Genomic DNA, 72089 nt, shown 5'->3' with positions numbered 1-72089 from the left:
ATTGTGGATGAGATGCCTCCTATCGGTGCCAATCCATAGAGATCGTTGAGTGTCTCTTAGCATGGTCCCTTCACCTGACACCAATTTGCCTTGAGAGACCCAACCATGAGCTATTACCTTCAGCATCACAGCCTTCAGGGTAACAAAGACCCCAGAAAACCCCTAGCACCATGATAAGGGAAGAGAGTCTCCCATTATATTTCGCTCATGTAAGGTATACCTTAAAGTGATTCTGCTAAGGTAATATTTATCTTTTGAGTATTACTCACACTGTGTAGGCTTCAAAAGGTTGATGTAAAAGCTTTGTGGTTTTCTTCTCCACAAAAGAACAGCAGCTGTGGTCTTGAATTTATATCAGCTATGTTGGATTCCAATAATGACAAGATTTCATTTTTTCCCTCAGTGAAACATGACACCATTGGAATCCGTCGTATCGGACTATTTAAACCCAACACAGTCGCTTTCTCACTGAAGAATGAAACCTACAGATGTCTGGATACCATTCAAACCTACAGAAGGAGAAAGAGGGTTTTTTTTTTTTTTTTATACTCAATAGATTTTGGGTGGAGTATCACTTTAACGTGCTGATAGAGATGAAAAGATGAAGAAGTATTGGCATTGGAGCAGAGCAAGGAGAGAGGAAGACTGAGTGAGAGAGGCAGTTTTGTCAGATGTTTACTACAACTCAAAATCTGTCAATAAAAATATTTCATTCTCAAAAAAAAAAAAAAAAAAAAAAAATCTGACTGATGGAGATGACACCACAACATGACACAAATATACCCAATGGCACACTAGGAGAGGAGTGGAAACAGGAGGGCCGGAGAATCAGAGAAAGGAACGTGAATGTAGGGCTGCTGTTGGGTTTGGCGTGTGTGTGTGTGTGTATGTGTATTATGGGGTTGCGGTGGTGGGGTTGATCTGGGGCCAATCAATAGCAGCAGGCTCTCTTACGACCCCTGAGTTCCTCCTGGCTTGGCTGGCAGGCTGAAAATCAATGGGCCGGGCCAATAACTCAGGATGGTGTGTGGATTAGTGAACTGTCAACTAATCAGGGAGTTACTGAATCTGACACCACAGCTATTAACCTATCGATATGAACTTGGCACTGACACACACTCACACCCATGGATATATATATATATATATTTATTGATGAACACACACAGAGAATGGCATGCGGATGCCTGAAGATGGCATATACAGGATTGCATACCTGCACACACGTAGACTGACGCAGGTAATAGTTATTGTTGTTACACACACACACATACATATACACACTTTCTGGACATACAGTAGATACAGTACACTCTTTGATAGTACTGTGACTAGGCATGGGTCGGTATGAGATTCTGGTGGTATGATAACCATAAGAAAAAATATCACAGTTTCACGGTATGGTGGTATTGTGATTACAGCTCTAAAATGTTCCTAAAAGGAAGAAAAATAAAGACAGACATGTTAATTTAACCTGAATCTGTAATGACAGTGTGAGGGGTCGTGATACTCTACGCTGCAGCTGCACCACCTGAGGGATTTCTGACCAGCACTTCCTGTCTTTGACCAGACAAATAACAGCTCATACCTCAGGAACGGTATGACAGAAAATTTGGCGGTTTCGGTTATCGTGACTTTTTCAAAATCGCTGTATACCTTGAACACGGTTATCATCCCATGCCTAAATGTGACCAATAGAAAACTGATAAAACAGACTTACATTGCTTCATTGTAAGCTGCAAATAATGATTGTTTTCATTAATAATCTATTAATGATGTTCTTGATTAGTCTATCAAATGTTTTTAAATATTATGAAATGTCCATCCCAAGTTCATGCAGCCCAGTGTTACTCTTCAAAGTGTCTTATTTTCTCCCACCAACAGTCCAACCACCAAGTAATTAATTGTCAAAGTTATTGTCAAAGAAGAAACCAGAAAACATTCTCATTTGGGAAGCTGGAAAAAAGTTTTGCTCAAAAAGTATTCTCATCTTTTATCCATCAACTACTTGATTAATCATTACAGCTTTACTATGATGTATATATACAGACACACACTAGTAGGGTGTAGTAAAAAGGTTAGGGGTGAAAACTAGGGCAAAATACATCAGTAACTATTAAAAGAAACTATAACTGAAAACAAGCACTGCATGTTACTTGTAATGCATTAATTATTGATTTGTACTGTACACAAAAGTACACATGGATATAATCTAATATCAAGAAATATTTGGATTATTGTACCCTCAATACATACATATTACATTTAAGCATTTTGTCTTGGTGGAAAAGTCTCTACTGAAAATCAAAAAGTTTTCAGATCTCAGTACTCGAATGAAAAATCACAAAAAACACCTTTTGAGATACAACAGCATGAAGAATACAGTATGTTAACACCTGGGGGGGAAAAGCTTAAAACTACCAGCTAAGGTAACACAAGTGTTGATGTTGAGAAGAGCTCATACATACTAAATACATCATTAATACTAATATAAGTCTAGTTATGCTTTAAAGTGAACAACCACTATGAACTCAAATCAATTACAATTTAAACACTACCATCAATTTATGTCACTTTAAAAAAAAAAGGTGAGTGATCTCTCTTTATTCTCCACATAAAAAGCAACTGAGTGATGCTGCTGGTTTTTAAGGGTGATGCTTTTACCCACAATTCATATCCAGATTCCTCGGTGCTTCTTCAATATGTAGACTCTTTGATCTTTGGATAATTTCATGTTCTTCTAGTGTGGAACTACAGGCTTATTCGGTATCAAGGGTGCTGGTTCGTTTTATATTATTCTCTTCTATCCTTTTGTCCTTTTTCTACTTTTTTTTCTCTCTACCCCCCTTCTTTTTTTTTTTTTTTTTTTTGGAGCAAAGGGAGATTATTTTGGGGGGTAATTCCATTGAAACCGCTCTGAAATAACTTGACTTGGCATGTGCCTATACAGGGCTCCACAAAAGGCTCCAGGAATACTATTCAGTAATGGGGTAAAGCAAAGGAAGAAGCAGGACAAAAAGCCTGAGCGTGTGTGTGTGTCTGAGTGTGTATGTGTGTGTGTGTGTGTGTGTGTCTGAGTGTGTGTGTGTGTGTGTGTGTGTGTGTTACAAGAGCAGCTGAAATGAGGGAGAAGAGAGAAGGAACGAAATCACCTGAGAGAAAATAAGACAGCTAGCGGGAAGGAAAAAAAAGGATGAATGAGCAGCAGAGAAACTAGTGGAAAATAATCAAGAAGAGAAAAAGCACCAGTGTTCTCGATATCCAACAAAATGAACACTTTGATTATTTCATAAAGCCCAACGTAAACATTCATTCTATAAATTTGAGTATTCATATTTTAGCCACAATTAAGTTTTAGGTCTGTTTTGTAGATTAAGATGAGGGTAAATTAGAAGATATATATATATATATGAGGATTCTACTCATGAGTTTTTTATTAGTACAGTGTAAAAAAAATTGTATTCATCAATAAATTAGGCAAGAAGAAAAGAAAAGGAGTGAAGGTAAGAGAGTCCACATAACCAGAAAGAAAATTCAAGAAGTAGAGAGGAAAAAAAAGAAAAAAAATTGTCCAAAAATTGAGTGAGAAAAGCTGCAGAAATCAGCTGGGTGCTCGTCCAGCCTCCACTGAGACTGCTGTGTAACGATAAGAGCTGGAGGAAGAAAGACAAAGTGAAAGAGCAGGGCTAAAAAGAAAGAGGAATGGAGGCAGGTTACAGCATTACAGCCACCGAGAGAAAGGCGAGAGGGTGGAGGTGGGTGAAGGTGGTGGAAGTAGGGGAGGGAGGGGAGGGAGAGGGGGCTCATGGGCCTCCCACACACTCCGGATTAGGAAACATATGCAGTGGAGTAGTGAGGGATTAGGGGGTGAACGAGAGCTGGAAGAAGGAAAAGAATGTTTTTTGGGGAGGAGAGGAAGGGGATGAAGGGGAGGGGTTGGAAACACAAGTGCTCGGCCAGGCGTATTTCCACCCCGCTTTCATCCTCCATCCCCTTCTCTACCTTCCTCCTCCTCCTCCTCCTCCTCCTCCTCCCTCCCTTCCTTCCCTCCCTCTCACCTTCATCTTTGAACCTCCAGGATGACGAGATTGGTGTGCAAGGACTCCGAGACAAGGGAGGAGGCCATTTGCTGATGCCATCCTTTGATTGTGGTTATTTGCTGCAATCACATGAAGCATTTTGGAGAAAATTGTTAGAATGAGTGGAAACCTTGAACTTAATTCATTTTATTTGAGAATGTAATTTGAAGATAGACCTGTTGAGATGCTCTCATTTTTGAGGGTCCTCAGACACAAAATCATAAAACACGAGTACTAATAATGATAATAAAATGAAACAAAGATGATTAATTCAATAAATGAACAGATCCAATAACGTCAAAGTGTCAAAGTAAAGTCTACTTATAAACTAACATGAGGGTAAATGACTTGAGTTAAACAAGCAAAGAAGTTTTTAAGACATGGAAAGAAGTAATCAATCGATGGTGCTTCTCCCAATTTTTTATAGATTTTAAGCATATTAAAATAAGTTGTTGAATGTAATGGGAAACTAGAGAGTAAAACTATGAATCAACCAGCATAGTATTCTGAGGCTATAGCATTTATTTTATTTCTAATAAAATCAGGCCTAAAAGAAAATTCAGAGTCAATATAAAAAGTCTCAAGTATGTAAACTCATCAATGTTAATAAGTGGAGACCCATCAGTAAAATGAATAGCTAAGTCAGCAGGTGAATGATTAAAACTTATTATAACTAATATCTAAACAATATGCTACGAGACTGCTTTGAGAGAGCTTTGAATCTTAGTTATATTAGAGTCAGATGTGTATATAACCGTGTCATCTGCGTATAACTGAACCCAACAATTAGAACTAATCATTAATAAAAACACAAAAATAAAAGTCCTAAAACAGACTCTTGTGGTACACCGTCTTAGATAGTTACACAATATGACTAATTGTTATGAAAAGTTATAGAGAGCCAAAATAATGCCTGTTGAGAAGCACCAACAGCATAAAGTGTACCATGAAGAGGGTAATGTTTAACTAAATCTGAAGCTTTAGTTAAATCAATTAAAAAAAAAATGCATCTGTAAATTGACAACATTTTATTTTCCATACAAGCTGGCTACTGATTCTAATTGATGTTAAACGTTATGTCAGTTTAACTCAAATAAGAGAACCAGATTACTCACCAGTCTTTCAAATTAGTTTTAAAACTTACTTAAATGACCTTAAACTCTATATAGTCTGTTTTTCTCTACATGTTTACACTCTTTACATGTGCCCAAATTTCAGTCACTGCAAAAACAATAAAGAATCTCTGAATTTTGTAGTTTCCAATATAAGCTCATATGACTTATACTTACAGCAAACATCAAGCAAACCATCAGGAAAGCTTGTAGGTTTTTTAAAAAATCACAATAACTGAGTTACAGCTTGAAAATTGAAACATATGAATGATTTTAAACCCTGTCTGTTTTTTTTTAACCAAGATTGTAATGGACATTTTGAACTTTAAGTGTGACAAATAATTTTGAGAATAGCTTCAGAGATTCATTGGAAAAAAAGGAGTTTGTGAGGTTTCTTTTTAAATATGTCCAATTATGTAAAAAAAAAAAAAAAGACATTTCTCCTTAGCAATCAAAAATATTTCTTCCATATCATGAAACCTGCTGCATCTGGCTACAATATGTGTGTGTTTAGATGTCCCCTCCAACGTAAGGCTGCAGTACACAGGAGAGTCTGCAAGCCTGTGTGTGTGTGTGTGTGTGTGTGTGTGTGTGTGTGTATGTGTGTGTGTGTGTGTGTGTGTGTGTGTGTTTATTAAGGGTGATACAGAGGGTCATGAGTCAAGGTCATGTGATAATTCGCCAGAAAGCCAGAGAGAGAGATGGAGGGAGATGAAGGGATGGAGGGACAGTGGAGCAGCAGCAAGAGGAGATAGAAGAAAAAGAAGTAAAAGAGGAGGATGAAATGATGTTAAAGTGATACCAAGAAGGGAGAAGAGGAGAGTCCAATCACAGAGGAGGATGAAAACCTGCAACTATCCCTCAATCTGCCACCCTTCTCTTTTTGGCCACTTTCCCTCACAGCTTGTCTGTTGTGTTTTGTCTCAATTTTTTTCTTCCATTTCTCATTTCATCCTCTTTTTTGTCTTTTTCACACCTCTCACATTAACAAGTAAATAAATGCACTTAACATTTAACAGTTCTCTGGCCTTCAAATATTTCCACTTGTCAATCGCTCCATCACACACACACCAAGTTTGCATATTGAAAAAACAATAAATTGACATATTCGACTTTGTGTTTCTTACACCCTAAACACCCTTCCTCTCTCTATCCTAACACTCAGACACGCTAACACACACACACACACACGCCCCTGGCCCAGAGAGGTCGACCTTTGGCAGATGAGGTCAGGCGTCTGGGATGAAATTGACCTTTGACCTGCAGGGTGCGATCGCCTGTGTGCATCCTAACCAGCTGGACAATGAGCCAGCCGTCCAACCTTCGCTGTTTCTGTTTATGGGTGTTTGCGAGTGGTGTGTGTGTTTGTGTGTGTGTGTGTGTGTGTATCAATATATCTGTGTGTGTGTGTTTTTAAATGTGTATGCTTTTATTTCTTGTGAATTCATGTTTCTGTGTGGTTGATCGTGTGTGTGTGTGTGTGTGTGTGTGTGTGTTTGTGTTCATACCGAGAAATTGGATTTATCTCCTCGGTTTCAGAGGGACGGGTCACGCTGCTTGTTACTGCCGCTGAATAACAGAACAATATTGATCAGGCCGAGGTCATTCATTGACCAATCCTGTCTTTAGTCTTTGCCACTAACACTCATCACTTCCTGTCTTCTTCCTTATTCGGGGTTAATATCTCATTAACTGCTATTATCGCCACCCTGGTCACCACGGCAACAGCTATCGGGACAAGAGTCTGACAATTCCCCGTAGCCTGCATCCCGCAGATCAGACAGGCAATGAACAGATTATTGGAAATCAATCCTGAGGAGTTACTGTTTCCCTGACCTCACAGCCTTCATTTCCACTATTTATTGAGAAACGCTGGTCAAACGTCGACTATTGTGAGGTTTACACAGATGTCAATACGTGCAATGATGAGCGTCGATATATGCAATGGTTATTATGATTGTGGTTAGAGTCATTTTGTGTTTCATAAATCAACTGTTAGCTGGAAGCCATTTGATGTCATAAAAAAGGAGTTAGTCACACGGATTGAAAAGATTTTAGATTTATTATTTATCTCTTGGGATTACTGTTTCTATTCTGCTTATTGCAACATTTTAAAAGCATTTTGGTATGAATTAAAAAATATATATATACCGGTCGCTATCAGTTAATTTGGAATCAATTCATTTGAGACGACTGAGTTTCACAGAGATGACAGTGAACCACAGGGGGTAAGAGTAGGTCTATATGTGAGAGGCTTTTCTTTCTTATCAGTCACTGGACAGTCCTGATCCTTATTTTCCACGGAGCAATGGAGGAAATATTATTTAACAGCCTTGCTACAGTTTGAGCTGAGCCACACAACTGACAACTTCACTGTCCCACTGGTTTAATCATTACACAATTATCTCATATTTATTGACAGGATCTGCTATTCTTGATTATTTAATGAAGATATTTTAAGGTGAGATATGTTAACTTTGAATGGCATGTAAGCTTCTCATAGAGCAATTAGTTCAGTGAGCTTTGCAGCATAAGTTAGATTTGAACTTTTATTCAAAATAGATAGATACTGATTGTTTTTCATCATTTTTTTCCTCAGTGTGTTATGTGTTGTAGGCTACATGCCTCCAGAACATAGATAGAAAGATACAAAAAAAAAAAGCACAATAAGAAAAATATACACAACGTGCATTACATACAGTACATGTAGACAAAAAATTATAATTGGGTTTAGTAGCTAATTGTTCTGCTCTAGTCTTTACATTCCTAGAGATCATTACTAATTACATGGCAAATGCAGAAAAGTAACAAGCTAACACTTTAAGTTAAGCTAGTTCAGAAACATTTGTAGTAGACCTAGCCTACAGCAAAAGGGCTTTACAGCTACAACTGTACAATTTATCTGTGACTTATAGACCTACAGCTTTAAATGGCCTGAAGAAGTTGGTGTAAGCCTACTAGATAAGGATTAAGATGACGAATTCTACTGACTAGTAGGCTCAGTCGGTTATTTAAAATGATAGGTGGCTTACTGACGCCTGCAACTAGCCTAGCATAGATAACTGAGTCAGCAATTGCTACGAATAAACCTAAACACTATGTTTACAGTATGTGCAGTTTACAGTATGTGTGTGTGTGTGTGTGAGTGAGTGAGTGTGTGTGTGTGTGTGTGTGTGTGTGCATGTGTGAGTGAGTGAGTGAGTGTGTGTGTGTTGTTTTGCGTGTTAATACTAGAGCACCTAAACGAACACATTTCTGCTGACGCTACTTTTCGAACGGGTGGTCGAATGTCTAACAGCTAATTTAAATATCAACATTCTGACCAACACTCCCTGCTCATTGGCTATATGAGTGTGTCGCTAAGCAACGACACGATTCTGGAACTATCCTGCTACAATGTCTCATTATGAGCTAAACACGTCGTTAACGTTCTCTCGGCTACAGTGTTTGTTGTGTTTTGTAGAAGAAAAAACGAGTTAATGTCAGGCCTACAGGCTACTCACCCGTAATTAAAAACGAGCCGGGTCCTCCTGGTGTTCGCCGGGGACTGATGAATTGCAGTAATGGCGGAGTGGCCAGCTGACCTTTGACCCAGGGGTCAGGGCGGCGGGGTCTGACTCGCGGGGCCGCCGTGACAGACGCTCCAGCAAATTGATGAAAAAGGTAATAGAGTCTATAATAAAACCAAGCAGCCGCCGTCACCAAATAATCACATAATGGCTTCAGTGACATTAATGATGTTTTGTTATACAGGTTTGTTGTAAGTAACAGTTTACAGGAGATTAGGCTACATATTTCAAATGATGCCTGCAGAAAAGGACATTTGTATTTATGAGTCGTGTAGTTTTTATAAAAGCTAATAAATATTTCACCTTTGCTGCATGCTCTTTTCTTTTTTGTGTGTGTACATTAGTCAATCTTTAGGCCTTAACTGTCTTACCAGAGATTTCCAATGAAAGGAATTGAGTTTAAAATTTCCTTTGATTATATCTCTATGTAACACAAAATGACAACACAACATTTATAATTTCGACTAGAAAGCTGTAAAAAAAAAACGGTTGGGGACATGAGATAAAACGTGGCCCTGCAGATATGAAATTGTGGTTATTATTCATCAATTCAAATGAAAGTCAACCCGTCGGGATTTGGACGGAAAATCGATCGATGACAAATGGACATTTGAAAGCCTTGGTGATTTTCAGCCACAATGAGGGAAATTTTCTTTTCCAGAGGTCAGATTCAAGTCTGTGACTTTATTTTCCAGATAACAGTAAAATCTACGCAGTGGGCTGAATGCCAATTATTGAAATGTATTTATATTTATGCAAACATTTGATAAAGTAAATATCATAAAATGCGAATGACATATCTTCTCTGAATTTGTTTCATACAGTCAGTTTTAAAAAATCATTTAGATAATTTATTCAAGAATATAATTTCGTTTTCTTTCATTTAAATGCTTCGATGAATTATTTTTTGCTATACTTTAAATATTTTCTAATAACCAAACTCTCCTTTTCCTTCTTCCAGTGAATCGGTCACAGGCCATTTACATTCGATGAATACATCAAAACTTCACTAAAATAAATGTAAATATGAGCAGAGTGGTTAAATAGTGTTTCTAGTATTGTTATTTAGTATTAATCGTTACAAATCAAAACAAAAATGACGCATTTTGACCAAACTGTGGCTTATTTGCATATAAGCAAAATATTTGAATTAACAGAATAAACAGGAAGCATCTTACAGTTTGTTTAAATTTGACAAAAACTGTCTAAATGTGTCAACCGGAAACGAAAATAATACTTAAATTAACATTTTAGCACATTATCATGAATTTGAAATAAGTATAAAACGCCTTTCTTTCGAGAAGAGAATACAGCTCATTCATTTAGTGATTCATGAACAGACACCATAGAGGAGATAAATGCGGATAAAACTGCATTAAATGTACAGTTACCGATTTCCATTCATTCATATTAGTTGTGAATGAAATTGTAAAGAAAACTTGCTTAATTGTTTCCATTGATCTGCTCAATCCACGTCGATCAGATTACATAAAAAAAACGTGACTATGTCCTGATATCACTGCTGGATGATAGTAGAATTAAAACATTTTATTATATTATTTATTATTTAAGTAATGTCATTTTTATTTTTATTTCCATTCATGAATAACTTCAGTGGGTAAAATAGCTTGTTGCAGCTGCAAGAACAGCAAAAAAAGATCTAATAAGAAGTTAATTCATGAACTAATTTGCAGATTATATTGAAAATAATCAAAGTATTCTCACATTTGAACAGATTTCAATTATATATTTAGGCTCAAGTTAAGAGAGTTTTGGAGCATGAAACAAACGTGTTGCCTATGTTCAGACGAACCGAAGTGAGTACAGCCTGTGCGATTTATTGATCGGGAATTATAGGTGTATTAGAGGGATCAATAATGACTCATATAACGAGCGTGTCTCCATGCAGGGTTCACATGAGGGAGCAGATTTTTTTTGGGCCGGGTGTGTTTACCCTACGACTCAAGATCAGGGTGAAAATCCCATTGACCTGTACTTGCGTGTGTGTGTGTGTGTGTGTGTGTGTTGATGCTGATGGTGGTGTGTGCACATCCCTGACCGATAGGATTTCCATTAATTTACCTGCAACCTCTGAGTTTTGGGAGGAAAAAGCAAACATATGTCACGGATGGATTTCTGTCTGCAGGATGAGACTCAGAAACCAGCAAAGAGAGAGAGATAATGCTTTTGTTTGATGTCAGTTGTTGTCACGTGCGTATATATAAAAGACAAATCAGCATCATTAAACAACATGATGATGATGATGATAGGAGTCACCTGTATATATAGAAAAGGAAATGAAGTATTTCAGTAAGCAGGAAGCAACAAGAAGACATCCCCAGCTCGTGTCTGTGTCCGGCAGGGTGTTTCTCTAAAAGCACCCCTTTCTCCTTCCGTTTAATTGATTTCTCATAATTAACTCAGTGTGTTCATCGATTTCTCTCCGACCGCCTAGAGATCGGCCACCTCATTATTTCCACGTTAACCCGAATAATCCCGAATAAATACTGTCCACATTCAATAACAATTAGGCTCAGGCAGCACTAAATAATCCCGTTTCCTTTAGGATGACCTGGTTTGGAGGGCAACGTGGGGCTAAAATAAGAAGAGGAAACTATTTATGCTGAGCCGGAAGTTGGTAAAAAAAAAAGATGAGAGGATTTTGCAGAGTAGTGAAATAATGCTCTCTGATAAATGCTTGTTTGATACATATTCAGATTAATACTGGACACATATTTAAGATTAAGGGAAAATAAATACTGTAACTGAAATGTATTGGAAAAGAAAAGAAAAAAACAACTCCAGGCCTGTTGCTCTATTTTTTCCTCCCACCATTTAACCAATTAACCTAATTAAACCCTAGTTACACAGCAGCTCAGCCAATTAAAAGGCTGTTTGTGCACATCAGTCCCTTTGACTCTGGGCAGTGTGTGAAAATCATCTCTGTGTCAGGTTCAGTGGCTTTGTAAGAGGGGAAGAGGAGGTCAAACAAGCCTGCAGGCAGCATTCAGCCTCCACCCTGCATCTTCACCTCCTGAAAAATACAAATGAAGATCTACTGTCATATTTGCTTTTTGGCTGGGAAGTGAACATGCTTGTGTTTGTTGCTTTGCCACACATGAAGTTTTTTTTTTTTTTTTTACATGCACCTGGTTTGAATTTGAAAGGAAAGTGAAGCTGAACATAAGCATTATTCAACTTTCTGTGCAGGTTTGAAGGTTTTTCTTAGTAAACAAGGGAAAGATAGTGATAATGAATTGAATATCTTGCATTTTACCACCAGAATAATCAGTTTATTAAGTGTAATGCAGCTTATATTTCAGCCTCAATATGCATGCATTTCAAAGGTTTTCTGGCATATTAAAAAATAAGAGTAAAAGTTCATTCTTGACCTTGTAAACAGTCGGCAAAACCCACAAGAACCATCAGTAGCTCCTCTGCTCTCCATCTATCTATCTATCATTACACATCTGGCCTAAATATATTGGCTAGTAGGGGACTACCAACTCATTTATTGAATACACATTCACAACAAAGGGGGGGGGGGGCAATTGTTGTAAAATGATGTGATATAAGTCCAGAATAGCTCCTGTCCTGCAATGCAATAAGAGTTTTATTTTAAGAAGTGCAAAGAGTAATGTAGAATTTAGCTGAGAAGAGCAGAAGAACATAAATACCACTGTACTAGAAAGAGCAGATTGGATATAACATTTTTTAAAAAAGAGAGAAAAAGATCAAGATAGGACAGAAAACTGCAACAACAAAAAAAAACCCCAAACAGATCAAAGCAGGGAAGAGCAGAATGAAACTGAAGAGGAGATAATGGAGTAGAATAGAGGAGGGAGGGGGGGCCAAAAGGAAGGACAGAAAACAGAAAGAAAGTGAGAGGAGGGAGGATGTGGGTGATGGTGTTGGTCACGGGGGGTTAAAAGAAGGAGGCGTCTATAAAGCTGGAGAATTAAACGTTGTGAGGCCCTGTGTCCTCGGCACGTGCACCGGGCCTCAAGAATAAAAGGAGCTCCGGCCCATCTGGCTTTTTTAGAGGAGAGAAGAAAAGGAGGGAGAAAGGCTGGGAGACATAGAGAGAAAGCAGGTGAGAGAGAGAGAGAGAGAGGGAGAAAGAGAGAGAGGAGTGTGTGGCGTTAACAGTCAGGCGTTTTTTTTTTTTTAAGGGTGTTTGATTCCCTCCGGGGGTCTCTGATGGTAAACAAATATAGGCTCTCATTGTAATGTAAGGTTCTTTTTGGAGTGTGCGCTTTACTTCTGAAAGGGTCGGGGTTAGTGTCAGAGAGGCAGAGAGGACACAAAGAAGAGAGGAAGAAGAAGGCGTCAAAACAGAGGTCAAAAAAGGTCCAGAAAAGAAAGGAAGAAGAGTCGGAGGAAGTGAACGCTTTCTGACTGGAGGAAAAGAAAAATGATGCGGAAATCAGTTTAATAACTAAACAGTGTCAAGTTTGTGTGTGTGTGTGTGTGTGTGTGTGTGTGTGTGTGTGGACAGGTAGCCTATTCAGAAACAGTGTCAATAAAACACACTCACCTTTAAGGTATATGCGTCCTTCAGATTTTTCTATACCTTCTCTTTCTCTCTTTCTCTCTCACACATGCACTCTCTATCACAAAACGCACACCCTTTACCTCTCCTGCACTCGGCATCTTAGCTGTTTCCATGGTGATGGAGTTGAGACTGCAACCAGAAAAAGAGGAGGGTGGGGGGGTGGGGAGGGGTGACATGTGTGTGTGTGTGTGTGTGTGTGCATGTGTGTGTGTAGCAGCAGCAGCAGCAGCAGCAGGTGATGAGGCTCAGCTCATGGCAGACAGCGCTTCAGCATCTGGGAAAGTGATTTCTCTCCCATCTAATAAAAGTTATATTAAGGTCACAAAAAAAAAACAGAATAAAAAATACAGGAGAGAGAGAGAGAGAGTGAGAGAGAGAAACAGACAATGTAATCATCGTTAAAGGAGACAACAGACCACAGCAGAAGGAAAAAAAAGACATAAGCTGGACAAGTATGAGGAAAAACCTCTGTATTCACACCTCTGTATGGAAGAATAAAGTCAGCCTTTACAGATTTGATTTGGTGGGTTGATTAAATGTATGGTATCGTCTACGCCACACAGATGCTATAAAACTAGTCAGACTATAACCTCTCTGCTCTGGTAACGCCACCGGGAATATTCGTGCATGTGTTTTAAAATGTGTTAAGTGTTAATCCCACTAAAGGCTGAGTTACTATGATTGTATTACATTATAGACCCAGCCCTGCAGGTTTAATAGGTAACAGTAATACTCTCACTTTTTCTGAGTTTACAGCCACACCAAAAAAAAAAAAAAAAAAAAAAAAATCTATTATATAGTTTAGGTTTTCTCCTGATTTAACAAAAAAAGAAGTAGTGGCTCATAAATCTCAGGAAAGTTGTGAACCTTTGAGTGTTGCACTGCAAGGTTAAACAAGGCTGAAATGTCTATACTGCCATTAAGGAACATTGTGTTTTGAGTTCATGTATGGTAATGAACGTCATAATGTCTAGGAGTGCTCCAATCCCCTTTTGTTTGTTTGTTTGTTGGTTTGTTTCTCTCTCTTTTACTTTTTCTCCCACCTTTATTATTTTCTTATATTGTCATCATTCTGCTTGCTGTGTTTGGTTGTTCTGTGAAACTCCTGATAAATAATTGATCACCAAAGAAAGCTGCCCTGGATCATAAAAACTAGAATGTTTTCCTCATTTTACTTCATTTACTGCACATTTATAGTTACATTTTTATCCAAATTTAGACGAATCATACATACATCCAATTAAATTAGGGAGTATTTTATATATAAACCACTCGCCTTGTCTGAAATGTGGAACAAATAAACTTGCCTTGCCTATACTATACTATAAGTCAGACACTATAGACTACAGATAGACAGTATAGATAATAACACACTATGATCAAGGTCCTGCATCACAGTTAGAAGTTCTTACTTGAGCTTCTTGTTAAAAAGAAAGTAAATGACAGCACACTATGCCCGTTATTTATGTGGAATTATAATGTGAATAATATGAATACTTGAAATATATAATACTGAAAACAGCCAGTAGCAGAGAGATGACAGGAAAGGACTGGGGAGCGAGATATAGGGAATGACAAGAAGGAAAAGTTCCCAGCTGGACTCGAACCTGAGATGATGACTCGTGTTTGCTGGTGTGTTTTTTTATGTATGTCTTAAAACAACAGTAAGGACCCAAATGAACACTGAAATGTTGTTTTCTCTTGCTGTAATAATTCCTCCTGTTCATAATGACCATTGCAATAATCTCTTCATAATGCATCTACATATCATCTTTCTGTGCAAAAATGTATTTCAAAGTTAATCTGAAGATAAAATGAAGCTTCATTCATCCAACTGAGTCAAATCAAGTGGATACATTTCTTTTTTTTTTAGAAACAATTCCCACTTTTGGTCCAACACTGTCCACAGAAACAGAAAAAGGGAATTTTACATGACTTAACCGAGGGTTTTGGTCCCCAACACAACAAAAGCACATTTATTCTTTTAAAAAGCCAGTATGAACAGGATGAATGATTACACAACCTTTTTTCAGTGTTCATATCAGCATTGGACTGTTTTAATACAGACTTGAAATATTGTCGACCTGATCCTTCAGCTCTTTTTTTCCACAGCAGACAGTGAGTCAGCATTTACAAAAGCAGGCCCTGAAACTGAAGCTGTTTTGAGTTTCTCAGTAATTGTATAAATACACCTGTTTTCCTACAGTTGTCATAGACTTTCTATCAATGTACTCAGCCTCCACGTGTCTGAGGTATAAAAGCAGCACAGTGTCAGTGTGGTCAAGTTCAATCAAGAGTGTCTGTGTGAATGAATGAGAGATTATTAATTAACTAGAAAACCTCAAACAAGATAAATAAACTATCCATTTAACCCAATTATTTTTATTAAGAAGCCAATGAGAGACATATCTTTGACACGAGGAGGCGCTATTGATGTTTTAGACCAGACACGAGTGATTAAAAGTGAATGTTTTGTATTGTTTTGTAAGTTTTGTAGGCTATTCAATAAACTCATGACTTCACTAAAATCCTGTCAGTGCTACAGCTTATTGCATCAGACACCGGTTTAATTATTATATATGTTAATAATATATAGGTTATAAACATTCCTATCAACGTTGTGTCTCGGCCTATCTGAAGAAAGCTGCCCATGAAATCAATTCAAAGTTTGCGTCTAAGAGTAGTGTCAAAGTGAGAAGTCATGAGGAGGTTGAGACGCTTACGTGAACTCATTTCTTTCTGTTGGGCATCAGACTATAACTTGCTCTGATTGTCGTATTTTCTCCTCCTACTGTACCAAGTGGGCGGACACTTCTCGTCAGACAGCAAACCGCAATAAGGAAATTATCTGGCGGAAAAGCACGTCTGCAGGAGGCATACAGAAGTTTCACCTGCAAAAAAGAAAGTATCTAAAGATTAAAAGATAATTAACGGGACGATCGTACGATGAGTGTGGAAATGACTTTAGATGAGACAGGAGATCTAGAAGTGGAGCAACATGATGACCAAAGGTACTGTACGTCGACTAAACACTTCTCTATTAAACAGCTACAACATTTATATGGTTGGCCTTGCAGCTATTTGGTAAACTTATACCTTCAGATACAGATGTGTTCATGAGCGCCTCTAAAATGTCGGTAATCATCTCAGTTGTCATGGTTAATTCACGGGAATGAAACTAAAACCAAAGTGTTTGAAACTACTTCATAAAGCTGTGATTTTTTTTCTTTCTTCTGACTTGTCTTTAACATAAGTGAAACCATCAGACGTGAAAACTTTGATTTGAACACAGCAGGCTGATCTCTACCTCTACGCAGGTCTCTGCCGCAGCCGGATGTCTTAGAGTACCACCGCGTGGCCAAAAGGCGGAACTGCAACTCTCCATCTACACAAAACCCGGACGCCAAATTCGTCCGCAGGCTGATGTTCTTCTTCTTCGCCATCGTCTTTTATGTTGCATTGAAGTAAAGTAACTGGATTATATTGATCACTTACATCACGAACAGTTATGCAGCTATAGGAATTAAAATATTAGAGGATGACGTCTAAACAAGAGGCAATCATTTTCATTTCAATCTTGATTGTAAGAGTCACACCCTCATGATATTGATATTACAGAGCAATGCTGCAAATATGAGTTAATGTTTGACAATTGATTTTTTTTTAGGTCATCCGTAGTCTGCAGTTACCCTGAATGAAAGTTAATATGATCAAATGGCTTATTTTGTCCAGAGAAAAACAAAGATGCTCAGTTTTACAATCACAGTGATCAAAGCATCAGCATGTGTATGATGTACATTTGAGAAAAAACCCAAACAAACAGACACAGTATATTTCTTGATTATCTAATGGTTGAAGATTCATTTTTATTCTACCTTACAGTGTATTTTATGATTTTACACACTCAATGCTGTCAGTCATATCCTATACAGCTGAGTTAAATGTACCTTATTTAAATTAATACATGTCTGTTTCTTTCTTCTCTCTTTCACAGTATACTCTGTTTTGGACCGTTTTTTACAGGTGGTGAGTATTTATCATGGGATGGTGATTTAAAATGAGTATTTACATGATGCTATTAGATTATTTAATTTTAAGGAACTATTACTAAAAAATGATTCACTTTTCTTCTTCTTCTTCTTCTTCTTCTTCTTCTCCTCCAGCATCAATTATTTCGAGTATTTTTAAGGATCAAACATGGCCGTTTGGGGAGAGGGCCACAATGGTACTAGCGATATTTGGTGAGGTCCTGTCTTATGCCGTTTAAACCTGGATTTGTATTTATTCCCTGCCACAAAGTTTTCTTAAACACACATCAGAGGAGATAGTAACAGTGGCACGGAAATGTGGCTGACATCAGTCACACAGACGTAGCCATCCAAGCTGCACAGGGAGTGTTTGATAACCCTGCAGTAGTAATGCAGGATATTGGAGGGGAAGGGGCTCGGGGTCTGTAGCGCTGAGAGATTGGCTTTGCACGGGCGCCTTGTGACTTTAAGATCCTATTTGGTCCACTGGCTTAAAATCTAAAAAATGGAAATCTTGGTACTAAGGTGCTTTTGACCAGATAAGTCAAGCAGGATGTGAATTTGTATTCTGAACCACAGGCTGGCAACATTTTTCACCCTTCCTAAACAGCGAAGCCTCCTCTGTTATACTAGACACAACAGAAAAGAAGTGGCGTACACACAGATATCATGAACACCTGTACAGTCTAATCCAGTCCAATACAACAGCACTGCCATGACCTTTATAACTTTATATATAAAAGCCCAACGAGGGACAAGAGTTGAACATTAACAGTAGCTATAAACTCTCTGAGCAGCACATCAGTTTCATGCTCTGCGTTGAAATTAGGACGAAGCAATTTGAACATAATCAAATAAATAGATGAAAATATTATTAAAACTGTGTCAAACTGATTTAGGCTTGAAAACATTTTTCAGAGGGATTGTTGAATTGGTTTCTATCATATGCTGACTCATAATTAGCCTTGATCCTAAATTTCTATTCTTCATTCGGAGAGCAGAGAGAGTGTATTTTTTAGGTTATACAATAATTTATCATTGAGGGAAAAACATTCACAATCACTCTATATGTGTTGCCTAAAACAGGAGAACATAACCATTATATTTGAAATGAATGTTACTGACTGAAGTATGGTGATTTGTTTTTCTTTCTGAATAAATACAGGGCAAATTAAACTCTGAATGCCATATACAGAAATGGGAATATTAACATTTTTGTATATTCTGGGTCACTTTAGGAAAAGTCATGAAATTCCTAGCTGGAAAAAAAAGAAGATATTTGTGTTTTTACTGCTCTCAAATCTGACCTGGACGATATATATAAGTGTCAAGTGTTACTGTTATTCTGTGCCACTCCTTGTATAAATATAGTGTGAGGCCACAAACGTTGCCGCACCTCTGTTACCTCAGCAAATATGAACATTATAGATAATCTTTTGATCACAAATAAGTTCAGAAGCTAGTGTTTGTATTGGATTACATGATTATTGAGGTGTTTCTATATTAATACGAGTAGTAACCCATCACACAGCTTTTGGTTTGGTGACACTGGGGCCAGAAAATCTTACCTGTCTTTTCCTTCTTTGTGTGTCCTGAAGTTGTTGCCGTTGTCATTGGAGTATTTGTGACGAAGACGCCGGTGGTGACGACGACGACGAACACCGATTCAGCACCGCAAAGGGGAGAGGAAGAGGAAACAACCTCAGCGCCCGTCGAACAGGTTCAATTAAACACTGCGTAGCTGTTTCTGCCATGACAACAGGGCTGGACTTTTGTGATTTGCAATTAAATGACACATAAGGGAGCTGGAGATGGATTGTAGCGCGGTCGAAAATGTGTTTAGATGTTGAATTTGCACTTGAATGTCACCTGCATGTGATGTTTGCACACATTTGATGTTAGTTTTATATTACACTTCCACTGCAATCTGATAAAATGTGTTTTTTATAGTGAAATATAATTAATTTGGGATTCTTAGGCCTTTTTTGTGGCTTTTCTAAATTAACAAAAGGGATGAAAGAATGTTAAATATTCTCCCTCTCTCCCTCCACTACATACCTTAAGCTTAAATCATGAAAACCTTTCATTTACAAAGAGCCTCCCCAAAACGTTTGCTTAATATCCAGAAGCAGTAACATACACAAGTCAAATCAGACTTTTTTGCATGATTCAAAGCTCAGAGTCACAACAGCCTCCAGATAAATGTAGTTAAATAATCCTTACATGGATGAATGTGTAAGATAAAAGAGTGAGAGGAAAAGAAAGGCTAAGTCTTGAGTATGTCTGCATTTCTTATTGATTTAAAGATATTGTTACTGTGTGTGGGGAATGTATCCAATGGACATATTAATATAAAATAATATCCATATAGGATCTTGTTGTACATTTAATTGCACTCAACATTTCAATTTTAAGTTTACACCTGCTTTTCACTTGTAAGATATATGTATATATGTGTGTGTGTTCTGTCTGAAACACAAATGTGATAAATGCAGTTTTTAATCAAAATGTATGCAACCGTCACAGCTTTGAAAGCACTTCACGATGTCATTAAAGTTTATTTTTTAAATAAATAAACTGGTCTCGTATCCAGTTGATGTTACACTGCTTCATATATTGTTGCCACATACACACACACACACACACACACACACACACACATACACACACACACACACACACATACATACACACACACACACACACACAGACACACAGAGAGAAGAAAGAGACAGAGATGGAGGGAGGGAGAGAGAGACAGCGACCACATACAACACCATTCATTATTAACACACCAATATAGCTGGACTGGACACTTCTCTCTCTCCTCCACCCGCCCGCCCCCTCCCTTCCTATTAACACACACACACACACACACACACACACACGAACAAGAGCCCACCAGGACCATCCCCATGACCCTGCGACCTAGGCGCCATGGCAACCCTCTGACCTATCCTGCTGTTGCTGTGGAAACAACCTTGGAGCATGTCTGACCACTGCCCCCCACTTCAACACACACACACACACACACACACACACACGCTCTCACTCACACACACACACACACACACTCCCTATAGCCCTACGCCCGCCCCCCTCCTCCTGCTCCACGCCAAGCCGAGGCAAACCGATCGATATTCTATCACACAGAACAGTGGAGCGAGGGAGAGGAGGCCACGGGCCAGCCAGATTACTGGGAGGAGGAGGAGGGAGGGGGGGGGGGGTAAAGGGGGGTTAGTGGTTGACAAAAAGAGAGTTGGTGTGTGCGTGTGTATGTGTGTGTCAGAGGAAACGAAAAAAGGTTTTAGGGAAGGTAGGAGATGGAGAGGAGGTGTGTGTGTGTGTGTGTGTGTGTGTGTGAGCGTGTGCGTGTGTGTGCGTGTTGGGGAGGAGGTGTGCAAAAAGGGGTTTTAGCGTGCGGGTGTAATCGGGTAGGAGATTGAGAGATGGTGTGTGGGTGTGTGTGTGCGATTTGGAAGAAAGAAGTAGTAGGTGGGTGCTGAGAGTGTAAGTGGGTAGAAGATTGAGAGAAGGTGTGTGTGTGTGTGTGTGTGTCGGAGGGAAGGTGTTTTAGTGTGGTTGTTATGGTAGATAAGAAAGGGAGGTGTGTGTTTGTGTGTGTGTGTGTGTGTGTGTGTGTGTGTGTGTACCATAATGAGTCGAGTGGAGCTGCAACACTATGAGGCATCATCTCTCTTTTTTTATCCTAATATATATGTTTGTTAGTAGATTCCTCTGTGTGTGTGTGTGTGTGTGTGTGTGTGTGTGTAGATGAATTTAATTGAATACTTTTATTTAAGTGTCAAACACCCGAGGATGCCCACGAGACGCTACCTATACAGTATTGCATATAGAGGCAAGAGCAAATAAAAAGGAAACAAACACAATGGAAGATAATGTGTCACAACCTTCAGATTTAAAATGAAACACTGAACGTAAGAACTAAAATACCTTCTATAGAAACACTGATTTATATTTATATGTCATAGATAGATGACAAGAAAAGCTCTTCAAGATTTTATATTAAAGTCTGATGGAAATGTCTATTTTTTTCTTTTCTGTTAACAAATCCCACAAAAAGAGCAAAACCATCAATAAACTAATGATCACTATTATTAACCAGTATTCCTTTATTACCAGAAACACACACATTGTATTATATTCTAACACTACATACACCATCCTGATGCAGCTAGTATTCATTTATAACTGAAAATAGTTCAAGTCAAATTTATTTAGACAGCACAATTCATACACAAGGAAATATTTAAAGTGCTTTATATAATACGACAGACTATAAGAAGAGGAAAAAGAATAAATAACAAGACTAAAAGAGGTCAGTATAAATGTATAGACCACTACATAATAGAGCACAAATGCAACATACTGTAAAAGATAAAAAATATGAAGTGTAGTAGTGTATTTTAGTATTTATAGTATTTATATCTTTAGTAGGATTGGGGACCAACATGCTGCTTTTGGTCTCTTCATAGAATCTAATGATAACTATTATTAACTAGTACTCCTTCATTAGCAGAAACACATATTCAGTCAAGTTTATTTAGACAGCAACAATTTAAAGTGCTCTATATAATATGAAAGACTATAAGAACAGGAAAAAGAATAAATAACCAGACTAAAAGAGGTTAGTATAAATGCACAAATGCAACATAACAGATCAAAAATATGAAGTGTAGCTTCTTAAATGTGCTCTTGCTTGAGTACTGCTTGTTAGTGTCCAGCTGTCTTTTTTATTTTAGTATTTATATCTTTAGTAGGATTGGGGACCATCATGCTGCTTTTCGTCTCTTTGAACGTTATCATCCTTATATTTTAACTCAGATATCAGGATATAATAGAGCCTTTAATATATAAATGCTTTTTTATTTCCAAGCTGATTTAAATGTTTTACACAATACTAAAATACTCTACTGTACATGTAAACTTTGAAATAATCTCTATCAGAGTTGAATAAAATATTAATTTAGTCAGTCATGATTCAATTAGGGGGGCATATTAATTAACTTATTAACCTATTAACAACCACATGCTGCAAGTTTCCTCATATAGATGCTTGGATATATTATATACACTGCTGGGAATGAGCTGAATTTTGTGTGTGTTGTACTATTTCATGGCAAATCTTCCAAGGGGATTATAAGATACATTTTTGTTCATGTTTATAACAATGCTTCATTCTTCAGAGGGTGTTTATGTTAATTGTTGTATTATATGCAGGGAAGAGCAGCTACTATCCAGAGATATCAGCCTACTGTATATAAACCATGTTGCAATATTAATGAGCTTGTGATGGTTAAATATAACTTATAATGTGTCTGTGTGTGTGTAGGAGGTAAGTAGTTAACTGCAGCAAACACACAACAGGAATAAATCATGGTGGGACATATTGAAACTCCAGAGAGAAAGAAACAAAACAGTTAACTCAAAAAAAAAAAAAAAAAAAAAAAAGAGGTGACCTATATCCCTGGGTTAGAGGAGTGTGTGTGTGTGTCAAGTGGGCAGGGGCACTCATTTGCTCTGTGAGCCTTGAAATAGTATTCATGAAACATGGACACCGTTGCACTCAGTCACTGTGTGTGTGCTCAGACAGACACACACACACACACACACACACACACACACACATATATATATAAAAAGACTCATCCGCTCACTAGTCACAACATAAAACTATCCAACCCTGCAGAGCCTGTGCTTTAAAAAAAAATAAAAAAAGATCATTACTGTAATTAATGTCCAAGCTGATTTCATTTTGAGCAGTATATTGTATATTGTATATTTTCCCACTGGGACTCTGAAGCCTGCAGGATACAAGTTTATTGTATTTCTAATAAAATAAACCATTAAGCTTTATTGTTCTACACTTTGTAACGTATGTAATGACAACCACAACATGTGTAGTCTAAATTAAGCAGGTTTATCATAAAGTAATTAACTGTACAGTGAAGTGTGAAAATATAAATATGATGTCATTATTTATTTAAACAATAATACTGGAAATAAACCCAGCATGCTTATTTTGGCTCTGCTATAGTATTAGGTTTTCTTTTCTGCTATTTAGAGACAACATATAGGTTAAGAGTAAAATTAAAAGGTGGTGGAAATGTGTTAAGAGCTTATTTTCTGGTATGAGTTGAGATGTGTAATTGCTTCCGGTGCAGCAGTGAATCTGACATTTTTTCTATCTGTTGGATTTTTGTGCTGTAAATGAGGAAAGGGTTCAGTTTGTGGTGCTGATTCACTTTATGTGAGTAGTTGGACTAATGCAGCATTTTCATTTGGTCTTTTTCTGCAGGTCACATGTAGTATAAGAAGCTACTGATCCTGCTGTATGAGACGCTTCCTTTTCCTTTTCTAGTAAAATAATATAAATTAACCTTCGTGTCATCCTCCCAGGTCAAATTGACCCCATCTTTTTTGATGGTTCCTTCTTTCCTCCCTTCCTTCCTCCCTCATTCTTTCCTTCCTCCACCCCCCTTTCTTCCTTCCCTCGTTCCTTCCTCCCTCAATCCCTTCTACTTTCCTTCCTTCCCTCCCTCCCTCTTTCCTTCCTTCCTCCCTCCTTCTTTCTTTCCTCCCCCCTACCTTCCTCCCTCCCTCCTTCTTTCCTTCCATCTTTCCTCCCTCCTACCTTCCTTCCCTCTTTCCTTCCTTCCATCCTTCTTCCTTCCTTGACTAGAGGACAACAGGAGGGGTAAGATATCAGTCGTTACAGGCTTGTAAAGACTTATTTGTGTGTTTTGAATGCATTACATTATATTTACAGTTTGTTGGATACAGGTTTAACTTGAATTGATTTAATATATGATAGTTTTATGTACAGTATTTATTTCAGGAACATAGTTAGATAAAAAGTTACCTTGTTGAGTAATTTATCAATCCAAGTGCGGATTCACTTCCTTTTCTTTTTATACTGTATTCAGTAGTTGTGTTATCATTTTCACTTGTATTCAAATCTCTGGAAACATTATTTATGTCGTCATGCTTTATGATGCTTACAGTCTGGTTTATATGGTTGGTTCCTCTCTGTGTCTTACCAGCGTTGAGGTCACCCAACCTCAGGATAAATGTTCTGGTTCTTCTGTTTGTTCACGTCAACACAAATCTTCTCTGAGAGGTTTGTGGGGTTTAGTTTCACTTCAGATGTCACACAAGCTTTGCCAGCAGATGACACAAGTGTGTGCCAGAGGAAGTGTTCCCTCGCCAAAAAATATAAAAAAGGAAGTATTTTCTGTTATAAAGAGGAAGAAAGCAAACACGTTTACCTCAATCTGCTGTTGATACTGTACACACTGTCGACAAAAGCACTCAATAGATCATCATTTAGTATTAACTTGGGCTAAATGTAAATCTTGGCCACCCTGGATAGCCAATAGTACTTCATCAAACTCATTATTGAGACTCAAAGTTCATTCTTGACTTTGAAAACACAATGTCCATTAAAACTGAAACGTTGGATTATATCTCATGTACTTCCTCAGTAGATGACGTGGGGTTTTTTTTTTGTGTGATTGTGGAATTTCCATTTTTTCGGAGGCGAAGTTGATGACGAACAGTGAAACCACCAGATCCATTTGATAGCTGTTGTGGAGATTTTGATTGTAATCACATGAAATTCATCAGCAGGCTTACAAGAAGTCAAGGTGATATTTTTGCGTGAGAAAATTGCTAACAGCTCAGAAACATGGAAATTTGAACTGCATGATAAAATCAAAAGGTCCACAACAACTACTAAACACACGGTTTTATCAATAATGCTAATGTTCCTGAAATTACTCATTTGATTACTCTGTTCAGTCCTCTCTTGAGCTGCTGGACTCTCTCTTAATGAAATGTATTAGCTTAATTTTTCATTATGAGTTGAAATTGTTCCTCCAGAAAGTTTCTTCAGTCCCGTTTCGTTTCCTTCCAACCTCCACACACAACATTCCTACTAAGTTATGAAGACTAAACAGCATATGTTACATTTGTGTGTGTAATGTGTCGACATTTCTTCTGCGACATTGATGTAAAAATAAACAGATGACTTGACACTACTGACATAAGTAAGAGTTGGCCACAGCATTTATTTCCATTTTCTGACAAAACTCCACACAAAAACAAACTCGAGACCAAGCTGAAAAAAGAGAGATCCTTCTATTTTATTTCATTTTCTTTTGTCTTTTTTTTTTGCTGCTGTTTCGCAAGTTAAGGTACAGTGCCTTATTCCATATTTCCACAGATTTAAGTAATGAAATTGGAGAGAAATCTCTTTTTCCGAGGACACAGAAAGATTGTATTATCTTTTTTCAACAGGGGTGAGGTTGGGTGGGTTGGGGGGAGGGGGGGTTAGGGGCGAGGTGAGGGCAGGAGAATAGAAGGGTAGTGAAAGTGGGTGTAAGTTTACAAGGACGGAAGGTTTGCACGGTGTTCACAAACAGACAAACAGGGACAGACGGACAGGCAGGGTGAGGAGGGGGCAGGCAGGCAGGGGAGGGGGGGGGTGAGAGATAAAGAGAGAGAGAAAGAGACAGAGAGAGACAGAGAGAGAGAGAGAGAGAGAGAGAGAGAGAGAGAGAGAGAGAGAGAGAGAGAGAGAGAGAGAGAGAGAGAGAGAGAGAGAGAGAGAGAGAGGGAGAGGGAGAGGAAGAGACGGTGTGCTTTGTCATGTCCGAATGAAAACAAGCAGCTCTCAGACCCACTCCAAACATAAAATAAAAAATAAAATGTAAAACTTTTACGAACAATTTTGTTTTTTAAAAAACACCCAGTCATCTATTAGAAAACAACAACAACACAAGCAGAAAAAAACACAGGGGAGGAGGAAGAGGAGGGAGGAAGAGGAGGAGGGAGGAAGGGAGGGAGGGAGGAAGTTACCTTTTCTTTTTCTTAAAACCCTATTGAGGGTGTGAGTAAGTGCTTCAGTTTTATGGTGGTACTGATTCTTTATTGATAGGGGAGGAAGAGGAGGAGGAAGTGGAGGACGGGGGGAAGGGGGGGACGGGAGAACAGCAGTAGAAGATTGGCAGTGAGTTAATAGAAAAGAGAGAGAGAGAGAGAGAGAAAGAGAGTAGTAGAAGGGAGAGGAAGTTGTAGAAGGCAAATGGCGAGAAATGGCAGTGATAAGGGAGCTGGAGCTGGAGCCTGCTGGCTTTTCTCTGGAAAAAATACAAAAACAAGACAAAACTCCCAAAAAAACAAATTGACGCCACCCACCCGCTCGAAATCGCCAGTTTTGGGGATCTAGACGGGAGCTGCCGTGTCGTTGTTCTGCTCGGCGAGAGCGATCGCAGTGGAACAGTCAGGTTTTTTTGTCTTTATTCTTATATTGTTTATTCGGTTCCACACAGCGGTGTAAGTTTGAGAGCACACATAAGAAGAGCGACTGCACCTAACAGTGTTAAATAAGCATCGGCACAACAGTGTTACTGGCAGATTAGTGCTGTAGAGACTTTGGATAGAAAAAAAAGGGGACAGAGGGATGGAGAGGACAGGGAAGATTGACAAACCCAATCCCCCCCCCCCTTCTCTCTTCCTCTGTCGTTGGTCCCCTCGTCGTCTTGGCGTTTGATTTTTTTTTTTTTTTTTTAGGAGATAAGGATGGGAGGATGGAAAGAAGGGAGAAAAGGGGAAGGGAGGGGGGTTAGAGGAGGAGTAAACAGTTTTCTTGTACAGTTTGAGTGTGTTAAAAAGGAGAGGAGGGATGGATGGACGGAGGGAGAGAAGGAGGAAAGAGACAGAGAGGGGAGATAGAGAAGAAGGGATGAGTTCAAGGGAGGGAAAGGCAGGATGAGAAGTAAATGATGCTTTGATAATTTTTTTAATAGTATGTCTCTTTTTCCACCCAGCCTGCAGAGATGAAGAGAGAAAAAGAAGGAAACAAGACAAAAAGAGAAAGAGAGAAGTGTTACCTATTACATCACTTCATTTACAGATTGACAGTAGTGCCAAATATTCTTGAAAATTATCACGTCTAGATAAAAGTCCCTAAAAAAAGTAACCTCAGTATGATTGCAATACATTCATGATTTCTTTTTCTTTTCTACCTTTAAATAATCATACTGTCATGTAATTAAAATCTGTGTGATATTATTACTCACAATAATAAAACACACATTTATATAAACATGAGTTTTACAGCAGCCTGATATTCTAATGAAGACTATTTTGTGAATACTTGAACTTCAACTTCGATTCACAGCTGAATTAGCAGAGGTATACTGTGTGTGTGTGTGTGTGTGTGTGTGTGTGTGTGTGTGTGTGTGTCTGAGCTCTTACCTCCGGGGTTTCGGCGAAGGATGAGTTTTCGGATCTCATCGTAAACAAAGATGAGGAAACTGTACGGGAACGCACAGAACCACCAACTGGGCCTGAAAGACAACGCAAGAGAAATGTAAGACAGAGTGAGAGCAGCACACAGTACTCACTTCCTTTCTTAAAATAAATCATCATTTTGTTAAATTACTGACTGAAGATTGTGATATTTGCTGCTGTGGGCCTTGTAAACCAACTCTGACATCACACATCTGACATGTGACACTGGGCTGCACAAATAAACTAAACGACTCCAAGCATAGATGGGAGGAGACGCTGCATTGTGATCTCAGAGCAAAGTGATTATTTTTTTAATGCATTACTCCAGAAATTAAACATGAAAGACTGAAAACCATGGCACCATGTGAAGATATTGATTTGCTCTTTACCGCTTCTTTTGATGAATGTGTGATGTTACTTACTTGAGTGGATACATCCGTAGTGCCACGTCCATACCAGGGCAGTAGGACAGTAAAGCAGCAAGAGCTGTTTCCTCAAACAGGCCAAAGATCAAAATCTTGTTCCTGAAAGAAAATGAAACACGAAGAGAGAGTAGTAAGGGAGATGCAGACGGAAATTCAAAGCTATGAAGATATTGAGGGAAGCAAGGACTGCACCAGCTACAATCTAGCGTCTACTTTTGGATCCTAAAATGGCTTTAAAGTTGAGTCGCAGCAGACTGGTCTGAGGACAGGAGTAGCAACACCAGTGTCTGTGTTTGTGTGCCTGTGCTATAAATACTGCCTGCAGAACAGAGCAGCAGAGTGAGGACAGCCTCGGAGAATAACCAGACGAGATGGAGGGATAAAATGGAGCAAACACACTGACGCCATAAACTAAGGGTGTTCCAGTAAACTATGGCTCTTGAGTGACATCTAGTGGCGGTTTTAGGAAACTACAACAACAAAAAATGAAAATAAATGCATGCTTTCCACACCACACTTTGCATTTCTAAAGCTTACACCTGTATCTGTGCTTACTGTACCATACTGATTATACAGTAAGCTAAAGCCAAAGTTAGCATGGATGACATCAGAAGTTTTTTTATGTTACTTTTGACCATTATTAGCTACATTAATTGTCTAACAAATGAAATGCAAACTCTGAATGAGCATTACAGTTTAACAGAGTCTGAATCTCCCTTCAGCCTTTAAATGTTGCTTGATTGTTAATTCGGTGCACCGTGTATTGATAAATTAATAAAGAAACTTCCACTTACTTCATGCCCTGCTGGAACACAGAGTTACGTCTGGTCTTACAGATGATGACGTCCGCCCACTGCACCACCACAATACTGACAAAGAAGGCTGTGTGGCAAGTGAACTCTACAATCTTGCGCTGCTCGTAGGTCTGAACAGAGAAAAAGGAGAGACGGGGAAACTCAACATGTGACCTTCAGACATTACTAAAAACAGGGGAACGATAATATATATTCTTCATCATTCGTACCCATTGCTGCCCGTAGCTGTCTTCCAGGTCGTTGTTGGAGCGATCGTCCCAGTTGAGCCGGATGCCGACGAGCACAGATGGATGAAAGCCGTTTTCAGCCATGATGACAAAATAGGCAAAGAACCCACCGAGAGCTTGGATCATACCTGCAGACACACAGAGGGAGAGTTTCATCATTCACTGATCAGGTTTTCTCTGATAAAATAAAATCCTATACACTTAAAAAAGAAACATAAATACTGTGATGATACACACAGTCACAGACAATATCCCAACCTTTTGGACTACCCTCTGTATAATCACTGTCTATAGAGTTTAACTAAATTGATTCTGTCTTTTTATATATTTTTGAAAAAGTTAACTTGCTTTTAATATTTAATTATATTTTATAGATTCTTTTAGGAATATATTATTTAACTGTTTTTACCTCTCAGCCAAAGTATTTCACACAAAACTGGAGTGACAGTAAACATCTAGAATCTTAAAACACTTGTAGGAAAACCATAAGACTTTGAGGAAAGAGAGAGAGGGGGGGGAGGGAGGAGAGAATAGAGACAAACAAATGTTTCTCAGTGTCTCTGTATATCTCTCCACACAGATCTCAGATGGTGCTGGTCGCTGGTATCAAGTTACAGGCAGTAATTTTAAACTGCACACTCGAGGCTCGAACTACGTGTAATTGACTTGGCTTTTAAATTATTACATTTTAATTGTATCAGAGTTTTGTATGACCGGTGCAAGCCAGAAACAAAACCCACAGTGTGAGTGGGACAGATTTGGAGCCGGTAGAGACACAGGGCCACATCTCTAGTCTTGCATGTTGGTAATAATTGCACCAGTATCTTAAGCAGTAATGAGCTACATTCTCTTTAATACTACTGTCTATATTATATATTGAATAACACAGACATAACACCTACCAATCTGTCCATAGGCGATACTGATAAGTCTCTCATTGACCAATTTGTCCCTCTGTGGGTTCCTGGGCTGGCGCTTCATAATGTCGCTCTCTGCTGCCTCATAGGCAAGAGAGATGGCTGGTACCTGACAGAGGAGAGAGCGAGATAGAGAGAGGGAAACACATTATTACTATGATGGAGATTTAATTTGTGATTTCGTGTTTATGTTCATGTCATGTATCAGCAGCTGGAATTGGATTGGAATTGGTCAGCATTCCTATAGAGGAGCTTTCAGGCAGTTTTGCCGTATTATTGAAGATCACCATTTCGCTTTCCTGAGGGAAGTACTAACAACCGTCTCAGACCAGGAGAACTTACAACGCTTTTATTTAACTTTGGAGAGTGAACAGACAAACATGACCTAAAAAGGAAAATTGCTCTTTGTCCACAACAAGGACTTTTCTAATTGATCCTTTTCTCTCAAGGCATGGAGTCCCTGTTTTCTTTAAAGCTGTTTGAAATGGTAATTTGTTGCTTTTAAATAACTCACAAACTTTATTCTTTGCACATTTGAATCCATTTATTGAATTCATTTACTCTGAAGAAGGGAGGATGACCGACTGCTTCCAATCAAACAATGTAAATGTTTGTATTATGTTATAAACAGAGTTAATGCTTTTATACAAGCTGCAGGGGACAGTCTGTTAGGTTTCTTGGTTATGTGGGGCGAGAGTGATCGAGTATTTGTTTAATACACATGGTTTACAGCTACAGGAAAAGATATTCAGTAGTAAAAAGGAACCACGTCTAAACCCTGCTACTCATCCTGATGCATCAATAAACCAACAAAGTCCCTGATGATAATGACTTACCATTACTGTGTATATTTTTCCACCTGGGTACCAGTCTGACATGGATGTACACAGTTCATATGTTTGTGTACAGCTGATGTTTAATGTGCATGTACAAGTGTTTTGATGCAAGCATTTCAACAGGCTGTGTTTGTGCGGGCAACAGGACATTGATAAGCCTGACAGGAGACATTAGAGCTGCATGCTCCAGTATGTGACTGTGTCTACTCTCTCATGGTGTCACTGTCTGGAAATGTGTTTCCCTTACCATGTCAGTTCCCAGGTCGATGCAGAGGATGGTGATGGTGCCCAGAGGCAGTGGGATATTGACCAGGATGAAGAACAGGAAGGGAGTGATCTCTGGTATGTTGCTGGTAAGAGTGTAGGCGATGGACTTCTTCAGGTTATCAAAGATCAGGCGGCCTGTAAGGATGCAGGTGGGTAAAGTAGGCTGTATAAACAGACTGCTGAACAAGTGATACCTAAAAACGCATGGAAGATCATTACTTGAAATAGACCCCATACCAATAGTATGTCAACACCACTAGGTTTTAAAATATAGAAAACAATGTTGTTAACTCATCAATGAAGCAAAATAAATGAAGGTGATTCCTACTTGAGGGTACTGTTTGTTCCATCTAGAAACTAAAACTCTGCATTACTCTTTCTAACACAATTTTGAAGTGTCTGTCCCAACCAGCTGATTTTCACCTGTAACCCTCACATATGATGAGTGTGAAGGTTCACTCTTGTTTTCCCCTAATCTCAACATTCTTTCTGTCTTTCACCGTCCTCTTATTTCCCACCTTTGCCTCATTTGCTTATTCCCTCACCTTCCTCTACTCCAGTGACAATGGAGGCAAAGTTGTCGTCCAGCAGGATCATGTCAGCAGCTTGTTTGGATACGTCTGAGCCAGAGATTCCCATGGCAACACCAATGTCAGCCTTCTTCAGGGCCGGAGAGTCATTCACACCGTCACCTGTCACAGCCACGATGGCACCCTGAAAGAAAAGGAGGGGTGTGATTCCTATTAGGGCCACAACATTATAGAAGCCATTGCACTGGCAAGGAACCTTTTATGAGAAAGTGTGTGTATGTGCAATAAATAAATGTACCTGTCTTTGGCAGCCTTCTACAATGATGAGTTTCTGCTGTGGGGAAGTCCTGGCGAAGACGATCTCTGTGTGGTTCCTCAAAATATCGTCCATCTGGTCCTGAGAGAGGTCTTTCAGATCTGTACCATGGATTACACAGGCCTTGGCATCCCTACACAACACAGACAATGCAAATCCATCAGTTTAGTGCACCAAATTATAAAAAACTACTGTCAAATAGCTGTAGGCCCGACCCTTATGACTGAATTAAAATACCCTGCAGTGCTGGGAAATGATTTAAAGTTTGCTTTTAGTCTTACCTGGGGTTGACCTGGCTGACGGGGATGTTGAGGCGTGCAGCAATGTCTTCAACTGTCTCATTGCCCTCAGAAATAATACCCACACCCTTAGCAATGGCTTTGGCTGTGATTGGGTGATCGCCAGTCACCATGATAACCTGAAACATGATAGGAAGAAGAAGATGAAGAAGTATGAGATGAACAGGAAGGGTAAGAACCAGCGAGAGGAGAGAAGGGCAACAGGTAGAAGAAGAATAGAAGGAACAGTAAGAGTAAGAAGTAGAAGAGGGGAAAAAAGGGGAAATGGAAGCAGAAGATGAGGATGAAAAAAGGGCAAAGAAGTAGAAGAAAGGAGTTAAAAGAATACAATTCATAATCTTTCTACAATATTCTATGAAATTATGAAAATGTGCGTGACAGTTATTAATTGTCCTTGCTTTTACAGTCCTTTAAATGTCAGATTTAAAAGGTGCCCACCTTGATGCCAGCAGAGCGGCATTTGCCCACGGCATCAGGCACGGCAGCACGGGGAGGGTCGATCATGGACATGAGGCCCACAAAACAAAGGTTGTCTGTCTGGAAGTTGACGTCATCTGTGTCAAAGGCAAAACCTTTGGGGTATTTGTCTTCTGCCATCAACAGGTGGCAGAAACCTGAGGAGAGGGGAATGGTAGAGATGACAATGAATTTCCTGAATTGTACACTTAAATGATGATACTATCAATAAGATACAGGATATTCACAATCTTTATTGCTATGCTCCTATTCCAGCTTTTGTCAAATCATCCAGTCTTCTCTAATCCTTACCCAACACTCTCTCTCCCAGTCCTCCCAGTTCCAGATAGGCATTCTGGAAAGCCTCCTTCAACTCATCGTCCATGGGCTGCTCCTTGCCCTGCAGCATGATGGTGGAGCAGCGGTCGAGGATCCTCTCTGGAGCTCCCTTCATGACCAGCAGGTAGCGGTTGTCACTTTCATCCTCCTGTTCGTGAATGGAGAGCTGATGGGAACAGATTTCAGCGTTAATGTTGTGCATGTCCTTTGCCCACTTACCATAAATCATCTGGTTTACGTTTGTGTTAAGGTGAACTGGCGAGGTGTATTTGTGATCATATACATTTGTAAGCACAGACCTGGTATTTGTTTGTGGAGTTGAAGGGTATCTCGGCGACTTTCTTGTTCTTTTCCCTCATGCTCTTGACTGAGCCACAGGACAGCTCGATACACTTCAGCAGGGCTGACTCTGAGGCGTCTCCGGCCACGTCACGCTTCAGAATGGGGAGAGTATCCTGACCGGCCTTGAACGAAGCACGGTTGCACAGGGCAGCAATGCGGGACAAAGCCACCCATGTAGCGGAGCTCTTGTCGAAGGAGCAGCCTAGAGTGATCGGAAAACAATCTCATTCACCACAGGTGGGAGCTGCCTGATTATGTGTTCCAGAAATTTCCAAGATACAGGCTGAGAATAAACTAAAATTCCAACTTATATTTTTTCTGCCTTTCTACAGCCTATGGTTTTTAATCAGTTGCCTGTCAGCTCAGTCAATTTCATACTTAGCTTGATACTTGTGGTGGTTGGTGATCAGAGGGAGTGTACGGTGCAAAGCAATGTCAAGCTCAAGAACACTCAATAAATCTAAAACATTAATGGTCAATGCGAACATATATTTCACTAGTATTTTAGTATTTGGTAATTTGGTAATGATGTAATTTGGCAGATCATTTTGAATGCTGGCCAGTAATGAATGCTGCCAAAGAGAAAATAAGGTCAAATTATTCTTCACATCCTGCAGGAGGACATTGTTTTAATCAAAACAGGACAGAAAGGGAGACGTTTCCTGTACACTTCTGGAATAATACCTGTAATTAAACTATTGAAAATTAAATTGTGATAAAATTAATTTAGTTTCCCCAAAGGCCTGACATCAATAAATGTCTTAGATCAATGGTATCTCACCAGACTGGTCCTCAGTGGTGTCGGCCTCGTGGATCTGGTTGTCGAACCACATGTGGGCCACGGTCATCCTGTTCTGGGTGAGGGTGCCTGTCTTGTCAGAACAGATGGTGGAGGTGGAGCCCAGTGTCTCCACGGCCTCCAAGTTCTTAACCAAGCAGTTCTTACGAGCCATTCGCTTAGCGGTCAGCGTCAGACACACCTGAGAGAGAAAGAGAGAGGGAGAGACGCCAGAGAAACAAGCAAAGACAGAAATGGGAGAGAGGAGAGGAGGAAAGAAAGGAAGAAAGGAGTTGAATAGAAACAAAAAAGGAGAAACAGATTAAAAAATATAATAGTATCTCTGGGACTAAAACTTAAAGTACAGATAAACACCTCCAGGTACTGACTGAATTTAGTCGCCAATTAGCAGAAACATCAGTGCCACACTATACCAGATACAATGAACCACACCCCAGAACCAAACCACCCCCGACACCTGGAGATGTTCATCCTGCACACTGTAATAAATGTGCCTCTATAGCAAAATGCACTAAGATCAAAAAACATCCTTCCAAAAAAAAAAAAAAAAATAGAAAAACAAAAGTGATGCAGAGAGAAGATGAGGCAAAAAACCAGTGAAGCGGTGAAGCAGAGCAGCGGTGCATTATGTCATCATGCCAAGTAAGGCAAGACTCGCGGGGGCCAAACAGAACTAGCCAAGGCCAAGCAAGACGAGGCCGAATTAAGTTAATGGAACTGAATAGTCATTTAGCCTAATGTCATTACATTAGCTAGACGTTGTCATTGCAGACAGCACTGCGACTGGCCTGAAAAAGAGAGACACACATACAATGAAGGTGACGGTGAGAAACAAGATATTCAAACACGTATGGGTTGGCTCGGGAGGGAGAGAAAGGGGGATGGAAAGAGAGATATACAAACCGAGACACTAATACAACACCACCATCACAACAGAAACAGATACTGACACACAGAGAACAGGGCTATACGTCAACTTTTTACACCCCCCCCCCCCCCGCCCCTAATTACATGAGCATCCAAATTTAGGAGCACAGGGAAACATGTTCCAAGTAAGTTTATTAACTCAGTAATGTTAATAGCCGACCTCTCTGCAGTTTACCTTTCACTCCAAGTCATTATGTCTGTCTCATTATGTCGGCCTTATCTCTTTGCCTGTTGTCAGCTACCACCTGCTGCTGTGCTCTGCTGTGTGTGGGTGTGTGCTCAGGTCTTTGTCAAACAGACTCACATCTAAATACAAGACCTGTATTTTGAGAGAGCACCGTTTCTCCAAGGAGAGTATGAATGAGAGAGCAGGAATTGATCTATCATTCATCTTTTTGTGTTGGACCACAGTTAACTCAATAATCAGGAATAGTCCTCATTGTATGTTTCAAACTAGAGATTTATCCATTAAATGATTGACAGAAATCAGAATTAATTGATCTACTCTGACTCTCCGTCTCCTTATGAAAGTACTGAACAGACTGTTAACAATCAGATGGATTATAATTATGTTATATACATATGACATAATATATATATTAAGTGACAACCAAGAAGAAATGTCAGTAAAATCACCAACCACTCAATGTTTTAAAACTACGTTTACTATGTGCTATATTAAACTATTTTAAAATTATTGTTATTTTTATTTTCCATCTTATATATTACATTAATATATAATCTTGCTCTCCAGCAGGAGAGCGTTCGCTTACGACGGAGTATTAGGGCCAGGGCTTTTTTTTTTTTTCTCTTTGGAAATTACGAGAATAAAATCATAATATTAGGTCTATGAGAATAAAGTCATAATATTATGAGAATAAAGTCATAATATTAGGTCTATGAGAATAAAGTCATAATATTATGAGAGTAAAGTCATAATATTAGGTCTACGAGAATAAAATCGTAATATTGCAAAATATTTCCTTATTTGTGAAACCGATACCAAAGCATAACTTCACAAGATGCTCAACATTCCTCATTTTAACGCAGGGGGAAGACTGCTCTTTATTGTAAGCTTTTTCTCGTAATATTATGACTTCATAATATTATGACTTTATTCTCATAATATTATGACTTTATTCTCATAATATTATGACTTTATTCTCATAACTTCCAAATAAACATTTTTTTTTTCCTTCTCTTAGTCTGGCACTAATCCTCCGTCATATACCAATTTTACTATTGAGTTTTTTCTTTTTTTTGTAATTGTATGTTTTTATGGTTGCAATTCTTCCTGTTAAATGTTTGTTTTTATGTAAAGCACATGGAGTTGCCCCTGGGTATGAAATGCACTATATAAATAAAGCTGCCTTGCCTTGCGTAATGTTTTAATGTGAAGTACTTGATGTATGTAATCTGTTTTGTTGTGATAGGTACTATAAAAATTAAAGTTATTATTAAACATGAAAAGCTGCTGTCAAATTCTCCATGTTCCCGCTGGAAACACAGAGAGGCTGCTGGAGCTCTACCCGTCACCTGAAGCTCATCTGCACAAAGGTTTTGGTGTGAGCAGCAGGGGGAAAACAATTATGGTACTTTGTAATATTTACGTACACACTGTGCTCGTAAATTATTTTTCACATTTGCACATTAAGGGGCAAATGTGAGTGAAATACTTGCACTGTAGAGCCCTGGAGAATGTTAAGGCGGAGAAATACACACAAGTATGCACACAGACACAGACAGCGAAATCACACACAATATAAACAACACAAGCACTTAGAAACAACACGAGCACAAAGAGAAGAAGCAGAGACAAGACATTAAAAACACTGTACACCACACGTTTATACAGACACATGTAAGCACACAGTCAGATGAGGGAGAAATAGCAGCTCAACATGTTACTGGAATATATTCAGTAGTACAAAGTCAAGGTAAAGAGGTAAAAACAGGTCTATAGCAGAAACAGAGTGGCTTGCTTATGAGCTAAAATAAACCATAAATACTAGTCTAGTTGAATGGAAATGATTGCGAGTTAGAAGCTCTGTGAGTTTCAAAAAGAGACTCAAAAACGTAACACTTTTTTAAGTTACTTTTTTAAAAGTTAAAGTGGCTTTTCACTTAATTTGTGTATATCCTTGGTTATTCAAAAGTGCATTTAAAAACAGTTTGACCTAAATCTGCACAACACACCACGGATCTCTCTCTCTCTCTCTGTCTCTCTCTCTGTCTCTCACTCTCTCTCTCTCTGTGTGTCTCTCTCTGTGTGTGTCTCTCTCCCTCTGTGTGTCTCTCTCTCTCTCTCTCTCTGTGTCTGTCTCTCTCTCTCTGTGTGTCTGTCTCTCTCTCTCTCTCTATCTCTCTCTCTCTCTCTCTCTCTCTGTCTCTCTCTCTCTGTGTCTCTGTCTCTCTCTCTCTGTGTGTTTCTCTCTCTGTTTCTCTGTCTCTCTCTCACTCTCTCTCTCTGTTTCTCTGTCTCTCTCTCACTCTCTCTCTGTGTCTCTCTCTCTCTCTCTGTGTCTCTCTCTCAGTGTCTCTCTCTCACTCTCTCGCTCTGTTTCTCTGTCTCTCTCTCACTCTCTCTCTCTCTCTCTGTGTCTCTCTCTCACTCTCTGTGTTTCTCTCTCAGTGTCTCTCTCTCACTCTCTGTGTTTCTCTCTCAGTGTCTCTCTCTCTCTCTCAAACAGACAAGGTTTCCTCTTTCTACTCACAGTGACTGTGGCCAGCAGTCCCTCAGGCACATTTGCAACAATGATACCGATGAGGAAGATAACGGCCTCCAGCCAGGAGTATCCCAGGATGATAGACAGGATGAAGAAGGACACCCCGAGGAAAACAGCCACACCCGTGATGATTTGGATGAAGTGCTCGATCTCCTTGGCAATTGGTGTCTGAAGAATGAATATAAAAAAGAGCAATTTAATAACCACATAATTGCATTAACTTTTTAACAAAAGTCACATTTTTCAACCCCCATTATAAAAAAGTATATACATTTAACAATCTCTTTAGTGAATAGGGTTCAGTGCCTTGCTCATGACCACCTGACCAGTGATAATGAATATGCTACCTTTCCAGTCTCCAGGCCTGAAGTGAGGGTGGCGATGCGGCCCATCACTGTACGATCGCCGGTGCACACGACGAGACCGCGAGCTGTTCCTGAAGAAAGAGAGGACAGAGAGAGAGAAGGTTTTGTAATGTAACATACTCCTCTATTGAGTCCAGAAAAGATAAAAGTAATAGGAAGTCAGAGATGGAAAGATCAGGATGAAAATGCTTGGACGGTGAGTTGAGAAAAAAAAAAAAGTCTTAATGTAATTTAACCATGTGGCCACAAGAGGGCACCATCCATTATTATTTTTCTATTCTACCACAGTGGGCAGCACAGTGTGGCAACTTGTACATCCTCCCAGTGGCAGTGGTATGAGATCGAATGGGGTTACGTATCAGTCACTAAGACCCCTGATGATGTGATGTCATTGACCACTCCTCTTCAGACCCGACACTTTGACTGCAGCTTACAGTAAAAGCTAATGTGTAGTATCTTTTGTTTGCAGGACTTACTGAGCAATGAACCGCAACAATGCAAACATATAAATGCATCCGCCTGAGTGCGCGCACACACACACACACACACACACACACACACACACACACACACACACACACACACACACACACACACACACACACACACACACACACACACACACACACACACACACACACACACACACACACACACACACACGTTTATTTGAAACTAAGAGTAAAGGATTGACACAGAAGGAAGGAAAATAAGCAGTGGTTTGATAGAGAGGAAGTAACTGAAGTAACTATAGTGGTTAACATTTAAAGTATATATGATAAATGTGATGGTGATGATGATGGACAGAAGCGATGGTGACCCTACCCTCGACACAGTTGGTGGAGAAGAAGGCAATGTTACGGGTTTCCAGGGGGTTGTCATGGGTACAGTCAGGTGACCTGGTCTGGGGCTCTGATTCACCAGTCAGGGATGAATTATCCACCTGGGAAAAGAAAGGGGAAACCATTAGATTAGTGCATGACGATGGAAAGAAAGACAGAGAGGAAGATAAAGGATGAGTAGCTGGTTTAGTGCAGTTATAATAACACTAGTTAGATAGATTGTTTGGTTTTCTTTATTTTAATTATCTGTGTTCCTGCTTGACGTCATTTACTGACTTCTGTGGTGTAACTGACTGTTGGCCACTAGAGGCTAAACTGAATGAGCTGCCAGGTTATGTGTTCCTTGTAACAAATTTAAATAGATTACTGTAGCTCCAATTACTCTGTGCTGCACCTGGACACTAAATACTGGAGAAGCCTGGCTCTGTATAGTGGCCAGAGTGTATATATCTGCCTGTAGCGCACCTTGCAGCCATGAGAGGAGATGACGCGGAGGTCAGCGGGGATCCTGTCTCCTCCTTTCACCTCCACCAGGTCTCCTGCCACCACCTGTTCAGCATTGATCTGCATCTTCTCTCCCTCACGGATCACAAGGGCTTGCTGTGAACAGGTAAAGAGAGAAGGAGAGACAGTGAGAGTAGAGAAAAAAAAGTGTTACTTTCAGGCACATGACAGTTGAATGAATAGTAAAATCGCAGTCATCTGATAAAAAGTAAAAGCCTCCGAATGTTTAATATCAAAAACAACACAAAAACCTTTTAAAGATGCTGTTTAGAGTAAGGTGAAAGATGAAGTCAGATTGAAGCCATTGACAGCTACATCACAGATAAGGAAGAAAGAAGAACGATATGAAAGCTGTGGCAGCTTCATCATAACAAAGCAGCGTAGTTAACAAACACCTGCATGATATGTGAACCCAACATAACGTACTCATTATGACCTTACATCTTTTTCAACATCTTTACAGAGGTTTAGTTTCTCCAGAGAGTAATGTGTGGGTTCTTTTGCAACCACAGAGCTTCTATATATCTCTGGTAACTAAATATTTTTGCAAACAATGTTCCAACCAAAGCAGACACGAGCAAAAAATGTCTACTGTGATCTACAACCGTCAACTGTGTAGTAGAACTTGGAGCAGTGTTTTGATTACATCTTTTATTTTGCAGATTTATACCAAATAAGTTAAAGGAGTACATGCTCCTTACTTGAACTGAGAAATTCTCCATTTTCAGGCTCTTAAATTATCTCAAAACTGCATGTTCCAGTTTTTAGCAAGACTGTTTCTTTCTTAGTGCCTGAAAAGTTGTCAACTTGAAAATACGTAGTTTTCACTACACAAAAAGGAGATGTGACCATAAACTCATTTTTAAAACAAATAAACAAATATGGAAGCAATTATCAATAAATGTTTAGTACCTGAGGAACCATGTTCTTAAAGGACTCCATGATCTTGGAGCTCTTAGCTTCTTGAAAGTAGGAGAAACAGCCGGTAATGATGACGACAGCTGACAGCACGATACCCAGGTACAACTACAGAGCCGGAGGCAGAGAGAGGGGGAGTAAATAAAAGGTGAGACTTTCATATTTACAACAGAAATTAATTAACTGACTTTGCTTTATCTAAAAATGTATCACCTGAAAGGAAAAGAAGAAAAAAATAGACCACTGTAGTGTAGACAGAGTGACTAACTCATTTTGACATCTCCGTTTAGAGGAGTTCAAGAGAGAATAAGCTATTTAAGGATGTTGATATAACAGACATCAGCTTAAAGCCTTTCATTCCAGTTTTTCATCCTGGAGCTGACAGCATAATGTGATTTCATTTGGACTCAGTGACTCAGTTTGCCGTCTACTCTGTTACTTCACAGTTTTAATGGATCATAATAAAGAGGTCTAAACTCTATCTTTTAATAATCTTCCCATAAAGCACTCTGTCTATGTCTGGTACCAGCTGATGTAGCTGATTATCTGAGTGTGACTATCTGAGTGTGATATTTTGGGAGTGTAACTGTTGATAGTGCAACTGTTGTTTTCCACCCTGGGTCTTCCCCTGTGGCCTGAACCAAGTATTTTGTCTGTTCATGTTGTGCATCATAGCCGTTTAGCCTCCTTACCCAGCTCTACTCTGTGCCCTGACCCAGCACAAAACAGTGCTGACCCATGAATGCCCTTCTCTTACTCAGCTATTACCAATGCCAGGAGTCAAACACTCCCTGTGGCCCACATGGATACTGACAAGATGGTATCTGTCACTCTAAAGATGGGCCGGCTGGCATGATTCAGACAAAACAGTCGACACACTCTTTATCACTGACACAGCCACGTCCCTGAGGAGGTCTTCCCTCCTGACTCAGCAAATCGCCTTGTTAAGTAATATGCTGGAGGAAAGGGAGCACACAGCCAGAGCAACACAGTCTTTTCTACATTCATACCACCTATGATGATACCTGGTAGGCTGAGGCTGAGAATTCATCCTATCATCCATTAATCTTCCCTTCCAACCCCTCCACTTACGTTATCCCCAGCAGGCTCATCCTCTGTGGCAGCCTGGATGGCGTAGGCCAGGAAACAGAGGATGGCACCGATCCACAGCAGGATGGAGAAGCCGCCAAACAGCTGGCGACAGAACTTCACCCACTCTGGGGTGGTGGGGGGTGGAGTCAGGGCGTTGGGGCCATCTCTGGCCAGGTACTCTGCTGCCTTGGCATTGGTCAAACCCTGCAGGAGTAGAGCGAGCAGAGAAGAAGACGTCAATGATGGATCGAGGAAAAGAAGTGTAGAGACGGGGGTCGGGGTAAGTTGATTATGTAACTGGAAAGTGTCATTTTTGAGTGAACTACGCACCTGGACGATATCAGTGTTGTATTTTCGGCAAACCTCCTCCACAGACATTTTGTGTTCCATCTAAAAAAGAATAAAAATGAAAAATGAATGTAGACAACTGAATTATCAATTATTATTAACAAAAGTAAATCATGCATATTATCTAATGATACTATCCAAACATGTGGTATCATTAGTTGAAAGCAGGAAATAAATGTGAATCATCGTTTGGAGTAATTACACACTGAAAAAAAAAAAGTTCTGAAATCCTTCATGTATTTGTTTGATTTGGTGCATGTGGTTTTATATCAAATGGAAATCCTGTGGGTTTGGCTTCCTGCCTCATACAAGAGAAAATATTTCCACAATAGGATTAAATTGCTCAGACATATGACCTCAAACCACACACTACTGCACACCAGCTGCTATGAAATACTACGTCTGTTATCTCCCTCTTAAAAACTGAGATTAGATTACAGCTGGATCGTAGCTCTAGGAGTGCTGGAGCGAGGCCAGGATACACTTTCTATGAAGTCCTCACTCTCCTACTGGGGACTCCTGGGCTATTTCTGTGTTGTGTTTTGATTCATAATGACATTTTGTGCCACGAATACGAATACTCCAAACAGGTGAAAAAAAAGGAAACAAAGATTACATAAAAGCACCACAGTGTGTGAACCAGCAGCGTCTGGAACAAGCTGTTCAGTAGCAGGAAATGGCAATGAGCTCACAGGAAATAAGAAGCAGTGTACGTACTATGGGAACTTCCTTCTTGAGGTCATCCAAGTCCTTGCCTCCCTTCTTCTTGGGCGACTCCTTTTCATCCTTGTCCTGCGTGGTGGCCACGCGGTAGCTGTCTGACCGTCCATACTGTAACGAGAACAACCAGATTAATGAGTTTGGTCCTGTCACATTACTTATAACCATTACACAAATAGAAGGTGGCAAAGTGAGTTGGCATTGTTATCCTCACTCTTATCAAGACGCTCTATTTAATGGAAGCAAAATCAGCACCTGAAAACTGAGGTAAGGAGGTTTAAGCAAAGACTCTTTTTGCTTTATATACTGAACCGCAGTAAGGCAGACTGAAGATCTGCAGGGAGTCAATATAGAACAGAAATAACATACCATTAAACTATTGGCAGATGTCAATATTTCTCATGAACAACCGCATATGTTTCCCAAACCTAATGAGGCAACTTGAAAACATATGGGCACTACTCAGGGTATAAATTGAATGTAACAAAAACACAAATTATATATCCGATAGTAGCATTTACTATGACGGCAATGTGTACAGTTTCAGAAAATGATAAAATTATGAGCATCCAAGATTTTGAAGCCAGAGGTTTTTTTTAGTTGCTTGCAATCAAGAGACTACAAGCAAAATGGGAAGCTGGGTTAAATATTCAAATAACACAAGAAGAATGGTATTAAATGTGTCTCGCTTTTTCACAACACCCAAATTAAAAATCAGGCACACACACATACACTGTTCGAGGCTTTGCAGGAACTCTTCAAAGATAAGTCTACATTAGGAAGATGTCAATGCAGTTGTTATAAATATTTTTACATGTGAAATCCCAAATATTCCTGTGATGTACCTTGATGAACACTGAATATGTGATGAGAGAAATGAGATGAAATTGTCTTTTTCAAACGCTTCAAAACAGGAACAACAGCTGGAAGTTGTCCAATTTGAAGAGACAGGGAGTGACTGAGACTGTCACTAAAATGAGAATAAGTAGTCCACCTTAAAAGGTCAGTCCGCCTTGAGTGAGCCTCAGGTTAGGTAGGCTAATGTATTGTCGCTAACTTCAGAGCTAAACCACGTGAACCTGGCTTGGGTCCAGAGGAGATGTAACACTTATTCACTGACAAATGAAAACCACTGCTACCTTCACTGCTGTACCGCTGACGTCATAATCTGCTCTGCTCGCCGGCCTCACCTTCACACTCGCTCTCCCTCTCTTTCTCCACCGCTACACAAAGCAAAGGAGACAAACTAGCATGACCGTAAATGACAGCAAAGACTCTCAGTCTGAGCTGAAAGGAAATGAGTGCACATAAATTAGTTAAATCACATAAATAATCATATTTTGTGTGTTTAAAGGGGGGGTGGGCTGCCCCTCCAAGGCCAAGAAAAAGAAGCCCTCAGATTCACCGTGTAATCATCATCAATTACACAGATGAGTATAACTCTCTTTTTCTTTCCACATTTGGATCCAGTCAAAACATCTATAATTGAGATCCAAACTTAGATGTAATCCCCCCGGTGTGAGGAAGGGGAACTTTACGCGTCCTGATTAGATCTGGCATCATTAGAGCACAGGCCTGTCTCAAGAGTCTCCACTTAAACTGCAATTTTAAACCGCCGCTGCCATTTAGGCTACTGTCATTCAGACCACGGACGTCACTTGAGAGAGGATGGACCATTCAGGGACCAGGAGAAAAGAACAAAGCAAAAACTAAGTGCGTCTTTGAACATGAGATGAGGACAATGGGTTCATTTTTACTGTGTAACAATTAATTCACCAGTGTATAAAACCATTTCCTTACATTTACACCTTCCCAATGTCCTCAAACAAGTGCTTCCTGATTAGCAGTGTTGTAGATTGTCGCTATTACTAAAATTAGTCACATGTGTACAGCGTATTAAACTACTAATATTTTTAATCATGAATAAACAAGTTTCAACCTGCAGGTCCACTTTTGTCTGGGGAGTGTTTCCCCTATGTACATCCAGGAATTCTCAGCGCTGCAGCAAAAATGACTGTGCTTGAAGAAACGTGATGTTAACTTGTTTGATTTCATTAGAAGTTGCTAGCAGCTAGTTAATCATATAACTTCGCTTTTTGGCTTCGAAGTAGGCTTCATAACACAACCTGCCCCCTCCCTTCATAAGCTACTGAAGTAGGGGGAGGATAAAAGCAGACAACCCAACTCTCCTTGACGTTCCAGGAGTCTCCCGCATATTGATAGCGGCTCCTTGACTCCCACAAATCTGGAGCGACCTAGCAAGAGCACACACTAGAGAGTGACTGTGTGTTTGTGTGACTATAAATGCAGTGTGTGTGAGAGCACAGTGTCCTGATAAATCTGTGTTGCTGCTGATTAGACCAATTTATAAGTGTTGATATTTAATTATGGCTGCAAGGCTTTTGGCAACTTTCAGCAGCTCATAATATGCAGGAAACTGGGGGTTGTCTGCACTGGTGATGTAAGGCAGCAAGTATATAGAATGTCACTGAACACGCATTGTTAAAATGATCTATAGATATGTCAGATTAGATTACTGAAATAGTTCCCTTTATCTTCAAAAAGGTCACAAAGACTATTTCTCACTGTGAAAGAAGTGAATAACTCAAGTGTTGTCTGAATATTCTCAATGGGAGGATTCAGATTCAGCCAATTTGACCTAGCGTTGACATCAAGCCAACAAATAATGCAATGCTTTGTCTTTAAATGCTCAATTTTGTTGTGTATGTGCTCCAGACCTCAGAAGACAGGCACATTATTCACCAATCCCCCTGTTATCCAGAGTTCACCATTCAAGAGGAACAGTGGGAGGCATTTTGCTGAAGAACTAGATGATAACCAGCTGCTCACCCCAACACTGAAGCTCCCATTGAAACAAGGGAAGCGGCTGAAAGATATGCAGGATGTGAAAATCTCTTAGGTTATATGTTGGCCTCTCAATTGAAAATCTATAAACTCCATATGTGTGTCCAAGTTCATGATGTTCTACAATCCCTTGCATTGTGCTGAATGAGTCACATCACTGTACTGTAGTAAGACATGCATAGTGAATGTAAGTATGAGCAGAAAGGGGCTTTTTTTCCTTAGAAGACACTTGGGTATATGACAGTGGGAAAGTACAGCTGTATAATAAAATGAATAATGGCTGAACTCCATTTAGTTGCTTCAGGTCCTGGTTTTGTGCGTACTGACTTACACATGGTCACGACTTACTGTGACAGCGAGAGTCACAGTAGTATTGAAACGTCTCCTGTCAAACGATACCTGCAATCGATCCTTTTTGCACCAAGAGCTAGAAGATATGACTATATGAACTTGCTCACAGCCAATCAAAGCAAGCGTTCTTCGATTTAATGTGACATGTGATTGGCTGACTGCCACAGCAGCTACGACCCGTCTGTGGTGGTGAAGTTGTGGTGAATTTGAGTTAGCGTGCTTAGCAGTCCAGCAGCCAAGATGCCACCTAACTGCTTTAAAGTGTGTCTAAACTACACGCCTGTTACACCGGATAAAAGCAAGAGCACTAGATGTGTAATGGGTATCGAATTAAGTTAAGTAATTACTCAACTGGTATCGGTATCACTTTAAGGGTACTTGGATTGGTACTAGTATTATAATTTTTTAACAATACCCAGCCCTAGCTATCATTAATGGTATTAATAAAGAAATGCCTTATTACTGTAAAATCATGGATATATTATACACCTATCAGCCCGATATTCCCAAGCGGTCACTCATTGTATTGCAGTGAAAAGGTCAGTTATGACTCTTTTGATCCATGGAAGTTTTATATGTGGAAAAACCTTCCAAAGAAAAAGAAGAAAAAGTAGACAAAGTAAAGTCTATGTTTGACTGACTGACTATGGTTTTGGATTTGTGCTATGAGTTGTACCATGTTCATGAGAATCACCCATTGACTGAGCGGGTGGGGTCGGGAGAGGAAACACTACTACACATATTCAGTTGGCGAAGTAAAACCGGAAGCTTGAAACTTTTTTGGGTGTATGCGGCAGCCGAGAAATTCATACAGGACTGACTGAGCAACCTTTTTGGCCCGGTATCCAGCTCTTATAATACATCCATGTGTAAAATCCCCCCCTTCAATTCACTGCATTGCATCCAAATCACTCCACAATTCAGCCGAGACTAATGTGATGGCACGGAAAATAGTCTTAGTAAATTTAGATGTTTCAAAAGCTACAAGAACTGATAATTAAAAGAGTCAATGAACAGATAGTTAATAAAATTGTCTTTGAATAGTGTGATACTTCCCTAGAATGATGCCTGAAAATCCAACCCACCTACACAAGCAGTAATTATAAAATGGCGATCGACTCCAAGAACTCCTGAAATCATGTCTGACAGCTGAATCGTTGCATTTTCCATTTAATTGACTTTTCCTTTTGTCCTCCCTTCAGACTTATAACAAGAGAGAAGGCAAGTAGAAAACGAACAGCGAGACATAAGCAATCAATTGTGTCCCAGTAGGGGGAATAAATAGATCAGGCTTGTAATTGTTCAGCCAGTAAAAAACATTAATGGCAACAGATGAACGCGTTTAGAAGCAAAGACACAATGAGGTAATTTATTATATACCTAACGACTTTATGAAAAAGGTAATTAAGTGAATCCAATGCTTAGGGAAATTCACTTTAAATGACATGCTTAACCTTATGAAGTATATTTTACTTCCAGCCCAAAACTCAATTAACATTTCCTCAGAGTATTTTCAAAAAAAAACATACTGGGATCCAGATTGTGTTCAACCCCGCCACGATGGGAGAGGAAAGCAGACTTATTTTGGGAAAGCTCTTATGTGGATTAGTCTGGGAGGCTGAGAGGTTTCACACTGATTTGATGGCTGTGGTTTTTTTATTATAATGCTGTTTATCGTCACTTCTTTTCCTCACTGGATGAAAAGCTGGCGAGGTGATGACTTTGTGACGGCCAAACGACATGCTGCACTTTTTTTTTTAAATTATGGTCTGTGTGTAGTTTTTTAAAACTTTTTTCCAGATGAGTGCATGTATGTAATCAAATGTTATTGGTATGAACTTAATATTTTACATTAGAGTTTCAATAAGTAATGAGGATTCATTATATAGGTATTATATTTGGAATAGACAGTAGGTGTATTTATTTATCTACATATACTTTTTATATACATATTTATTTTCATGTATGCTATCTATCTGGAAAGGACAATATAATCTATCTATCTATCTATCTATCTATCTATCCATCCTTCCTTCCATCCATCCATCCATCCATCCATCCATCAGCTCACAGTATCCTCCACTCCCACCAATTTATTGTATATGAATTGTTTATTGTATACAGTATTTAGAGTTTTATTTTGTATAGTATTTTATTTTTTATCACTTAAGGATACTGTTGTATTAATTTTGAGGGGATCAATAAAGTTTCCCATCCATCCATCCATCCATCCATCCATCCATCTATCCATCCATCCATCCATCCATCTATCCATCCATCCATCCATCCATCGTATCTATCTATGGTATCTATGGTATCTATCTATCTATCTTATATTGAATGTGTAAGTTGATTCTTTTGTCTTAATTTATTAAAAGGCACAGCTTTCCTACCTTTGTCTTGGAAAGCAGCAAACTGATTTAGAGTTTTAAGATCATATGATTGTCTGAATGTTTTTTGAAAGTAGTAGAAAAGTGACGTATCAAGCATTTTTGGGATAGCCTTTACTAGAGAGCTTTTTACCACTGAATTGAATTCAAATAAAAGTATGTCACAAATACATTGACAGCTTTTAAAATGAGGAAACACCAGTGTTGGTATTGACCTACAAACATCCCTTTATGTAATGGTGTGTAGTATACAATCCTCATGTGTATTTGCCTGTTTGTATTTTAGTGTTTTTCACCACTTTTAGTCCGTCTGTGCAGTTGTGCATATTTATACTCTGCTCGACTGTAAAAATGAGCATTTTTCAAGACTTGTGTTTTTCTCTGTGTATTTTCCCTTGTGTGTACAGTACGGTTGTTTATGTGCGTTAGTGTATGTGTGTTGCCATCTGTCGGGGGGAAGGGGGGGGGGGGTGCAGTGTTCCCCGGCAGTCATGTCCAGCAGCCCATCAGATTACTGCTGTTTACTACACTGTGCAGATTAACCCAGTGAACGATAATAATCCTTCTCAATCACTCTCTCTCTCTTTTTTCACTCACATCTTTTCAGTCCCACTCTTTCATTCATCTTTACTCATTCACTTATTTACATTGTTAAAAAATAATCTTATATAGAGAAATATATTTAAGTTGTAGAAGCTTTGGCTTGAATGTACTGAATAGACCTCTACCTGGATGTTAGGTGTTCACTGTTTGCATGTCTTGGTCCTGTCACTGTGTCTGTCATGCACGTTGTTGTGTATGTGCAGATGTATTCAGCACTTTCAGCCCTGGCCAGATTTCCTTCGGGGCAATAAAGTTCATCTCATCTCATGACGATGGGTCACGAATCCCTCCACAATTTCCTTTCTCTGACAGTTACCTCACTTTGACATCCATTGAGAGTCCGAGTCGAGGAGCGCTGCAGTGATTTTTAGACCGTTTGCTATTCCGTTTCCTCCTCACCTCGTGCACACATCCAGTCGGGGATGATGACTACTGAGGTGACAGGGCCGTCTACTCGAGCACATAACTCTCCAGCGCTGCGGCTTCCTGAGATGTATGAAGTATCTATGAAGCAGCCTAATTCATCTGAATAGCCAGCAGCAAACACAGTTAACAGTGACACGCATTTAATACTCCTACAGTGATATTTGTCCTTTTTATAGCTGCAAAGTGGCATCATTTAACCCTCAAACTGTCCATCCTCCACATACTACGGCTCATGTTGGTCATCTTTCTGTTTCTATCATCACGTTCCGCTGCTCGAAGCCACATGTATGATTATTTCAACCTCTGAGAAAAAGAAAAGAAATCTCCTGGGCTCCATCAAAAACCTCATACTGGCCCCACATTCATACATAAATATTTGATGACTCGATGAAAGAAATATGAGCAGAGTGAAGGGTGAAATAAAGAAAATGGACCCCTAATTATCAGGGGCAACATATTCCCCCAACAACTTTCTTTTTACTGACACTGTCTGACTTTCAAGGGCATCTCTGAACCAAAGACCAGGCCTGCCCTCTCTATTAACTTCATGTCCTGTCATATTATATAATGGAAGAGGTTTACTCCACTTTTCTATGTAGCATATTCTATGCATTATATTGTACATCAATGTACAATATAATGCAATAAAACTGCAAGGATTAGTTGATTAACCCATACATACAAATTCATCAGTCATTAACCTTTGTGTCGTTCTCCCGGGTCAAATTGACCCCGTCTGTTTTGAGTGTTCCTTCCTTCCTTCCTTTTGTCCTTCCTTCCTTTCCTTTCCTCCCTTCCTTCTTTCCTCTGTCCTTCTTTCCTTCCTTCCTTCCTTCCTTCCTTCTTTCCTCCCTCCCTCCTTCTCTCTTTCTTTCCTTTCCTCTCTTTCCTCCCTTCTTTCCGTGTTTTTACAGCTCACACATGTAAAACTGGGGAAGTATTTTCTAGTTTATTTAGTCTATATGACAAAAAATGTAATATATTTGGGTTGTGGACTATTTGTTGGGACAAAACAAGATATTTTAGGTTACATCTTTAGCTTTGGGATACTTTTAATGAACTTGACATTTTTCAACATTAATTAATAAATCAAGAAAAGAATTGTTAGTTGCAGCCCTACACTGCAATCATCAACGTCACTCATGATTAAACTGACATTTCCTTCTCTGAAGTTACGTACTGCCGTCTTACTGTCCGGTTACAGGCTGTAAAACCTGAGGAGGTTCCAGCAGCATCCAGATGTTCTGCGCTGAGCTACAGGACAGATTTGTACATGCTGAACATTTGTAGTCGGCTCTATCTGCTTGCATGCAGCATTCAGCCTGGCCAGCGGCGCACAGCACAGCACAGGTCTGAGGAAGACTGGGATAAGCCATTTTTTAATCTGCTGAAATCACTGGTCAAATCTCAGACATGCCAGAAAAAGGACATTTTGATCAGTACAGCCTCGTTTGAGAATGAACGAATGAAAGGGTTTCAAAAGTATCCAGAAAAATACATAAACCTAACCTTAATTGAAACACCTACATACTGTTTAGGGTCAGATTTTACCCATTTCTTACATTTGAGAGCTGTAAATACACCCTATACACATTTCTTTTAGCTGGACTTTTCCTAATTATGACCCACAGTATACAAAAATGGAAATAAACTGCATATTTTTTCATGTTTGTGCAGCTAATACACACGTTTTTACACATGCAAATGTATGAAATTAAAAGTTTAACCTGTATTTATTTAGAAAAAACAAAACTCAGCATTCAAACATGTTGTCGTACTCATCATATTTTATGAAATGTTTTGTTGGACTGTAAAATAGTGACTGTGAATGTCTTTTTTTATGTCTTTTTTTTTAAGATTTATCAAACAATTAATTAATGACTGATGAAGGGATTTATAAATCTGAATTGATGTAGAGACTAATTATCAGAATATGAACAGTATGTGAGGGTTTAAATGTATCTAAGTGAGCAATACAGTGATTATATCAGTACCTTTAAATGAGCTGTAATAAGAAAATAGGACATTAATTGTATAGATTAGTATCTTCAGATTATTACATTTACTTTTATAATTAATTTTAGTCTGTTGTCAGTCAGATTGACGTATTACTGCCTGTTTGCAGTGCTGGTATTTGCTCATTTTATAAGGTCAGGGTTGACTGCTAATGTAAACTACCGGAGGCTCCAGACTGTAAAAACCACTGACTCATTATTGCTATTTACAAATGTTCCTTATGTGGTATTTCGCTTATTTTACGGGCTAAATCTGACAACATTGTGGTGACCTAAAGTGTCACATTTGTAGCTCAGATTTTTCTGAATGAAAAGATCTCGCTGGTGTACGTCGCCTCCGGCAGAGTGTATAGTAGCTCTGGTGTTGCCATGGTCGATCATCGTATCTATACGCACAAAGAAATGGATTATCGCACAGATCAGCGGACTGACCGACCTAGAAAATACTGATGGACTAGTAGACACACCCACACACACACACACACACACACACACACACACGCAGAGTAAAAGGGGTCTTCCATCATCTATCCCTCCCTTCACCCTCCCACTTTGTTTACATTCTCCTCCCTCCAGGCTGCCCATCTGTTTCTCTGCTCTCTATCTTATCTGAACTACTCATCTGCACCAAGGTTTAATCAAGAGGAGACGGTCTGCTGCTGCTGCTGCTGCTTCAGACGGTGTGATGATGATGATGATGATGATGATGATGGTGATGATGGCACTGTGTTTTAATTTTATAAGATGTATATACAGCAATGAGAAACGGATAAATAAACCCATAGTGGGATAAGAGATCAGTTTGCTTTGCTATTCTTTCCTATAAAGCTCACCACAGGTTTTGCTCTACCATTTAGCGCCGTGTCACCTCGTGTTGTGCAGCTTCTCTGAGAGTGAGAGACGGAAAATGGCAGTGAAAGAATCAGATTGACAGTCTTTACTTCCAATGGGTTGATACATGATGGAGGAGGAGGAGGAGGAGGAGGAGGAGGGGTGGGGAGTGGGGGGGGGTGAGGTCTCCTAGCAACATCCAATCCACTGTTCCCATTTAAATAATTGAAGTCTGTAGTGAGGTGGAGGGGCGATGGGAGGGTACTGGAATTTCTTTTATCAATGTAGTTGAATCTGAAGGTATGTTATGTAATACTGCTGTGATGTTGATTTAGTTATTATAGTTTTTCATTTTTATTTAGTTTTTCAGTTTGCCTTTATTTTATTTCAGTTTAGTTTTAGTTAGTTCAACAAGTTGGTTTTTCAGATATGAATGGGAAAGCTTCGATTTGTAGAAGCTGGTCATCGTAGTTTATATTTAGTTTTAATTTCTTATATTTATTTCAATTCAACTATATTATTTTTTCACTGCTAGTTTTAGTTTTAGTCAACTATAATAACCCTGATGGAGAGAAACTCCTCAGCATGCTGTTTTATTCTTCTCTGTGTGACTCCCATTTTTGTTGTGTTGGAAAACCACTCGCCATCTTTGACACCTGCAGACAGGAAGTGATGTCAAATTGATATAATTTTGATATCATAATGCTTTTATTATTTCCTATATTGTTTCCTTTAGGTCATACTATTCACCTTATATATGTTTCCTTTAGGCCATATTATTCACCTTATATATTTATGTCATACTCAAGCAGGATCTCTCATGTCAGCAATGATTTTGGTTTCGTTGGTTGTATCTAGCAACCACAGCACATGTGCATTATTAGACCTTGAATATCAGATGCTAAATTTAAGACATTTTAAGGAACGGTGGGGGGGGGGGGGGGGGGGGGGGCGTAATATCTGAGCAGGGGTGACGGACCGTGGAACCGTAAGATAAGCGTGCCACCAATCAAGCTCACTGCAATCACAAAGTAATAAGACTGCCATGCCATGTATGCGTGTGTGCGTTTTATTTTGTGATGCATTGAGGGACATATATGTATAAAAGCTGGCTCACATTTCTCCAAAGCTGCATATATATTAATTCTGGAGGATTAAGGCCACAGTGTACTCGATGCCCCCCCAGTCATTCAGTTTTTAGATGCTTAGCTCTCTTATTGATGGTTTAAATTCAAATCGACAGTATGCAGAGGTTCACTGTTTAATCACTGCTAATAATCATTTTATGTCATGTAATATTATTTCTTGCCCCCAATCAGCCCCATATTTTATTCTCTATTTTAGTCAAGTATTTTGTTTCATTTTTTATTATAATGGTTTTATTTTATCAGCATATTGAGTTGATTAAGTGTATGAAATGATTTGCCATAATTAAACTCACTTAAGACCACCAAACTGCTTTTTCATCATAGTAAACTAGATAACGTCACATCCCTACTGGTGGATTCCTGATGGATCAATTATATATTTGGAGCATTTATTAATTTGATATTGAAGATGTCTAATTAGAGTATTGTAGAGCTTATTATTTAGACTTGTTTAGGTGAGATGCAGTAAATATAATTAATATCAGGACTGAAATGAAGCCACTACAATGAAGAGATCTCTGAATGTCTGTTAAGAGCGTCATCATGTATGGATTAGACACCATGAATGAGAGTAGGCTTAGGCATAATATAACACACGCACACACACACACACACACACACACACACACACACACACACACTCTACATCCATCCTCAACAACTGGCTCTCATCCTGAGGCTTCAACGCCAAGTGCATTATGGGATGGGAGCTGGTGTATTCATCCTTGGATCTCTTCTTTTTTCTCGTTCTGTATCTCAGCATTCGTCTCCTTGAAGCTCCTCCATCGCTCCTCCATCACTCCTCCATCGCTCCCCTTCTCCTTTGTGTCAATCGCAGAATCTCTTTCTGCATTCCTGCACTCCTCCGCCTCTCCTTCCCACCACTCTCCTCCTTCTCTCCTTCTCAAGGTGACTCACCACAAAAGCCATCTCTGTTTCTCCCTCTCATGCTCACCTCCCCAACTCAACTCTGTGGCTAACCTTTGTTTCATCTCTTCCATCCTTTCACTGACTGACCCAATCGTTCTCTCTCACGCAGCAACAGCCCCCCCGATCGATTGATTGACCCGGATCAAATGGCCTCTGCTCCCGTCTGGTCTACCCCCCCCCCCAAATCACCCAATCTCCCAATCACCCATGTCACCCAATCTCCCAATCACCCATGTCACCTGAATCTCCTCCCACTCCGATGGCAAATCACAGCCTGAACATGGGAGTTTCCACCCTCCTCCTCCTCCTCCTCCACCACTCTTTGACGCAGTCAGAGTGGTGCGACCGTGTTACCCCCTCAGGCGATCGAGTGGACAGCATCACAAACCGTGACATAGCGGCACCATTTCCCCATTTCCATGACCCGGCCTGAATGCGCTCTGATCCTGATCCCAACACCCCCTAAACCCGGATGTGGAGTAGAGGAGAAACCATTGCCCCATCACACTTCATTACCATTCATGGACCATGACAGCAAAGAAATATAGCCTGAGTTATACTACACTACATGTCAGGATGATACTATGACCTCCATATATCACTGCTGAACTTTAACTACCATGAAAATACACCAAAGGATACCCAATAAAGCTTTATGATAACAGTACAGGAATGCAACCTGACTTTCTAAAACTGGGGATAACATGTTATTTAGTGACTGGGACTGGGACAGGGACAGGGTGTCCTTCATGACCTGACACATCAGTGAGGTTTGGTGAGCCTCTTGGGGTAAAACTAGCTGCTTGGTGGTCTGTGTTTATCCACATGGAGACAGCACCTTCCTCTGAGACCTAACCACATTTTTTGGGAAGGTGGGGTGGGGTATGGGTGGGGGGGTTACTGCTGCTGAGGAACCATTTTGACGCACTTGTCTGTGCCCATTTGGTACCCAGAGCCAAAACCGCCTCTCCATCCATCCTCCTTCACCAAGCCCAGCACCAGCACCAGCATCAATGACAGCAAACACCACGCATGCACCATCGCATTATGTAATGGTTTTTTAAAAAGGAAAATTCACCAAAACGGTCGATGGAAGAGAAAAAAAAAACACTGCCTTCTTTTGAGGTTTGATTCCCAGCCCCCACACCCTTCTTGGATATGCATGCCCCCCTTCTCACTCTCATAATCCACATAAAATTATGAATTCAAGACTTTCAGCATACAGACAGGCTCTCTCTCTCTCTTTGTTTGTTTAAATAATAACTGAGAAGACAACACATCTGCTGCCATGTATTTGATAATGAAGACTTACTGCAGTCAGACCTGGAGGAATTGCATATTATTCCGCAGTCCGGGCTGCGGTTTTCATTTTCACCACCAGCAGCAACACCAGCAGCACATATTCACACATTTTCTGTGCATGCCACTCACAGTCGATTTAATATGTGACAGGGCTTGTACCGTGGCATTAAACGGTCTGACTAATCATGTATTTGTGAGTTGTGAATTTCCTCAATCGTCTACATCGGGTGGAGAGCCAGCTGCCAGATGTTCGTCTGTGTAATCTCTTTTTTTCCCTCTTTTTTTTTGGAGCCCCTGGGCGAAGCAGCAGAATCTGTATCTAAATCTAAGAAAAAACCCTATTAAAGGCTTATTTTGTAGTTAAATAAATGACACAAGTCAGCACGCTGGGGCTATTTTTTCTGATATGGTTCAACAACTTGTTACATTGCTTTTGTGTTACACACTGACAAAAATCACCCTCTCTGCAAGCTTAAAAATGAAGATAAACGACATGCATCCTATTAATAATCATAAAAAACCAAATGGCATATGTGAAAAGTTAATATTGCATGTTGAGGTTAATATTAAAGGTTGTGAAAGTACCTCCACCCTATGAAAGTACCTCCACCCCTATGAAAGTACACTGCACTGTTGCACATGAAAATGTCCAGATGCAGAACAGCTGTTAGATTTCAGTGTTTGTGTGGTAATGTTCATTCAATGTCAGAGTCACAGCAACACTGACTAGTTTGCTATTTAACCATGAGATGTTAAATAAAAAAGGAGACATAAAGGGCAAATAATAATTTAGGATGATTATTGTAACGCGTTACCACCCTGCAGTCTGCATGCAGGAGGATTGACTCACAAATCGGGCGCATATTTTTTTTAAAGAAAGAAAAAAAAAGGGGGCATAGCATCCCCTCCTTTTATGAAATGTTAATCTGAATCATTATTATAACACACAACACATTGATTTAGTGTGATAAATGGTGGTTCAGATAACATTAAGCGACTTAAAGATGACTATTAAGAGCTATTTATTATTATTATTTGGCTTTAAATTAAAATAATGCATTGCAGCTCTGTGAATAATGTGAATAATGTTAATCACACGTATAGCTTAGAAAAGTCGACCATATTCCACCTTTTCCACCTATTCAACGCATTTTAACAACATAAATGTATCTCAGTGCATTTTAACCCTTTTCCTTTTAACCATTAAATGTAACAAAAACACAGACAATGTAACTAACAGTAACAACACAGTAAACATAGCTGTGTTAAAAAGGTAAATAAATGTTGCTCTTACCCCCATTTCGGCGCAGTCAGTCGGGTCTCCTCCTCAGAAGATGAATCTCTTTTTTGGGGGGCTTGATATAACCAGAATAGCTGGTATTAAGGCGGAGTAGAGGAGAGGAGGAAGAGGAGGAGAGAGTAGGAGGAACCAGCTTCTCGTCTGGTGATGAGAAGAAAAATGTCTCCGTTAAATGTTAATGGAGAGGGGAGAAAAATATCAATTAACTTAGCGAGCAAAATGTCTTATAATATATGTATTATATATATATTATTTTTTTATGGTAACTTGACAAAGGCAACGTTTCATTACACACCTCGGCAAAGCTGAAGATATAAGTGAAAATTGTTTATATATATATTTTTTAACGGCATAAAACGTTTAAAATAGTGCGCAGCCGTTGGTGACGCTTCTCCAACCGTCTCCCTGTGAGGCTCAAATGATGCCGGCGGAAAGTAGATCCGTGGCTGTTGGCTCCTTCTTCGGATGATGTATCCCTCCGCGGCGGCCGCAGCACTCAGGTGTTCCTTTGTTGTAACTCCGCGGATGAAACGAGAACCATATATAAATCCTTTATTGACTGGTGCTGCGCAGTGTTTTGGGAGTAACTAGTTAAATAAAACAACATTACGTAATGTAATTACAAAATAAATGTAACTGTAAGCCGTGTAATTAAACTGTTTACTTATGAAAAGGTTGATTAGAAAGAGGGTTACATTTGAAGTCAGACAGTGGCGATTTTAGACCGTTTTAGGGGTGCACTAAATTTGATCTTAGCACCCCTAGAAATAAATAAATGATTTATTTCCTAAAAATTATTTTATACAACTTTAATTATTTTGCGAACCTGTCTGTCAGAGATGGGAGAAACACTTATGCTACAGGTTCAAGATGGTTTTATTTTAACAGCTTTACTTTGGATAGTTATGTCATTAATTTTTAGCCTAATCTCTCTCCCAGGGTTCATTAACTATCTAAATGTCCTCTCTGTAGAAATCTGTGATAGTTTATTCTGAATTATAGTAGACTCTACTATGTATTAATATTTCTTATTGTAAATTACGTTATCCACTGAAATTAGTAATTTAGCAGGGGGGTTTGAACACTCATTAGGAGCTGAGCCCCCTAATCGCCCCTGCTTTAAAATCTTGCTCAGTAGGGGTTTTCCCTGGTGCTGCGTTCATATAATATAAAAAAGATTGAGTAAGCACTCAGTCAGCTTTCATAGGCTAAATACAGTTTCAAGATAGTTATATCAAATCACATTTTCATATCATGGGCATGTCGATAAGAGAGAAAAAAGTAAGGAAATGCTGATGGATGTCAAATGCTTTTGATAAATTGAATCACTAACCTAAAGAGTAAACAATGCAATATGAACACTATTTAATTCATAGTCCAAAATGCCTTTTAGGGCATCCATTAAAAGCATGGTTGGTTTAACCAGTTAATGGATCTGGAGACAAAAATTGCTGTTGGGCTTTTACTGACACCCCTCCTACTTTCCTCTGTATAATGTGTACAGTATATAACCAGATGCATCCAAGTTCCCATTAAGTCCAGTGAATTGTATGCTAGAGTGAAAATAATACTTCATTTGTGTTACTTTGTAGGAATGATAAAGTTCTTAAACCTAGATGTACAGGGCTACAAAACACAGCCACAGCATTATGTCATAATACAAGACCTGCCTTACTTGATATTGTGCTTAATTTGTGTAAATTCCCTGAGGAGCCCTTCTTAGTTGGAAGCTGTTATGCAGCCACTTGTTAGATTTTTGTTCAAGTGACTGCAGCTTTTCTCTTCTTATAGAAAAAAATAAAGCCTCATGGACAAAGTGCACATCTGCATCACCGATAGCATCAGGGGAAAGGCCTGTCACATACAGACTATTCTCCAAACGCAGGATCTAGTCGGCATTAGTATGGCAGCATTTGTCAAACAGACGTGAGCAGCATAAAACATGTATTTTTTTTTAAGATCATGCCTACAGAGAGAGGAGAGAAGAGCTGAAGAGGAGGTTAGACAATATGGAAATACAGAGAAAACATGGAAAACAAAAGGACACAAAAGAGTGAGACATAAAAGACAAGGTAAATTACTGACAAGTAATCAGACTTAAGCTCCTTTTCTCTCTCTGGCACCACACTGGAATAAAAATGGCACACACAGAGCTAATATGAGGATGAATATCTTGGCCAAGATAAACAGCACGAGCAACATGAACTGAGAACAGAGACCACAGGCAAAATGACGTGGTGTTCATGGTCGGTCAGAGCAAAGCTGCAGCTTCACATGTTTTATTTCTGTATGCAACACCTGCTGTGGAAGATTAGACAATTATACCGCTGTTTTTAGAGCCTTCAAATGGAGCAAGAGGAATATTGTGCAGCTGCCATATACACACACACACACACACACACACACACACACACACACACACACATCCATCCATCCTGACCGAGGTGATGTATCCACGTTCACTGCACAAATGAATAAAAAGGGGAAAGCAGAATATATTGCATAATGCACAAGAAATGCAACAATGATTGTAGGAGGGTGTGTGTATATGTCTGGTTGTCGCTAGGCGTGTGTGTGTGTGATGCTATGCAAATATTAGACTGTGAATGCCTGAGAGACTTTGTGCTGGCTGGCTTGCCTGTGTGTGTGTGTGTGTGTGTGTGTGTGTGTGTGTGTGTGTGTGTGTGTGTGTGTGTGTGTGTGTGTGTGTGTGTGTGTGTGTGTGTGAGTCTCTGTGCAGCCACTGTGTCCAGATGGGATCAATACTCCCTTCTATCATAATTGAAGTATGGCCTGGTTTCTACACTGCTTTGTCATCCCTCCAGCATGTGCCATCAATCAAATCTTTTATTTTTTCTCTCTCTCTGTCTCTCTCTCTTCTGCCAAATTCAGGAACAGAGTCAGAAAAAATTGTGTCAGTACTCACACACCGAGCTTCAAAAAGCAGCGGTGGACAGATGTGAGAAGTGTGAAGTGTAATGTTGTGGTCACATGGATCACATCTTGTTAACCCTTGTGTCGTCCTCCCAGGTCAAATTGACCCCGTCCGTTTTGACTCTTCCTTCCTTCCTTCCTTCCTTCTCTCTTTCTTTCCTCCCTCCCTCCTTTCCTTCCTCAATCCTTCCTCCATCCTTCCTTCCTCCTTTCCTTCCTTCCTTCCTTCTCTCTTTCTTTCCTCCCTCCTTTCCTTCCTTCCTTCTTCCCTCCCTCCTTCTTTCCTTCCTCCCTCCCTTCCTTCCTCCCTCCCTTCCTTCCCTCCTTCCTTCCTACTTTCCTTCCTCCCTCCCTCCTTTCCTTCCTTCCTTCCTCCCTCCCTCCTTTCCTTCCTTCCTCCCTCCCTCCTTTCCTTCCTTCCTCCTTTCCTTCCTTCCTCCCTCCTTTCCTTCCTTCCTTCCTTCCTTCCTTCCTTCCTCCCTCCCTCCCTTCCTTCCTCCCTCCCTCCTTTCCTTCCTTCCTCCCTCCCTCCCTTCCTTCCTTCCTCCTTTCCTTCCTTCCTCCCTCCTTTCACCCTCCTTTCCTTCCTTCCTTCCTTCCTCCCTCCCTCCCTCCCTCCCTCCCTCCCTCCCTCCCTCCCTCCCTTCTTTCCTCCCTCCCTCCCTCCTTTCCTTCCTCCATCCTTCCTTCCTCCTTTACTTCCTTCTCTCTTTCTTTCCTCCCTCCTTTCCTTCCTTCCTTCTTCCCTACTTTCCTTCCTCCCTCCCTCTTCCCTCCTTTCCATCCTTCTTCCTTCCCTTCTTCCTCCCTCCCTTCCTTCCTTGACTCAAGGACAACAGGAGGGTTAAATGGTGTGAACTACAGCAAACCATAATGCTATAATAACAGACGTATTCACTATCTTTATGCTACCAGCTGATACTGTTTGTACATTATTTGTATAAGTTTGGTGAATAGATTATTGAGTATGTGCCAAATGCAAATGAGCCAGAGTCAGATTAATATTCTTTCTTTACTTTTTATTTCATGTTTCCCTACAGCAGCCTTGGTGGGATAAAAGCTATATGCGATGCCTTCATATCCTGCTGGGAATTTTTCCACTTACAAAATTAGATGTTGCAAGCAAAGAGAAAATTAAGCTGCGAGGGAATTGCTTTATTTACTTTTGATGATTAACATGCAAAGTATGAGAAGCTTGTTTTATGCTTCTTTGACAAAATTAAAAAAAAAAAAAAGAGGAAGTGTATTAGGCACTTCATTTATGTTTTATCAAGTAAGTTAATAGCAGTATATTGGGAGAGTTTATTGTCAGTGCAAGTCCAAGTACTCCCACCATTTAAAAATTGAAATGCTCCTAATTAGGGAAGTTGGGGGTCATCGTATGTCTTAACTTTCTGGCTGGTAAATTTGTCTCTGTAATTACAATAGTGTTCTGACATCATCTGAAAACAGCTATGTAAAATATTAAAGGGAGCAACCTTGGAAAAAAAACTATTAGTGTACATCACGACTCATGATCTCAGAGCTAGCTTTTTCAATTACAAAGTCGTGAATCATTTCAATGAGGACACTTAAATGGTGACTCTCTCTTTCATTTAAGAACACTCCTTACTGTCTGAAGGCATCGTAAGAGTCTGGAGGATGATAGCATCGTCTGACTTTATGAAAAATAAGATACAACGCTCTCGGCTCAGAATAATAAAGACAAGAAGTGGGTGCTGAATCCTTAATGAAAAACAAAAGACTAGGATGGCAAGTCTAAATCGTCTTTTCATAATTGACACACGGACGTTTTGGGCAAGACAAGGATGATGGAGTCTTTTGTCTCTGATATAGCAAAGGCTGTTTTTCTTATACCATGACAAAAAAAAGTTCCTTGATAACAATGATGTATGTAAAAACAAGGAAAACAGTAACAGGGATTGTAAAAAGCTGTATGAGGAGTTAAGAGGCACCTTTATAATGTATTAGATAATAGATTGGATAAATGAAAACTTGAACTTGTTGCACACAGATGAGAGAATTTTATATTTTATTAATGTTTTATTTTACATGGGTATTCTGAATTTTTACATTTTTATCCTACCTTCTGGCATTTCCTTATTACAGATTCATGAGTTATGATAGCATTTCCTCTGTTCCTGTTCTTATCATTTCTTCTTCTTTTTTTTTTAAAATATGAAACTGTGCTACATTACTATGGATGAAAAGTGCTATACAAATAAATTCTGATTGATTGGTTGATTGATTTGAGGGTGCTTGAAAAACATCTCCAGGCTAAGATGTCTTAGTATTCTCATTTTTATTTTTATTTGGAAACTCAATGCAACATTTTTTTGTTACACAACACAAAATCCTTACCCATCATTCCCATTTGCCATCAGCCTGGTTGTTTTTGGGCAGCTCCAGGATGTGTGTAGCTGAGCTCGAGCTGGATTCTGCATTAAAAAAACAAACATACAAACAAAAAAGGGAGCAGCTGAAATACTCAGTACATCTTTTTCATAAAAGGTTAAACAACAAACAGTGTATTTTAAGGTCAGAGAGAAAATAGAGATACTGGGGAGAGAGGAGGAAAGAACAGAACAAAAACATTTTCAGAGACCTGGTTGCCATAGAAACAGCTGTCAGGGTACCCTGGTTCCCTAATCATCTCACTGACACAAAACAAATTTAAAGAAATTGGAAACAGGATGAATGACTGGAAATGAAACCGAAAGTAAAATAAGCCTGAAATTGAAGTAAAAAAGAATAGTCATGTCATTTTGATCTTTGTGAGTTAAACTTTGCTGATCTGACGTTGATTACAGTTTAATTATCTGCAACAGAGTGAATCGGACTCAACGGATATGAAAAACATCTTGTGATTGAAAATGCTTTGTCACTGTTCCTGTCAGAGACAAATGGGAGCTGCATTTCATTTGTAATCACAAAGGATCTGAGGATTGATTTTTGTAGCAGAGCTGAGTCCAGTCTGTCACACAGCAGGAGACACACAGAGGCTGCTACCTCGAGCTTTCTCAGACCCGATAACACTCTGGGAAAAATGGATGGATTTCAAGTGTCATTTTGGCTTAGGGACGGTTTAACCCTCCTGTTGTCCTCGAGTCAAGGAAGGAAGGGAGGAAGGAAGGAAGGAAGGAAGGAAGGAAAGGAGGGTTAGGGTTAGGGTTAGGGAAGGAAGGAAGGAAGGAAGGAAGGGAGGAAAGGAGGGAGGAAGGAGGGAAGGAAGGAAGGAAGGAAGGAAAGGAGGGAGGGAGGGAGGAAGGAGGATGGAAGGAAGGAAGGCAGGCAGGCAGGCAGGCAGGAAGGAAGGAAGGAAGGAAAGGAGAGAAGGAAGGGAGGACAGAGGAAAGAAGGAAGGGAGGATGGAAGGAAAGGACAGAAGGAGGAAGGCAGGCAGGCAGGAAGGAAGGAAGGAAGGAAGGAAAGGAGAGAAGGAAGGGAGGACAGAGGAAAGAAGGAAGGGAGGATGGAAGGAAAGGACAGAAGGAGGAAGGCAGGCAGGCAGGAAGGAAGGAAGGAGGGAGGGAAGGGAGGAAGGGAGGCAGGAAGGAGGGAGGGAAGGGAGGAAGGGAGGCAGGCAGGCAGGCAGGCAGGCAGGCAGGCAGGCAGGCAGGCAGGCAGGCAGGCAGGCAGGCAGGCAGGCAGGAAGGAAGGAAGGAAGGAAGGAAGGGAGGAAGGAAGGGAGGAAGGGAGGAAGGGAAGGGAGGAAGGCAGGCAGGCAGGCTAGGCAAGGTTAAATTCTCTCTTAACCAATTTTTCCACATAAAACAGAACAGAAAAGAATCATACCAGAGGCAGAGACACCATCGATTTAACCAACATGAGTCTCAACACACACAAATAATGCAGCAACGAGACATGTTGCATCACTTTATTTGGACTGAAGAAAGTGCTAGAGCTCAGTAAGCATTGTATACTGAGGCTATGGATTATTCATTTACACATCTGTCAGTATTGTGTGTTTTTTATAATATGTAGTAACTTATATTCTACAAGCATAACAAGTTGATCAAAGAGCATCTCTTGCAAAATTGATATACAGTACTGACCTCCGAATGATGCATCTGTACATGAAAGAACAAGACTAAGAGTGTACAGCAGAGGTGTCAAACTCATTTTCATTCAAGGGCCACAAACAGTCCAATTTAATCTCATGTGGGCTGGACCATTAAAAAGAAAGAAGGAAGGAAGATTCAAGATGCTTTATTTGTCAGTCATCATGTCAGACATGTGAGTGAGATATAGTACTCAGGTCTCAGATACTAAAATTAATTTAATTTAATTTAAAAACAAGCTAAAACATCATATACAAATAAAACATAAAGTGACAGGTAGTTTAAAGAGCATCACAGACAGGGAGTATAAAGTGCATTTATCGAGGCAGAGTCCGAACAGTTTAACAGTCTCACAGCGTCTGGGACAAAGCAGTTTCTCAGCCTGGAGGTTTTTGCTCGGATGCTGCGTAGCCTCCTGCCCGAGGGGAGAGGGACAAACCAGACAGATTGACTAACTCCTACATTAACCACAACTTATTCTAATTTTGATTTCAGGTTATGACATCCCATACAGGCCCGTTTCCAGAACAATCTCACTGGTTCATATTTGGCTGTGAACATGAGTTGACTTTAGCCCAGTGGAGCAGCTCTACTGCAGCAGCTGCTCAGTAGTTAAGTGCCTTGCTCAGGGGATCTCTGTGGTATTCACTGATGCAGTGGAGAGCGTTATTCACCCATCTCTCTTGCCAATACTTTCCCATATGTCTCAGGATTCAGGTCACAAGCTGTAACCTTTAGCTCACACACACACTGCAAATGTCACAGTGTGAATTTCCTACTTCTAAGTCTAATAGCACTGGTGTTGGATCATCAGTTGGCAATTTAAGTTTAATTGTACTGTGAGAATTCAGTTACCAAGAGAGAAATAAAAGGTCCTTAAGGTGTCTCTCTCTCTCTCTTCTCCCTTCCTCTTTGCCCCCAACTTCAGACAGCTTTAATTCCCCACCTGCAGAACATTTACAGGACTTATAATAAACTTATTTGTCTTTATTTATATCAGGGGAGTCAAACTCATTTTCGTTCAAGGGTCACATACAGCCAAATTTGATCTCATGTGGGCCGGACCAATAAAAGGATGGATGGATGGATGGATGGATGGAAGGAAGGAAGGAAGGATGGAAAAGGGATTAAGGAGGAGAAGGAAGAAAGGAAAAGAAGACAAGGAAGGAAGGATGGAAAAGGGATTAGGAAGGAAAGGAAGAAAGGAAAAGAAGACAAGGAAGGAAGGAAGGAAGGCAGGAAGGAAAGACAAAAGGAAGGAAGGAAGGAAAAGGGATTAGGAAAGGAAGGAAGGAAGGAAGGATGGAAAAGAGATTAGGAAGGAAAGGAAGAAAGGAAAAGAAGACAAGGAAGGAAGGAAGGAAGGAGGGAAGGATAGACAAAAGGAAGGAAAGAAGGAAGGAAAGAAGGAAGGAAACAAAGAAAGAAAGAAATAAGAAAGGGAGGAAGAAAAGAAGGACAGATAACAGGAGGGAAGGAAGAAAAAGAAGACAGGAAGGAAACTGGGCCTGGACCCCCTGGAGGGCCGGTTCTGGCCCACGGGCCGCATGTTTGACATCCCTGATTTATATAAAGCCCCATCAGATTGGAATGATCTCCCTCCTTCTTTATGTTCCATTACCAAATTGCTCATGTTTTTAATTAATTAATTAATTAATTGTTATTCTTTCTTTCTCCATTTTCATTATTCGTACTATGTTATTCAATATCTCTATTCTGTTTGTTAGACTCATGTGGGTAGGGGGTGGTGTGTGGGAGTGTGTGAGCTAGATGTCTGTATATGTTTGTATCTGTCATGTTATGTATGTCTATAATGTAATGTAGTGTATGTGTATGGTCTGTCTAGGGACCCCCTTGAAAATGAGATGCTACTGTACATCTCCAAGGGGCTATCCTTTAATAAAATCAAATTCAAATTTTGTCTTGACACTAAATTACTAAGCTAAACTATGCTTTGTGAGAATGTACTATACTCATCAATTGTGACTCAATGAGAGCTACAAACTTATAAAATATAAAACAATACAAAGATTATTATACACAAGTCACAAGTTATATATTCTGTCCATATCCATTGTAGCGGCTTTCCAGTACCTTAAAAAGGTCGCTGGTGAGGTAGAATAGGTCTTGTATTTGTGTGACACGCTGCTGCTGTTCCAGAGAAGCACACTGAGTCCAAAAAGAAGTTTCGGAGATTTTAATGAATGAATGAACAAAAATGATGGAAATGTGGTCAACAAAAATTACGGCTACCTAGACTCGCCTCCTTCCCAGTGCAGGAGAAGCAGGTCCCGATATAACCTACCGTCTGTCAACTACAATGCCCACGTGAACCCAAACACTGCATATCACCATGGCAACAAGAAAAAACTAATTAAACACAGAATAACTAATAAACAAATCAATATATGGCTCCTACATCCATTATTATCACAGTGTCATGGCAAGTAATAGTAGCGCTGTGTGTGTGTGTGTGTGTGTGTGTGTGTGTGTGTGTGTGTGTGTGTGTGTGTGTGAGTGTGAGAGGAAGTACCTGGAAATGTGCAGGATGCCATGCGTGCTCTGATGAACATTATCACTGCATCACTGAGCGCAGACATGTCCTGCAGATATAAAGATGGAAACACACACACACACACACACACACACACACACACACACTCACACACACGGTCACACACACGGTCACACAGTCACACATACACACCTACACACCTAAGCGGTAAATGAGCGGACACATAGCCATACCAACACGACGACAGGTGTTTGCATGGCTGATGGCACAGCTCGAGACACACAGATACTAGTGGCGACACACACACACACACACTCACAGATGTGTAAGTCTCCTGCCATGCGAGAATAAGGGGGCCATTCTGATCCCCTCGGGCTTAAAGCGTCTGGTGAGTATTACAATACAAACACACACACACACACACACAAACACACACACACACACACACACAAATATTAAGACACACATAAAACAGCAGCGATGGTGACTGGGTAATCTTAATAAAACCAAAAACCAAAATGAGAGATAGAATCAGAATATTTGTACAGCTTTTTTTCAGACAATGTTCGTTGACCCTTAACCCTCCTGTTGTCCTCAGGTCAAGGAAGAACTAAAAGGAGGAAAAGAGGAAGGAAGTAAGGAGAGAAGGAAGGGAGGAAGGGAGGAATGAAGGAAGGAAGAAGGGAGGGAGGGAAGAAAGGAGGAAGGAAGGAAGGATTAAGGAGGGAGGGAAGGAAGGAAGGAAGGAAGGAAGGAAGTAGGAAGGGGAGGAGGGAGGGAGGGAGGGAGGAAGGAAAGGAGGAAGGAAGGAAGGATGGAAGGAGGAGGGAGCAAAGAAAGAGGGGAGGAGGGGAAGAAGGAAGGAAAAATTAAAGAAAGAGGGAAGAAGGAAGGAAAGAAGGAACAGTCAAAAGAGACGGGGTTAATTTGACCTGGGAGGACGACAGGAGGGTTAAGTGTTGTTGTGTTTTCTGTTTAATGAAATGTTTCCTGAAATATTGTGTTTTGCACTTCAGGACCAGATTTAATGTAATTTTACCCATGCATGTGCAGAAAACAAACATCAAGCATAATAAAGTAAGTATAGCCATTAAGTATAACTAACTTCAGCTTTATCATCATCATCATCCAGATCACAGAGAAGCAGAGATGATACAGCAACTCAGAAAAAGCTTGTGTGCAGACTCAGAGAATAAATCTAATTAGTCTGTAACACTTTGCAGCTTTAAAACAAGCAGGACTGAATTAATTGGTGGTAGTCGTCTGGTGGAGATCACAGCACGACTGAGCAAATAGTTTCTGACACACACACACACACACACACACACAGCACATACAGTATAGGACAACGGGTGTAAACACATTACTCAAGGCCACATGACTAATATCTCCAGCTCTTACAGGGTGTAATATGCTAAGCAGCGACCCTGACTCATCAGTATTAAAAAGGGGAATAAAACCATTCTTTCAATTTACCTAAAAACCCTTGAACAGAGAAGACATGTGTCAAGGCAGATGGCCGCCCACCTAGAGCCTAGTTCTTCTTCTTTCTTCCCATTAAAGGAGAGTTTTTTCATGCTGCTGTCACGAAGTACTGCTCAAGGGGGAGTGCTGTGTCTCTTTCAATTGAATTAAAGAGTATAGTATAGACCTGCTCTATGTGAAGAGTGCCTTGAGATAGCTTTTTGCTGTGATACAACGCTATATAAAAGAAATTGAATTGTTGGTTTGCATGTGTAAACAGATGAGACAGCAGGGGAGTGATATGGTTTCATTTGTCTTTCCAAAGTTCAAACAATCAATACTGTCACCAGCCTCTCTCTTCCATTGACGTCACAGACTGGACAGAGCAGAGCCGCACAGCCGCACAGCCAATAGGAGGATTGGCCGGACTGAATAGTGCCAGAGTACGTTGTAGAAATGTCAATGGAGAATTTTTCTGAATGGAAAATGCTCAGATGTTTCAAGTGGAATCGGCTTCCAGCTTTGTAAAATTAGATTTATGTTTTAACCCTCCAGTTGTCTTCGAGTCAAGGAAGGAAGGAAGGAAGGACGGAAGGAAGGAGGGAAGGAAGGAAGGAAGGAAGGGAGGAAGGAAGGAAGGGAGGAAGAAGTAAGGAAAGGAGGAAGGAAGAATGGACGGGAGGAAGAAAGAAGGAAAGGAGGAAGGGAGGAAGAAAAGGAAGGAGGGAGGAAATAAAAGAAGGAAGAGAGGAAGGTAGGAGGGAAGGAAGGGAGGAAGAAGGAAGGAAAGGAGGAAGGAAGGAAGGAAGGACGGACGAAAGGAAGGAAGGAAGGTAGGAGGGAGGAAGGAAAGAAGGAGAGAAGGACAGAGGAAATAAGGAAGGGGGAAGGAAAGGAAGGAAAGAAGGAAGGAAGAAACAGTCAAAACAGACAGGGTCAATTTGACCCGGGAGGACGACATCATTCCTTGCATAATTTCCTCTCTCCCTCCCTCAGTCCCTCCCCCACTTTTTGGAAGTGCTGCATGCTGAATGAATAATTCACACTTACATATGGAAGTTTCTATTTGTGTATTTGTGTATATATGTGTGCCACTAGCTCAGTACCCCTCAGTCCTGCTCACACTACGAGTGCACTTCCTGCTCCAGTCACATAGAAACATTGGTCAATTATGTACAAACAGCACCGAGTCATTTTTAACACTACTAACATTTTACAGCTTAGGAAGGAGGGAGGGAGTTAGGAAAAGAGGAAGGGATGAAGGAAGGAAAGAAGGACAGAGGAAAGAAGGAAGGGAGGAAGGAAGGAGGGAAGGAAAGAAGGAGAGAGGGAAGGAAGGAAGGAACAGTCAAAACAGACGGGGTCAATTTGACCCGGGAGGACGACAGGAAGGTTAAACGTACATGCATCTCACTTTTATTTTGAAATATTTACACACTTTGGAATTATAGCTGGCACTCATTCAATTAAACGTCTTCTTGGGTACAACATGTGTAAAGTAAGGGTAATGTGATTTCATACAGTACCACAACGACTGCAGACAACTCATCTCTTATTCAGCATCAATGTTCATCCTATCCCTCTATCCCCTATCTAAAAACTGTCTTTCATTCCTTATCAGCGTAATGCTTCTATCAAAGCAGCCGTGTACTCCATAAACAAATGATATCATTAGTGAAAGTAGGTGGTTCATTAGTGTCAAATTCATGCCTGTTGGTCATGAACCGTTTAGGTATTATTTCAGTTCTCCAGCTCGGTCTGGCGTTGTGGTGCATGTTGCATCGTGAGTCATGCTCCCTTCTGCCTCTCTCACCCTCTCTCACCCTCTCTCACCCTTCCTTCCCTTTCTCCATCCCATCCTGCCTCCCCCACACTGGGAATTATGCAACACGCTGCAGGGTTGTCAGAAGAGAGGAACGACAGGAGGGCTCTGTGTGTGTGTGTGTTGGAGGACGGGAGGAGGAGGAGGAGGAGGGGGGGGGGTTAGATAGATGGAGAAAGAGGAGGGATTAGAGTATGAAAAAGAGGGAAGCCAGGAAAAGACTTTTCCTCTTTTTATATAAACCTTTTCCTCCGTCATCCTCATCTATTCATTACTCCCATCCTTCTCTCACACATTCTCCTCATTCCTTCACTCCTCCTCCATCAAGGTCGTCGACAAGGACGGTCTAGCCGCCTTTTCCGAGCAGTGATTGGCTGTCACAGCAGAGACGGGCCTTAAAGAGACAGCAGAGTGTAGCTCTTTTCTTTTGGGCCAGGACAGCAGCCATTTTTTTTTTTTTTACCACAACAAAGCTCCAGCTGGGAGAGGCGTGACTGTGTTAGACAAACTCCTGCCTCACACTCACGGATTTTCCCAAAATATATTGTTTCCCCCCTCTGATGAAATATTAATCGTGAGCAGTGAGAGCTGGCCGTAGATGCTATTTTTGTCCTGTTCAGGCCTCCTGATAGAGAGCAAGGTCAGAATGACTTCCAGCACGTCACTAACGATTGATCACTTGTTTTGAACCGTGGTGTATTTATAGATAGGACAACCCTGAAACGTACAAATCTTTAGCCTCGTGCTGTCTGATATGAGTGAAGCAGGGTCCCAGTATGTAAAGGAAGTAGTGTGTTTAAATACTGTAGTGCAGGTTAAATGGAGAAGTTGAAATTACACCTGACAGTCTCTTTATGGATATTTCAGTTTGGTTTTCAATCTGTGACAGTGTCTGTTAACCTTTGTGTCGTCCTCCCGAGTCAAATTGACCCCGTCTGTTTTGACTGTTCCTTCCTTCCTCCCTCCTTCTCTTTCTTCTCTTTCGGGTCTTTCCTTCCTCATTCCCTTTCCTTTTTTCCTTTCTCCCTCCCTCCTTCCTTCCTTCCCTCCTTTCCTGGCTTCTTCCTTCCTTAGTTCTTCCTCCCTTCCTTCCTTGACTTGAGGACAACAGGATGGTTAAAGAAGAGAAAACAGCAACAGTTATGTTTAAGTGCACACTTTGTTTTTTTTTAAATTGAGGTTGAAATGATGCTTGACAGATTTTCATGGAGACAAACGGTCATTTCATTCTGCAGACCAAACACCAGACACTGCTCGAGGGGAAGCTCATAAAACCAGATCAACACTGTTAAGGTTAAAGATCCCCTATAAACATTCATAGACAGAAAAAAGGAAACAGCAGGCGAGTATAGTAGATCCATGCTGACTTATGAGGCGTTTGAAACACAAACAAATAGATTAATACCTCGGCTGAAGTTGGAAAAGAGTCTAAAATGCAAAAACATCCTCCCGGGTCAAATTGACCCCGTCTGTTTTGACTATTCCGTCTTTCCTTCCTTACTTCCGTCTGTCCTTCCCTCTTTCCTTCCGCCCTCCCTCCCTCCCTCCCTCCCTCCCTTCCTTCTTTCCTTCCTTCCTTCCTTCCATTCTCCCTACCTCTTATCCTTTCCACCTTCCGCCCTCCCTCCCTTCCTTCCATCTTTCCTTCCTTCCCCCTCCTTCCTTTTTCCTCCCTCTGTCCTTCCTCCCTACCTCTTATCCTTTCTCCCTCCCTCCTCCTTCCTTCCTTCCTTCCTTCCCTCCCTCTCTCCTTCTTTCCTTCCTTCCTTCCTTTCATATGTCCTTCTTTCCTTCCTTCGTCCCTTCCTCTTTTCCTAACTCCCTCCCTCCCTTTTTCCTTCCCTTTCCTCCCTCCCTTCCTCCCTCCTTCCTCTTTTCTTTTCTCCCACCTTCCTTCCTTCCGTCCTTTTTTTTTCTCCGTCCTTCCTTCCTGCCTTTCCTTTCCTCCTTCCTTCATCCCTCCCTTCCTCCCTCCCTCCTTTCCTTCCTTCCTTCCTTCATCCCTCCTTTCCTCCCTTCCTCCCTCGAGGACAACGGGAGGGTTAAGGCCTATATAATACTGAAATTATGATGTTAAACAATCATTTTACATCTACAATTTAAATTAGATAATTAAGGGTCATGGGTTTGGGTAGTCAGCTGTAGGAACACGAGCAGGAGCAGCCCCAGGTTGGTTGATTAGCTCAGCTGGAGTGAGTTAACTAATCAAGCTCTCCTTTGTCGCTACGGTAGTGGGCTGGACTGAGACGGAGCTGCACGCATCAGAGCTGAAGACAAGTTATCCAAGTTTGTGTTTTGTGCCGTAGGTTTGAGATGTGTACCGAGGCGCTGGGTTTGGGAAATAAACAGGACTGATTGAACTCTATTTGTCTGTGTCCTCTCTAAATAACTAAAAGCATAAATGACCTCAACAACACATTGTACCATAGCCAGTCTGTCAATCATATTATAAAATTCAGAAA

General features: G+C 40.1%; 1 protein-coding gene and 1 long non-coding RNA gene across 2 annotated transcripts; one reads left to right on the top strand and one right to left on the bottom strand.

Annotated features, from left to right (window-relative positions):
* The first annotated feature begins 16705 nt into the window (after positions 1 to 16705).
* Positions 16706 to 19164, top strand: LOC128374144 (uncharacterized). The gene is made up of 4 exons (XR_008322966.1): positions 16706 to 16779; positions 17310 to 17341; positions 17479 to 17556; positions 18942 to 19164. It is a non-coding gene; the product is annotated as an uncharacterized LOC128374144 (long non-coding RNA).
* Positions 19165 to 27102: 7938 nt separating this feature from the next.
* atp1a3a (ATPase Na+/K+ transporting subunit alpha 3a) lies at positions 27103 to 56830 on the bottom strand. Its single transcript, XM_053334409.1, has 23 exons — positions 56826 to 56830; positions 42668 to 42781; positions 41933 to 41992; positions 41603 to 41806; positions 40505 to 40618; positions 39554 to 39688; positions 39072 to 39189; positions 38229 to 38317; positions 37870 to 38049; positions 34211 to 34409; positions 33387 to 33631; positions 33061 to 33253; positions 32731 to 32906; positions 32275 to 32411; positions 31976 to 32126; positions 31693 to 31861; positions 31128 to 31282; positions 30030 to 30153; positions 29110 to 29255; positions 28880 to 29010; positions 28083 to 28184; positions 27625 to 27716; positions 27103 to 27195 (listed from the first exon to the last, which is right to left on the bottom strand). Exons 3-23 carry the CDS (start codon positions 41990 to 41992, stop codon positions 27167 to 27169), a joined length of 2949 nt encoding a protein of 982 aa, XP_053190384.1. The 5' UTR covers positions 42668 to 42781; positions 56826 to 56830; the 3' UTR covers positions 27103 to 27166.
* Positions 56831 to 72089: the final 15259 nt, after the last annotated feature.

Source organism: Scomber japonicus, chromosome 15 (assembly GCF_027409825.1).
Source record: "Scomber japonicus isolate fScoJap1 chromosome 15, fScoJap1.pri, whole genome shotgun sequence".
NCBI classification, from domain to species: domain Eukaryota; kingdom Metazoa; phylum Chordata; class Actinopteri; order Scombriformes; family Scombridae; genus Scomber; species Scomber japonicus.
This window is presented reverse-complemented; position numbering and strand designations above follow the sequence as displayed.

Bases quoted from the DNA above. Each gene is read 5' to 3' on its own strand.
- atp1a3a (XM_053334409.1), bottom strand. From the start codon at position 41,992: ATGGAACACAAAATGTCTGTGGAGGAGGTTTGCCGAAAATACAACACT. The intron at 39,190-39,553 runs GTGCGCTACAGG...TTCTTTTCCCAG, and splicing joins TCTCCTCTCATGGCTGCAAG to GTGGATAATTCATCCCTGAC. The intron at 31,862-31,975 runs GTACATTTATTT...CTTTTCTTTCAG, and splicing joins TAGAAGGCTGCCAAAGACAG to GGTGCCATCGTGGCTGTGAC.